Here is a 64,455-nt window from a genome sequence, read left to right on the forward strand (position 1 = left end):
CAAATTGCAATTTCTTTTGTGACTAGATCACGCCACTTACGCGCGTGTTAGCATTTTGACGCAGCCTGTCATGAAACAAACGCTAAAGTTCACACTATAATACGTCCATAGCCATAGCGTCATTCGCGTGCTAAATTTAGCGCCCACAGGCTGCCGTCTAGCAACGCTGAAATGCTTTCTTCTTTTTTAACCTTGTTCTCTTTTTGCACGTTTTCCTAGGGTGGGCATTACAGTGTTCTGTGGGCATGAAGAATAACGAGCCGAATTACACGAGAACTTACACGATTCGCTTCTGATTCGAAACGTCACCATGTCAACCATGTCCTTTGAATGGCTTACTCAATACCTAACGTTAGAAAACGTTTGCTTGGGCGTCAATCTTGTCACGCTCAGTGTAATCTACAAGGCGTACCGGTCTAAATTGACAAATTTCGAGGCAGTACAGGTGAGAATAACTTTCGTTTGTCAGTTTGTCGAACATCACGCTCGGTCTTGCTATGTGCAGTGTGCTTGAAACGCATTCCGACGACACTGGAATCGGAGTTGCGTTAAGTCATCTGAAAAAGGAAAACGTTACTTAACTACGCATGTGTTCAGAACTGCGAATGACTTGATCTGCTCTTTGAAATCGCGGTTGACTCTTTAGAGCTGCAGAGCGCGCAGTCGTTACCTTGTCGGTGAAATTGAGACAATTACACGTCCTATATAGCTCGTTTTCAATGAATCAACAGACGAGTTTAAGGTAGACATTGGCGTCAGAGTCGCAGCATGTTCATAGAGCAAAACCACCTCACCGGCGCATATAGTTGAGCTTGTCTTTCAGAAAACACTTAAGTATAAGCATTAGGTTTGTATGCCGAAGCGCATTTCGAGCTGTTGACCCATTTGTGTTCGAGACACGAAACAGTATCGCTCTTTAGTTTATCTTATCCCTTCGCTCTTACTGAATGCGCTGCGTTGCTCTTTGCTTTTGCCTTTTTTACAGACGGCTCGTCAGTTGGACATCGACAATAACTTAGCGTCGAAGTTGCTCGAAGAGTATCCCAATGCCACTGCCGTGCACGCTCTCATCAGAGGCCAAGTCAAGGCCATTGGCGAAAATATCAAAAGCAGGCACGTGCGCGGCGCTAAGGCGGTCATCCAGGAGTGTTGCCTCACAGAGCACAAGATCCAATGGAGCCCCGTGTCTCGCTTCTGGTGAGCGTCTGGCAATGGGGAAATGATATAAGAAGGGCAACATTCCTGGTTTCCTTCATTTTTGTCAATGTGTCACACCTAACCTTTTCTACAATTGATCCCCATTGACTAGTTTAACTCTCTGTCAGTCAAAGCAAGTGGTGGCTTTTGGTTCTTTTCCAATGTTGGCTCTGTTCTTGTAGCAGCATTGCCTTATCCTGTTATTTTGAATGCACCACACCCTTGAATTAAAGCAGGTGCAGGTCTATGTGATTGACAGTGCCTCCGTGTAAGATGTGTAGTTAACTTGTAGCTTGTTTAAAACCAAACAGTAACCTGGCGAGAACTCGACATCATATTCTGTGGGAATTTCCAAATAGCGCTCGTAAATATGGCAGTGCAAGAAGACGTTCTCGTTTTTCTAATCCCATTCGTTCTTTCTTCTGCATCAGGGTTGCTGTATGTAACATGCTTGGACTTTGAGCTAGAAATGGAAAATTTGTTGCACATCTTATCCGATTTCTTGGAGTTGTGTGGCTTACTTACACAAAGTGTCAGTCGAGTTATCATGAGGGAAGAAACTTTTCCTTTCCTTCATTTGTAATGTGAGCTGTAGTTGCTATTAAAATATCAATGTAAGCTCTTCCTCAAGAGTATTACATGTGTTATGCTTCATGACTACCGGTGAAAGTGTTTCTTTAAGTCACAGCCATTTTTGCCTATCTGTGAGGAATTATAGGGATGGTTGGCGGGAGAGTTGTTCAGCTCTCATTGTTGTTCATTCTGTTGCACGAAATAAGTTGAATTACTAGTAAGCAAACAAATGATTAGGTCATGGACTTCTGGCATAGTTATTGGTGCTTGCCTAATTCACTGAAAAGAGCTGTGCTTTTCTTCAGGTCACAGACTCAGCGGGAAATACATCGCATCATCAACTACGTGCCGTTCGCCCTTGCCTCAAAACACAGCAAGGTGATGGTCGAGGTACTAGACCCCCAGGAGTGTGAAAACATTCCGGTGAACTGCGTCTACGAAAACTTTATCCCAAATCGTGAAGGCTTGAGCGGCGTTTTCTTTGGCTGGCTGCGTGGAGAACAGACCAAAGGTATCGAAGAGCAAGAATTTCTTCTCGAAGAAGGCACCACCCTGACTGCATTTGGCACATTGACAGTCACGGACGATGGTTCCGTCAAGCTAATGCCACCAACCGACGGTGTCTGCTACTACCTTACGCAGCTAAGCCATCCGGCACTCGTGTCCAAGCTGCGCTCGGAACTCGGCATACTGCGCGTGGTTAGCTTCGTGCTTGGCTGTACGGCTCTAGGTCTGTCATGCTACTTGGTGTTCAAGTGGTGGAAAGCGAGGCAGGCATTGGCTCAGCATAGGAAGGACTTGATGCGCCGCGAGGAGGCACGGAAGGAGAGACGGAAGCTCAACCGGGAAACGCCTTCGGAGGCCCCGTGTTGCGTCATCTGCCGCACAAACCCCGTAGAAGTGATGATCCTGGAGTGCGGCCACGTGTGTCTGTGCACTGACTGCTCGGAGTTGGTTTCTGGAAGCTGTCCCATGTGTCGCTCGCCCATCAAGCGAATTGTAGCAGCGTTTCTTCCTTGATTGAGGGGCAGCGGTGGACATGCTTTTCGATAAAGTACATTGTCGGTGGCGTGTCGGTTCTGCGTCTCAACTTATAGGCCATGAACATTGACGAACGCTCAGAATTGTTTTCCTGTGGTAATTGATATGCAGTCTGTTAGTGCTCAGGAAAGTGCTGCTGGAAAAAAAAAAAACATGAACAAATTCATAACTGCAAAATCATTGTTTTTTGGATTTAAAGTAATTTTAGATGTTTGGTCATGCACTTTGTTCTTGTTCTTGTTTAGACTGGTTGATACATTTGAGCTATATGTCGAGATTGATTGAGTGTACTCAAATTTACTGGCAGGTTTGTTGCGTGCAATAAGGGCTTCCTACTGCTCAGCAATCAGAAAAAAATATTTCCTTTATGTAGATGTATCCACAAATAAAGTTTATGTACAGTTCAATCAACAACTGAAGCTGGCACATTTTGGCAGCCGTTTTTGTCTAGTGTATTTAAACATGTGAATGTTCGCATGTTATACAAAGCTAGGAAAGGGCACATCCAGCGAAGTTATTAGTCTGTAAGGTAAGTATAGTAATGCCTGGTCTTGCGTTATAATCTTAGTAAATGTCGGTGAAGCTTTGCTGTGTCAATTGTGTCAGCTGTGCCCTACTCAGGCCAAAGGCCGATACAAATGTGATACCCGCAAAGCGCGTTTTGCATTCACACCAACGGCACTGAAGGGACACGTACAGTACAGCATGCCAATAAACGAAACCGAAACTAGCGGGGTCACGCGTTTAGTTGAACGTTAAGTTAGTAAATTTCAGCTAGTCTAGCAGTCTAGCTGAAAGTATATTCGACTTTGGGTTTTCCGCAAGCATTTTTTCCCACCCTCTTTGAAGTCTCTGCGAACTCAATCGAGAGGTAAAGGAATGAATGCTTTATGACATACCCAGCAGAGCACGCTACCGTCGCCGTTTACTTTCCGGTGCCAGTTTCCAAAGATGAGCAATAGTGGGAATAACACAGGCAAGTATTTAGTATTTCTTTTCGCGTTGCTTTCCGTCTTTATTCGCTTGTCGACGCTCAGATACGCTCGGAGACGTTATGGCAAGCGGATCACTCGATCGCGATGTTTCCTATCCGGAACACTGAAGACTCCTTGTGTCTCAAAGGCACCTATGTGCGCGTTATGTGTGCTATGGGATGTCAACGCTGCCTGCAAAGGTAGTCGCACACTTTTGCGTCATTCACGCTCTTGACAACGAAACGGTGCACCGTCGCGCTTGGCAACTTGACGCTGTTTGAATCCTCTAGCACGGCTGCTATTGCCAATCGTAACGACAGTGCGTCCAGGGTATTTGACGCACCCCTCTCGTTTGACTGATGATTTCTGTCGAGATCGTAATGTTTCCTCGTCGAAAGGCGTCTTTGTGCGGTGCTCTGGGGCGCGCTTGTCAGACTGTGCAGACACGTTCTTGTCATTATACTGTTTACAGCTCCGCCCAAGTCGGAAGAGGTGAAGCCAGACGCTCAGGATGCGTCGAAACTGTCCAAGGACCCAGCGGCGAAAGGTGAGCAATGTAGATGTAAAACAGCAATCGTATGTGCCAACGTCGTGTCAAAAAGTGTGTCATGTTTGAACCGTCTCGTGGCTCGAACTGAAATGCATTTAACGTAGCTGACAGCGTAGTTCCACTGCCTGAGCGGTGTTTACGTAATCAACTGTCGTGGTTTAATGATTTTTTCCTTTTTCTGTCTGTGCTACAAAGAAGGAAAAAAAAAAGGTTCAAGTTGTTGTTAACAGTTTTGCAACTAGTTATTACAGAAGCTTCACGGATTTCAGTTTGCGCATTAAAGGACTAACACTGTACATTACCCGCCCCAGAACACCTACAAACTTATTGAGCTTTGCGATCACTAGAAAAACTTGGAGGCCAAAAAGACCCGCAAGGCAGACATAAGAGACACTGCCTTAACTCCTCCTCTTCCTAGAATTTTTATACGTTCGGCACATATGCAGCTATCCCAATGCACTGCCATCCTAAACAACAAACATATTTCTTGCTTGCCTTGATCTGCTTGCAGAGACAGGGAAGGAAATGCATTTTACTATTGTTTTACATGTAAATGCCTCATATGAGTCTTTAACAGTGAAACATTGTCAGCCTTGAATATTGTTGAAAAAGGAGCCGATTAGAGCACAGTTGAACACGGTGTGTTTCTTATAATATTCTGAAAGAGCTGGTGCCATGTTTGTCAAACGACGTAATAGTGACATCTTTTCATGCCACCGTATTCACAGCGCCGCAGGGCGAAGAAGCCAAAGGTGTTCCGGAAGCTGCTAAGACAGCCGAGCCCGGTGCTGCTGCTGTGAACATTGGTACGTCGGTGAACTTACAGAGGCTGTCGGTGCCCACACATGACTCTGTGAATTTCTTTTGCACTTGCGCTTTCATCGTTATCAAAACAGCATGCAAACTTGGCATTTGCTTTGTGCACTATCATTAATTGTTTCTTTATTAGGGCCATAGGTCGGCAAAAAAATTAGAGCTCACTCAGACTCACTCACGAAATATATTTTGCTCTGAAGACTCACTCGGACTCCGACTCACCAAAATTTTCCTCTACCGGACTCACTTGGACTCAGACTCACTGAACTTTTTCTCAGTCGGACTCACTCAGGCTCAAACTCACCAACATATTACTGAGCCAGACTCACTCAGACTCACGGCTCCACCTGAGCCTGAGTGAGTCGACTCATGAGTCTGTTGGTGTAAAATTAGCTTTTGAGATCATGGTTTCAATCCTTTCTAACACCAATATCTCACATATTCAGTGCTCTACGATACCCATTTTGATCTTGTACCTTCAAATATGAGTTATCATTATATATCATATCTCATCATTATCATATGTCGATCCAGTAAGGGCATCTTTAAAAGTACGCGACTCACACGAGCTATTTTTATCAAGAATTTCCCATCAAGAAGTTTACAGGGGGAGGTCATGGCACCCCTTCCTCTAACTCGCGCCTTTGATCAATAAATATTGAGGTAGCGCATGAGTGCTAGTGTGCTGATATATATGTGAATAGACTTAAGTATAAACGTAAGCCGATATAAATCGGACAGTAATGCTGAAGATGAGTAGATAGGACCATAAGTCGGCTACAAAAGGTGGAGCTCACTCGGACTCACTCAAGAGATATGTTTTGTGCTTAGGCTTCACTGGGACTCACACTCACCAATATTTTCCTGAACTGGACTCACTCGGACTCAGACTCGCTTAAATTTTCTTCAACCAGACTCACTCGGACTCAAACTCACCAAAATATTATTGACCCGGACTCGCTCAGACTCAGACTCATGGCCCGATCTGTGTCTGAGTGAGTCGACTCATGAATGAGTTTGCCGACCTATGATTAGGGCTCACCTAACTTAACTGTTTTTTCTGCATGACTCTACCTGATTATTACTTACTGCTCTAGAGTGGCCAATTCTGTTTTGTAGCTGCCGCTACTCATCATCTGTGACGCATGTTCTGCTGCTGAATGCAACGTCGAGGCTTTTATGCACGACCACACTTCATTGAGGACCGAAGGCAAAAAGATATTTTATGGCTAACATTTAGGTGTACGTAACCGCAAAAGGTCAAAACTAATCTGAAGCCTTCCACAGATGTGCTTGACGAGTTTGGGGCATTAAACATTATGATTTTAATGTTGCATAGCACAAAAGGGAAATCATCTCTAAATTTGGTTAATAGTATAGTCCCTGTCATCAGGAAATTTTGCCCCTGTTTAAGTTTATCAATAAGCGTCATGACAGCCCCCCACCCCCTTTTTTAATCCTTTAACTATTGGCACACTTCTGATATGCAGTATGCAGATTAGGAATATGAGAGAAGGCAAGATGTTTAGTATCGGCATCCCATGGCAAACTTCATCCCATGTTTCCTTGATGCTCATTCCTATTTAGTGTGGTCATGTGGAGATATTTCTCTTCCACACATTGCTGATGTTCTGGTTTGCGTTGATAGGCTGCATTTGTGCATCTGGCAAAGCGAAATTGGGCTGCTGCTTTGGCTTTCAGCAAAGATGGAAGGGGCCCAACCAAGACCTGTCCAAAATGTCGAAGGAGATGCTAAAGGGGTCTGCAGCGTTGAAGTGAGCCTTTCGCCAACCCTCGGTACGGAACAAGCCGCTGCGATCGTGCTCTTGCATCCATTCTGCGGTCTCATAGGAGCAAAGCATAGTAGCATGGTAGTTTTAAAGAAGCGAACGAGGGCCACTTTTGCGATCTAAAGAAATTGAAAAAAAAAAGAAAGTTGTGTTAGTGTATGACTCATAAAGAAAGCATTTGTATGCTGTGCCTAGTCAGTCAATTCATCTGTCTTGCATGTCACATTCATTGAATTTTTACATCCTTTTTAAAACGAGCTTGTGTTATACCGGGGATGCACACCCTATAACAGAAAACTAAAATCCAGACACCTACAGTCAGCTGTAACCGGCTAGCCTGTATTTTTCCATGACAGGCTGTACGCGTCAGCATTATGTTGTATCTGCAATACAGAGGCTAACGTACTTGTTAAAGAAGCCGATGAGCTACAGATCGCTCTTGCTCCCATAACGGTATAGTGCACATTCAGATTTAATGTAGAGGAGCAATGGTATTTTCTTCTATGGATTCGTGAGCAACGAGCTACCTCGGATCACATTACCACCATCTAAACATGATGACTTATGGTACTACAACATTTGGGTTACATAACGCTTCTATTTTTCTAATTAGGGAAACTGCAGAGCTCACGTTCATATCAATATGGAAGACACTGCCATCTACAATGAAAAACTCAAAATCTTTGTCAATTTAGGAGGGAATTAAGAATGCACTTATTGTAAATAGACTCAACAGGAAGGTTTATTCTGTCTGTCTTTTTTTTTTTTTGAACTATTCTTCTAAATTCTAGTTGTGTCAGGATTTCCGTGATATGATTTCTTTCTAATATGCTGCAAGTTGCCTTACTTTTATCAGATATGTTAGTATTATTGCTTGTGAACAATTGTATGTTTTGTTCTTTTAGCTTTATTTTTCTAGTCTGCTGCTTTATTACCTCGTTACTCTTGTTTTCACATGTTATCAATCATAATTGTTTTCATGGGGGGACCTGATGCAGTCATTAGCACTGGGACCTTTCTAATTGTGCACTCAATATGCATAGCACCACCGAAAATGGAATAGTAAATTTTGATTCTGGTTATTCAGTGCAGAACACATGTCCTACTGGAGCATAGTATTTCACTTTCCATACTGTGGGACATGTGTACATTGCTCAACCTAACAACAGCCCTATTGCAAGTGGGAAGAAAGAACGCTCGTCTACCGAGTTTAAAGGCGCATAGGCACATGAAAGAACCTAAATTATTGAATTTCTGTCTTTCCGCTGTGGTGTCTCCCAGCCCTGATGTTGCTTTGCTGCCAGTAGGGACCAAACCTACAACTTCCGGATAACGAGTCCAATTCTCTACCAAATGAGCTACATTTATATCATAATTACTACAATACAATTAAAAGACTATAAATAATGACCCCCATGCCTTCCTTTTCTTCATTGTCTGTTGTCTTTCATTAAAGCTGTGTATAACAAAGAAAAACGAGCCCTTTGTAAAGTCCCCTTCTTTCATTCATTGATAGCGAGGATCTCGTTCTGGCAGACTTGATGTCTTCAGGTAGTATGCGAGCGCTTATTGGTAAGCGGCCAGCTCATAAAGAAGTCACGTGCTACGTTATGCCAGCTGGCAAAAAAAAAAGGGTGTTCCACACTTGCCGTCATGGCTATGAGGGGCACTGGCTAATACACTCAGGTTTACGTACGCAGAAACTGCCAATAAAGTGGACGGGACGACGATCGCCGCTGTAGCTCAATTGGTAGAGCGTCAGATGCGTTATCCAAAGGTTATAGGTTCACTCCCTGCCAGCAGCAAGTTGTCTTCTTGTGCACTTTAATTTCTTCACATTTATGTCATAATTACCGCAAAACAGTTAAAAAACTACAAGTAATGTCCTGTATGCCTTCCTTGCCTTCATTGTCGGTTGGTTTTCATCAAGCATAGGATAAGTATTATAACAGAGTTGGCTGCATAGTCCTTAGATGAAATCTCCTCAGCTTATAGCCATTGGCAGTCCTGTATTCAGCTCGCTTCTTTCACAACAGCTGTCATGCTTTTGTCACACGTGCAGCTTTACCATGACAATTTTCGCATGCTTGCATGTGCGCATGTTTGCTGCATTTTTTTCCTGTGCATGCGCTTTTCACAGGGCATACGCTCAGCTAATGCCAGTATGTGTGACTGTGAACTTACCTCTTGTACTGCTACAGATTTAATGCATTCACAGGTGGATTAGTTGGTTTAAATTGATGATGGCGGAAAACTGGAGGGGGCTTAAAAACACGTCGACAATAGATGAAGATGAGACACACACAGCACAACACACGTGCGCTATGTGTGTTTTAGTCCTCACCGCTTGTCTACGTCTCTTAAGCCCAATTTAATCTTTCATCATCATCATGCTACTGAGTCCTCTTCTTAATTAACACAGAAAAATTTTCTTTCATTCTTTCGAGTGTAAGGTAGTCCCAATCCTGTGCACTCAGGTCATAAAGAAGCATTTGGACTGCGCGTTCTTCCTGTTCTAAAAGCTCACTTGTAGGTTACCTTAAGGACGATATGATGTAGCAACCCACAGTCAATTTAAATCAGTTCCTTTTTTTCTTTTCTTTAGTTGGCACAGATCAGAAAGGTAAGCTGCATCCTGTTTACGTTTTGTAATGAGCTACGAGAATATACTGACGTTCTAGAAAGTGAATTTCGCACCTCTTACTATTATGGCTTTTTTGTTTTAAACCGTTCACAGAACAGCAAAAGCCAAAAGGACCCAAATTACATGAAATATCACTGGACGATATCGATCTCGATACCACGGTGAGTTGTGAAGTGTGCTTGCAGCACTTGTGTATAATTTGAGGACAGGGCGTGCGAAGATTTTAACTGCGAAGCTGTTTAAGCTCGGAGGAACGCCGTCGGCTGTGTACAAACATTATCATCATCATGAAACGGCACGCATTCTCTTCGTTCATTTCTTCATCTTCACTCCCAGAACACATACGCCGATTTGTCCGGCGTGGGATGCAATAACTCTGATAGGCGAGAGAATGAGTACAGAGAGACAGAGAAAGAAAGAGAAATGAAGAAAAAGAAAGGGAAGAAAGACAGATAAATTAATAGACAGGGAGACAAAGAGATAAAAAAGAAACAGGCACAAAAAAGAGAGACAGAGAAAAGAGAGAGCAAGACAGAAAGAGAGAGAAAGGAAATGAGAAATAGAAAATGAAGAAAGAGAAAAAAAAGGTAGAAAGAGCGAGAAAGACAAAGAAAGAAATAGAGACAAAAAAGAGAAAATGAAAAATAAATAGAAACAAGGAAGGCCACCCATCTCCGCTCTCCCTTCAGGCTTGGCACCACCAGTGCGAAGCTGCCTTAATTTTTTTTTAAGTTAGTGACCTAAGTTAATTAGTACATTTAAGTTAATTAGTTCGTTACTTAATTAGTTCATTTAAGTTAATTAGTTTGTTACTTAATTAGTTCATTTAAGTGAATTAGTTCATTGCTGCTTCCCCTCATTCAGAACATGCATTACAGCACAGTCTTCACACGAACACACTTTGTGGGTCATTTGGGCCACACTCTGGGTGTGACGTGAAATTACAAAAGTACAACATAAATTCCAAGATCTTCGTGCGATCTACTGGTTTGTTTAAGATGTAATATTTGTTTGAGCATAGGCTGCTGATAACAGCTGGTCCTGGCATTACCGCGACGTAGTAATTGTAAGCTCCTAAATCTTTTTGGTACAATTACCGCAAATGTGGGAGCACTAATTAAAGGGACACTAAAGGCAAATAACAATTTATGTCAGAATGAAAGCTCAATGTATGACAACGTCTAAAACGGCAATATTATCAACAGCGGTGCCCTACGTATCGAGAAATTAAGCTAAATGTATCAGAGCGCCACGAGCGGGACATTTTCGAAATGATCCCGATGACGTGAGAGAGTCCGACTGCAATTAATCACTCGTAATCAAACTAGCTGCAATAAAAAAAGAACCTACCCTGCATCAAGAGACGTAATAAAATGCTGCTTGTTCGTTTCTGTTTGAATCATGGAAAAAAGAACCTCTTTGGCGTTGCCATGGGGAACGGGGCACGTGGTTCTAAGGTTCCGTTTTTGCTGAATTGCGCTTCGCCCGGCACCCTGCTTCGCTCACGCGGTTGCGTCTCAGTGGTAGTTTTGGTATCACGTACTGCCACGTGTGTTTTGCACGCTCGTGAAAGTCGCTTTGACAGAAAGTTCAACAAAATGCCGCATACATGTGATGTTGCCGGATGCCCGAATGGTGCACGCCGCCAGTGCACGCCGCAGCACAGTAAAGGCGTGCAACGTTGGGCACGGCAACAGTGACGTGAGAAAGGCTGCTTTCAGGCGAGTGATTTGAAGTGCGCTAATGCGATGCGGACCACTAAAACGTGATTTTATTTCAAAATAAGCCCTTCCTTGGCACAAAAGTAACACTACGAGGTTTCTGGACCGCTATTTCAACAATCAACATCGACTTAATATTTGCCTTTAGTGTCCCTTTAATGAAGCCTAATTGCAAGTAGGGGCTTGAATAGCCGAAATACGAAAACTGAAAATTATTGTGATTATAGTACCACCTCTCTGTAATGTCGTATATTTCAACGTCGTGTGCTTATGGACAGTACTAAGTTGACATATACCTATACTCGAACAGCTAACGTTGCTTCATGAAGTAAGCATACACTCATTGTGCAAGCTAAAGCCTGTTACGAAAATAATGTAAATGAATTAATGTAGTTCGAACACCATGATTCTGGGCGTACATTACATCACGAGTGCCCCAAGCTTCTGTCTTGGGCTTAAAGTTAAAAACGTTATCGCCATCATTTTCAATCCTACGGAACAATTTTTTTTTCTGCCATAGGATTGAAAATGAAATTTTGAAGGAAGACTCTTCCTGTCCAAATTGTGTTCATGTTTCTTTTGGGTGTCTCTTTAAGTTGTTGGAAAACAGTTTATCTTTTTGCGCTACCACCTAATTCATAGACCTGTAACCGCCACCGTAAAAGTTCATATTTTACATTATCCATTTTTTTACGAGCATTAAAAGAGACGCTTGTGACAAATACGATCCAGCCAAAGCAAAAAATTGTTGTGCTCAGAACTCTTGAGTGTTTTTCGCTCCTAAAGCAGATTTTATTGCAAAGAAAATGCAATGCAAGATGTCGTGTGAAGTTAAATTGGTGTTCACAAAATGGAACATGCACGTTATGTGGATCTTTCTACTTGCCTTGTTCTGGACCACGATTGTATGCAGTGAGTGAAAAGGCTACATAGGGGAAATAAACAGGGCTGTGTAGAGAGTGTACCAGTACGTACTTTTTTAGCACAAGCTCTTGAATTCAGTTTAATAAACAGAGGCAAACTGCATTCATTTCAATACTTACAAAGATTTAGAAAGATCGTCTCGGTGTCACTGATTAACAACTGTTTACACAAGATGTCATGGAAAGATTATTCAGCGAACCCACTGACAATTGAATGGTGAAAGTATGTGTGCACCGTGACAGCTCTTGACACTGTTACTGACACAACTGTTAGCTCTTATTTGTTAAGAGCTGTGTGATTTTAGCGAAGCAACTTTTTTTTGTTTTTGTTTTTTCTTTTATGAGGTTGACAAAATACTAATCTTCCTCTCTTGTTTGACGCAGTTTGTCGATTTCACCCATTCTCGCATCGGGAAGGTGTCAAACTTGGAGCCCCTGCGGCGAGTAGAGGTCAGTGATGCGACATGTCTTGCCTTGAACAGGCCTTCACATTGGTGGTTCACATAGCCTCGCTATTTACCACGAAGGATTTCATGCCCGATAATTGGTGCCTTCACTGTGACACATACGAGCAAGCAGATCGTAAACTTTGCTGCAAGTGTTGTTTCCTGCGTGTACGTGAAGCGCTGAAGTGAGCATTTCATGGAGCATGTTTGTGAATACTACAGTTAAATGTGTGATGATTTATCCAGTTGACGACTTCACCTGAATTCAGCCTGTTATTCAGCCTACCTTTCTAATTGAGCTATGGGAGGAGTCAAAGGGCATCCATGCTTCCCGTTAGTAAAATATACCGGCACAAATGGTGATGAAAAGGCCAGCTCTTTGGAAAAGACTACAACAATTTGCAGCTCACGTGGGTTGTTGCCTTCTAGGCCATGTGCTTTATGTCCCTTTTTTAGTGTACTTGTTTATAGCCTCTCATCAGCACTTCTCCTGTGTGCATCTGTGTTTCTGCTTTAACGACTTCAATAAGAAAGGGAGACGTGGCAGTACTGTTGTGCATTTTGTGCATTGGTTTCACCATGATGGGATGAATGAGGAAAACAAAATTTAATGCTGGGGTTCCAATTACCAAACCCACAATGCGATTATGAGGCTGGCCGTAGTGAGCGACTCCAGATTAATTTTGACCAGCTGCAGTTCTTTAAGGTGCACCTAATATATAAGTACATGGGTCTTTTTGCACTTTGCCTTCGTCACAATGCTGCTGCCGTGGCTAAAAATCTAACCTGCTTCCTGGAGCTTAGTGGTGTGACAGCTTATGTACCACAGCAGGTCAAATGAATGAGGATAACGAGAACAGAGGAGGAAGGTTTTTTTTTTGTTGTTGTTGTAGCCACAAAAAGTCACGGAAAGCACTGAGTAAATTCTACCACATTTTAATTGAACTGTAATAAATTGAGGAGAAATAAAAGTGGATGAAAAAAGGAACTTACTTTTGCTATGAGCCGAACCCACAACCTCTGCATCGCAGACACGATGCGCTACTTATTGAGCTATAACGATAACTTCTGTGATGCCCGCATGTTTTATTATTTATCTACGAGTATGTATACAAGATCTGATTCTGATAGTGTTAGTTATCGCCATTCATAGGATTTCATTTGGTGTGACCATTGTATGATTTTTCGCTTCGGTGGAAATTGCAAGATCGTTTCATAATGTTAAGTGGCAAAACACAAAGCAACGCAGCCTGCCAAGTTGCCGTGCTGCACACGCTGTTCGTGCTGTGTTCTTTAGTTGCCTGATGAATCGAGCAAGTAACAATACCAAATGTTTTATTTAGCATTGCTGATGAAATATCTTGTAAAGAAATTCTGTCGTTAAGAAAACTGGCACGCATGAGATCGCTTTCTTAACTTACCAAAATAAAAATTTACCTAACCGTATTATATGTGCACTGCTGAAATCAAGTTGATGCAGACCTAGTTTTCACAGATTAATGCCACCTCCTTTTAATCGGTAAGTAAGGTTGAATTCTGATGGTTTTGTTTCCGTCTTTCCTTTCTTTAGGTTTTAATATTTAGGAACAACCTGCTTAAGAAGATTGAAAATGTGCAGATGTTGGTAACATTGAAGGAGCTAGAGTTTTACGACAACCAGATTACAAAGATTGAGAATCTTGATGCTCTGGTTAATCTTGAGTGAGTACAGAATTTCAGTCTTTCTATAAAAGTGTGACGGCTTCAATTGGAGTATAATTAATATAGTTACATTCTTTGCACCAGCCTTTTAGAGCAGTTTTAACTACTGATAAACTTTGATACGATAAATGCAGATGTAAATACTAAATAGACATAGTAAAAAAACTCCGATCGATGGTTGGTCATGTTTTATTTTATCGAGTGTCCAACCCTTATAAGAGCTGTGTCAGCTGTAGCTTCACAAATTTGTGTCGGAAATCTACAAACATTTCGCTGCTAGCTTTCTGAACTCTTTTCACCTATCATTGTGATACAATGCCACTCTAGGGACATCAAGCATATTTGTTGAAATGCTTGCTGGACAGATAGGCCACTTTGGTTTCAGCTAGCTGATGTTCCCATATTAGGTTTGAAAGAATTGGGTCTCGACCATTGACAGTTTGGTATAAAGGTACAGGTCGTATTTTTTATTCATCGCTAGTCGAATCTAGTTCATTATGGTTGCTAAGGGGCTGGACTGTTTAATGCTATTAGGGGTGTAAGAAAATGCCGCACGAAGATCTCTCATTTTTGTATTTTATGTTATCTTTTTGCACGACTTCACACGTCCACAACAAAGAATCCTGGACATCTCATTCAACCGGTTAACGCACATTGAGAACCTCGACAACCTCGTGAAGCTAAAAAAACTGTTCCTGGTGAACAACAGGATCACAAAGATTGAGAACCTCGACAAACTCGTCAACCTCGAAATGCTTGAGTTGGGTTCCAACCGAATAAAGGCAAGTATCGTGCACGACTGCTCTGTTTTAGCTCCCATCTTTTACTTAGTGTGGTTTTGTTGAACTCGTGCTAAAGCAGTGGTCTGTCACAGCTGCTTCCTGGTAGTAGACAGTGTTAGGTGTATTAAAAAATAATAAGTGTAAGCTTAAGGAACAAGAAGAGAGAAAAGTGGGTCAGGGAACAGTCAAGGACATCCAAGAAGAAGAAATGAGTATGGGTAGGGCATGTAACGTGTAGAAAAGATAACCACTGGTCATTAAGAGTAACAGACTGGATTCCAAGAGAAGGCAAGTGCGCCAGGGGGAGAGAGAAAGTTAGGTCGGCAGATGAGATTAAGAAGTTTAAGAAGATTAAGAAGATTAAGAAGGCTATAATGTTGCCACAGCAAGCACAGGACCGGATTGATTGGCAAAACAGGGGAGACGCCTTTGCCCTGTAGTAGGCGCAGTCAGGCTGATGACGATGATTTAGACATTGTGAAGCCTGCGTTGAAAGTTTAGTCTGCGGATAAGTCGTGTACAAGTGTTGGAATCGTGAAGATTGAAGTTACTTATGCGTATTACTTTACCAGTCAAAGAACAGTCTTCTGTGAAATAATTCACGGATCTAACACCATGGCCACGTAATGTATAAAAGAATAGCCGTTGCTTACATGAACAGACATCTGGGATATGTTCCGCCTAAAAGTAACTCTTAGGTTTTTAGATCAATATATTCAACATGTTGATCAGGGCAGCTGTGTAGGGCTTGCTACAAACACTCATTCATCGTACTCCAGTCAAGAAAAAAAGAAACATGTTAAAGGGGTACTGACACGAAAATTTTCAGTTGTTTTTTAGCATCAAATGAAAGGCCAAGCCCTCAAGAGCATAGAAAATGTAGTGCTAAGCATGAGCGCACCCCAAAAAGTAATTACAGTATGTTTTTAAAAGCTAGTTTCGGTTTCTATTGCGCCCTGACGTCACAACACGGTATGAGTTTCTCATCATGTGCTCGCACAATATATATAGTGGCATTTCCACGGGCCGCGTCGTGGCTCTGTTGGTGACGCACAAGCAGCGATCTTGGAAGTTTCGGTACCAGACGTCATCACAACTAGCCAGACTGCTGCGTGAAGTCACCAGAATTAGTACTGTAGCCTGACGTCAAGCTAATGTCGATGTCGGTAGATGCGCCATGGAAAAATTGACTTTATTATCAAAATAAAATATCTTATCAGCGTTTACTGAGCTTCACACTTGCTCAGAGCCGTCTCTGCATACAGGAGCTTTGTATGGCAGAGTAAACTCGCTTTCAAAAAAAAAGGTGTCAGTGCCCCTTTAAAGCTGTGGGGTGATTCCACGTAAGATCGAACAATCGATGGCTGGTCGACCTCTCAAATTTATTTCAAAATTTTATATATTATTGCTTGATGAGCGGAAAGAAGAGATCCGCAATTTGTTTTGCCGCCAAAAATTTTTTCGAAGCACGGGAAATCAATAATGATGCAGAGGTGGAGTTGAGCGCTCAACCACTCTGCTGTTTTGGCCAACTTTCGTTATGAATTACACAAAATATATTAAAGTTAGGTAGCTGAAATATCTTTAACTAAATATATGCATGTTTTTGCTTCTGCTCAGGTATTTTTAGTTTTGATGTGTCGTGTAGATGTTTTTATAAAAAAAACTCAAAATTGGCCCAGGAAACGTTATTTTCTTTACTTTGAAGGTCTTTATCTCGAAAAATCCTTGTAGCAGAGCGACAAAAATTGCGCATTACGTTCTTCGCATGCTTATCTACCACACTGCCAAATCTTGTATTTATATAACTTTTCAATAAAGAGATATGATCGGGCTAAGTTAAAGAAAACACCGGACAATGGAAACTTCTTACGACAATTTAAAAAAAAAACCATTTTTTATATTTCTTAAACTTTGTCCACTTACTCTCCTCCACATCAGCTTTCATAATCATTGAAAACATGTTGCATAATGTCGTTGCACTAATAGTTACGACCCCTCCAATGAGACCCTTAGGCAAGGATTGGCAATTCCGACTTCTTGCCCAGCAAGTGTACAAAATGCAGGCAGGATTGAATTGCTTTATATTAAAAGGCCAGCAGGTGCCGAAAAAGGCGTTGCCGGCACTGAAGACGTTAATTTTGAAATTATTTCGTGACTGCAGCAGCCACGAGCGTGGGGCTACCGAGCAGGCGCGCGCGCACCCGAGATGCTCGTTGTAAGAAACGGCGCACTGAGAGCTCGTTTTCGCGTCCTCAGACCGGTTGAGTTCAAAACAGCAACACCTCTCGGGTGACTTGAACGCACGTGCACCGGTATCGCAGTGATCTGGTTAATGACGTCGATTTCTTTTTCAGGGGGCATAAGAACGTCATCGTTAAAGGGACACTAAAGGCAAATAACAATTTATGTCAGAGTGAAAGCCCAATGTATGACAACTTCTAAAACGGCAATATTATCAACAGCAGGGCCCTACTTACCGAGAAATTAAGCTAAATGTATCACATGACGAGCGCCACGAGTGGGACATTTTCGAAGTGATCCCGATGACGTAGGGAAGTCGGCCTGCAATAAATCACTAGTAATCGAACTAGCAGCAGTAAAAAAAGAACATTCCCAGCATCAAAAGACGTAATAAAATGCTGTTTGTTCGTTTCCGCTTGATTCATGGAAAACAAAACCTCCGTGGCGTTGCCATGGGGAACGGCGCGCGTGGTTCAAAGGTTCCGTTTTCGCCGAACTGTGCCTCGCCCGTCTCAGTGGTAGTTTCGGGATCGCGTACTGCCGTGCGTGTTTTGCGCGCTCGTGAAGGTCGCTCTGACAGGAAGTTCGACAAAATGCCGCATGCGTGTGATATTGCCGGATGCCCGAATGGTGAACAACGCCAGTGCTGCAGCAAGGAAACCGGTGTGTCTTTTCACTGGGTGCCGCGGAATGAACCCTTACGCTCGAAGTGGCTTAGTGACATGCCATTGCGCCAGTGTGCTAAACAGTCAAAACCTCTGCGTGTGTACTCGCTGCACTTTCGTACTCAGGATTACGAGACCAACCGCAACTTGGTGACGGCTTTGAATGTGCCCATCCGAGCAAGTCTTTGCCGCAGCGCCGTTGTTGCTACTGTGGGTCCCGCTACTTCCGCTCGGCTGCTACTAGTGTCGGCGGCCGCGCAGTAAAAGCGGGCAACGTTGGGCATGGCAGCAGTGACGTATGAGAGTCGTATTTTCAGGCGGGAGATTTGAAGCGCGCTAACGCGATGCGGACCACTAAAAACGTGATTTTATTTCAAAATAAGCACTTCCTTTGCACAAAAGCAGCGCGACGAGGTTTCTGGACCGCTATTTCAACAATCAACGTCGACTTAATATTCGCCTTTAGTGTCCCTTTAAACTGTGCGTTCCGTGAAGACCTTTCATTGCAGTGGTAGCAAAAGCACGCATAGTACAAGTAGTCCGTCTCACTGGCAGTCACTGATCTTTCGGGCGTTAAACGTTCCTTCAAAGCGTATATGCCTAGGTCGGTAACTCTGCGAAATTTTGGCTTCTTTGCAATAATTAAAGGAGTACTGACACGATTTTGAGACATCGCAAAAGGGACATTTTTTGCTTCGTTGGTGTGTAGTGTCAACGCTGTCTACACACTGGAGTCGGAGAACACGTATAAAATATTTTAATTTGACTTTGAAGATTTCGTCGCTGAGCATCTGCAAGCCAGTTCCACTGCAAGGACATTATCCCGACGAGTCAAGACAGTTCCCCCGAGTTTGCGAGTTCTACGTCCTGCATGCAGCCTAAATCGCAGAAGTCACTGTCAGGGTCACAGGACGACAATTCACTCATCGTTGTTTTTGTGCACCACGAGCAGATGGCGAATTTGCTGCTAGTACGTCGCGAGTTTCTGTATCTCCGTGACGTCACACTGCTATGAAACGACACTGTGACCCCCTCGATATCTAAACCGAAAGTGTCTTTTTAAGGTGGCGCTAATTAAAATATATACGATGCATTCCCAGGCACCACAATAGTCGTTTTAGGTTTCTCGACACCAGTATTTTTATTTAGAGCAACAATCTGAAATTTTTAAAAATTCGTGTTAGTACTCCTTTAAGCTTCTTGTGCTTCGAAAGGTAGTCTCCACAATACACTCATTCCGAGCTATACTTTCTCGCCATGAGACGCACAGGATGAGTAGAGTAAGAGCAAAGCACAAGAATTATCCGCGCCGAATGAAGTGTGAACAGCGCTCTGAACGCGCGGCCAGTTCAGGCCGTCTGCTGCCGACATCTAAGATAGACGAGCGCATCCGGTTACCGATAGTTTTGCTTTTCTTTCCTTTGACAATCCATATTTTGCTTTGCCACAGGAGCGCCACGTTCATGCTTTCCACTGATCGCAACTGGCGCAGCGCAGTTTCTGTGGCAGCAGCGTGCGTGAAGCGAGCGCTCATAGCTCCCTTATAGAGTTTTCATCTTGCTTCCATCTCCTCCGTGTTATCAGCGCCTAGCTGCGATGCGAACACAGGGCGGATAAAATAGCGAAGCTCCAGTGCACGTGCGTTCAAATCACCCGAGAGGTGTTGCTGTTTCGAACTCAATCGGTCTGAGGACGCGAAAATGAGCTCTCACTGCGCCGTTTCTTACAACGAGCATCTCGGGTGCGCGCGCGCCTGCTCTGTAGCCCCGCGCTCGTGGCTGCTGCAGTGACGAAATAACTTCAAGATTCACGTCTTCAGTGCCGGCAACACCTTTTTCGGTACTGCTGGCCTTTTAATAAAAAGAAATTCAATCCTGCCTGCAATTTATACACTTGCTGGGCAAGAAGTCGGAATTGCCAATCCTTGCCTAAGGGTCTCATTGGAGGGGTCGTAACTATTAGTGCAACGACATTATGCAACATGTTTTCAGTGGTTATGAAAGCTGATGTGGAGGAGAATAAGTGGACAAAGTTTAAGAAATATAAAAAGGGGTTTTTTTTTAATTGTCGTCAGAAATTTCCATTGTCCGGTGTTTTCTTTAACTTAGCCCGATCGTATCTCATTACTGAAAAGTTATATAAATATAAGATTCGGCAGTGTGATAGATAAGCATGCGAAGAACGTAATGCGCAATTTTTGTCACTCTGCTACAAGGATTTTTCGAGATAAAGACCTTCAAAGTAAAGAAAATAACGTTTCCTGGGCCAATCTTGAGGTTTTTTATAAAAACATCTACACTACACATCAAAACTAAAAATACCTGAGCAGAAGCAAAAACATGCAAATATTTAGTTAAATAAATTTCAGCTACCTAACTTTAATATATTTTGTGCAATTCATAACGAAAGTTGGCCAAAACAGCAGAGCGGATGAGCGCTCCACTCCACCTCTTCGTCATTATTGATTTCCTGTGCTTCGAAAAAATTTTTGGCGGCAAAAAAAATTGCGGATGTCTTCTTTCCACTCATCAGGCAATAATATATAAAATTTCGAAATAATTTTGAGAGGTCGACCAGCCATCGATTGTTCGATCTTACGTGGAATCACCCTGTGCATTATGTCTCAACATAGTATAATCATATAATTATCTAGAATTACTTTTTGAATTCAACGATTCTTGGCCATATTGGTTTTCTTAGAGAGGTGTCAGTGTTCAGATCTCCCATCTCAGTCATGATTTAAATGGCGGCTGTATTTTCTACTGATGTCGCAGATATATATGACTCAGCATGCAAATTCAGGATTGTCCACAAACATTCATTTTATCTGTTCATTGTATGGCACTTATGTGACTAACCTTTTTTTTTTTCCTCTGTGGGTGGAGGGCTGTGCTCTCCGACTGCACTGTTGAACTGACACGGAATGGTTTGCACAACCTATGTATGGCATGTATCTCTTTCGTTGCACTTGTTTAAGCACGGAAACGGGGAGCTGGAGAGTGTGGAAGTGGTGTTCAAGGCTAAGTGGGTTCAGGTTAAGTTTTCTAGAATCTAATAAGCTGAGTATCCTGCAACCTGTGCTTGTCAAGAGGCCATTTTAACTCCACAAGCACTTCAAAGTGGTCGTGTCACCATTCAAAACACTCCACCTGCAGTCCCCACATTGGCATGACTGTGTTAGCAGGCTTGTAGAAAGCAGAACACAAGCGGTAGTTCCTACAAGCGGCTAAAACCACTGCCATACCTTAGCTTGTGCAAGTTATTGAACTCACATGTCAGTAAATGTTACTGAACACTGAACAGTGAAATAATGTGAAACCGTGACATTTGTCTATGCCGCTGTATGTTTTCTTGAAGGAATTCATGAGGACATTACCTCATTTATGAAGTACTTCCACTTTTTCTGCCTCTCCTATTCTTTTAAAGCAAACCAGGATGTAATGTGAAAGGCTTTGTTACTATGGTAGTTTACAGGGCAGTTTTAGCTTGCAGATTGACTAGAACCGAGGCAGTTGTTACTAAATGCAAGTACAGTAAACTACATAATTATTTGTAGCGTAAGTAACCCACTCATCGTTTGCAATCCATTGAACATGGCAGCAAATGCCAGTACTAGTTTTTTTTCCCATTTATTCTGTACACACCAAATCATTATCCTTTATTCTTTCATTTCTGCAACGTTTTCTTCGCTCAAGTACAGGTTTGTTGCTATGAAGTTCTTAGCTGGCATGTAGGATAGTGTTCTTACTGCAGCGATGGCTCATTGGTGATCGCAGGTCATTGAGAACTTGGACCGGCTGGTAAACTTAAAAAACCTCTTCTTGGGGAAGAACAAGATCTCCAAGCTTCAAAACCTCGAACCCCTCAAGCAACTGGAACTGCTCAGTATTCAAGTGAGCCTTTCTTTTCTTGCTGAAATGGGCCGTTCATGTAACCCTGCGTTACTTGAAAACTGCACAGCACCGCTTCTGAACAAGGGAAATTGGGTCCTGCTTAGAAGTCTGCCAAAACAATGCTATTCTGCACAGAATATCCATACGCAGATAACCTGCAATCTACCACAGGGATGGGAATGAAACGAGATTTCGAAACTTCAACCATAGCCACTTGTATGCGCAATCTCTTGATGTAACCAGGTCATGTCTCTCTGTATCCGGCCACTAACAGTCATGTTGGCTCTGATGTAGGTGTACAAGCCAACATAACGTCTCTGCGGCATAAATTGAAAGTGGTGGAAACAAAATAAGGTGTATTACATAATCCTAAATCATTGCTTTTAATAATTCCTTGAGAACTGTGCTATGAATAAGAGGGAGACACAACCTTTGTAGCTGGGTGAATTAGTAAATCAACATTGGGTGTGTGTGTGTGTTAGTGTGTGTGCGTGCATGCATGTGTGTGTGTGTGTTGACATGAAGTCGAGTCAGGCTGTTGGTTAACAGTGGACAAAGCAGTCAAGTCCTTTTCATCACGCTGTCACTTTCAAAAATACCTTCTCGTACAGCACAAAGCAGAAGTTTGCAAATGACACGCCCGTGTTCTGATATCACTTACTCACTGGACTGTATGTGAGATGCATGTTTCAGTTAGGCTTTTATTGCACTTTATGTAGGCATTCTGTGAATGTCCACCGCACAGAATATTGAGTATGGACACATAACTGGGCTCTCTCGGCAGTAGATGCAGCCATTGTAGCTCACCTTCACTGCATTCTTCTCTGCTCCCGCAAAGCACAAAGGCAACAGACTTGAGAACAGGACTGTAGATGTACGGCTCATTGCATAGCATTTTTGAATTACCTGGACTCAGTATACCCGCTTTCAAACCTATACTCCCTTCCCACTTGTAGGGTAGAAGACTGGACATATTCTCACTAACCTCCCTGCCTTACCTGTCTTCTTCTTTTCTCTCTCTCTCTCTGCATTCTGCCCATGCAAGATGGTTGTCCTTTACATTGCTTCTTTGCTGAAAAGCTCAGTGCTTTCACAACTTGCACAATTTGCTATGCTTAAACCTGTGCCTCGCTGTTAGAGAACTGCTGCATCTATTCTGCAACCAAGGATGCCGTGAGACAGATTTACCGTTTGAGAGTGCTGAACTTGGGCTGACCATATTGCAAATGCTTGAGTATACCTTAACCCCTCACCCACAACCAGCAGTGCTTCATTGGCTTGCCCTCAACATGTCTTATCCTATGTCACGTCAGTGTTTTTATTACTACGTACATATTTTAATAAACTGCTGTCATTTCCTTTGCAACCTGTTTTTAACATCATTAGTATATAATGACTGCCCCAAGTAACGCGGAAATATTTTTGTTACAGGCTAGCATATTGGTGACAAAATTATAACGTTTAGTTTGTTACATGTAGTATAGTCTATATTCATCTTAAAAGTTTGACTGTAGTGAGCTTTCCACTTATTTCGCTGCATGGCGCAAATTTCTTTCAGGGCTGATCGTGTAAAACATTGTCGTTCTTTTCCTCCCAGAGTAACCGAATAGTGAAGCTCGAAGGGCTGAGCGAGAACAGGAACCTCTGCCAGTTGTACATGTCGCACAATGGCATTGAGCAAATTGAAAACCTTGAAAACAATGTGAGTATTCGACTTCTTTCCATGCGAACTGTCTTGTTTGTACCTGTCTGCCACATCATGTGTGACAACACATTGTGGCTACTGAATACTAGACTACAACTTCAAAAAAACACGGAGTTGTACTCAAACATCTTTATTTGCGCGTATATATAGTCGTGGCATAAATGTTGGGAGTCTTCATCAATTTCTGCGAATGTGGCCAGTGCGTTGAAGGTAGTATTATGCTGTGTGTGTCCAGACAACGGTCAAGTCTGGAAGGCTGATGGCTTTGCATGTACTGCCATATTTCCACACGCTTGCCATTGAAGGTTGCGTCATTCGTTCTGATTACGTGGCATAGCATAAAACACTACAAGCCTTTGTTTGACTGTCTAATACTTTGCTGTCGCTATCAGTAAGGCGTGTTTAGTTTTTTGACAAAACTACAGTAATACCTCGTTAACTCGAAGTAGTAAAAACCAGAAAAAATTTCGAGATAAGCAGATTTTCGAGATAAGCAAAGTTGGGCAAATTCCATTGAGAAGTTCAGTTCTATCTAGAAACGTCATCCCTACTGACCAGTTTCTTAACAGGAGCGCCAAACTGGCTCTTTGTAAAGATTTTGAAGAAAAATAATGACATACCAGCGCTATTAACCAGCTGTGTTTTTCGGTACTGCCTTTTTATTTAGTGCACAGAGACCGACTAAGGCTGGTCTGCCTCTCAGTAACACTTGCACCTAGCAAAGCTTTCTCGAGTTGCTTGAGACAACGCATGTGCCGATCATCCGCGCCGCTGCACTCAAATTTATTTCGCATCAAGCGAAGCATGTTTCTTGTTTCGGTGGATGTCGTCACCCCTCGAGTAGCTGCGTCGACGCTGCCGCGATCACTGTGCGTGACGCCACGTTGTTTGGCTTAAGAAAATGGTCGAACCAGCCGATGTTGCAGGCTAGGTCAATTTAGCCCACCGCTAAGTCCAGAGAATCGGCCTTATCTGTCGATGTGACTGGAAGGGACTCCTCTCGCACCAACGTTGTCTCGCACGATGCCACACATTCAGCGCCGTTTTGACGTCCGGAAACTTCGAGCCTCGAATCCTTTTCTTTGATTAGAGCTACCTTTCTTTGCAGCATCAGTGACTTGCTTTGCTTTGGTGGCGTTATCCTCACCACATCGCACGGCCGACGAAAAAATCCGCGCGACGTGCCTTGCGTAAAGAAAATGCTGAAATCGCATCTCTGACGGTAAACAAAACGTGTACGACCTGAGCTATTTTGCAGGGCCTGCTTATGTGCACGTCTATAGCGTCACGTGACGTGACACAGGGTTGCTCGACAAAGTTGGTATGCCGCTAGGTTCTGACTTTACTTTCGGGAACAGTGTCCACTTCGTCGTAAACGCGGCAGCCTCGCGCGAACCTTGTGAAACGTATGACATTTTGCCGCTAGTATTTTGTGAAACGGTTCGGCGGCGAAGTTTTGGTTCCATTCTCTGTCGAAATTTCGAGATAACCGAAAGTGGGCACGGAAATACTTCGAGATAAACGGCAATAAATACATTGCACCTATGGGAAATTGTTCGGTACCGCGGAAAACTTCGACTTAGCCGATTTTTCGAGATATGCGAGTTCGAGTTAACGAGGTATTACTGTAGATTTCTTTTTTTCACAGTCAACCAGTGCCACTTCGCCCCGTTCACTATTCTATATTATTAGCATACTAGCAGCATAGTTGGGCTCCCTTTGATGCATCAATATGAATTAGGTTGAACTGTGTATTCAATATTTGTGCACTCCACCTCCCAATTTTACGCTTAAGCCAGCCATTTTATCAATTTTTTGCTTAAATTGTGACAGTCTGTGCTGCCAGTCAAGCAGGCACAACTTTATTGCTGTGCACCAACTCATAGCTTGTTTCAAAGGGTTTTGATCGTTTACCAAATCTTTAGTCACCTTGGAGTCGTCGTTGATGAAACTCAATTGCACATTGGCTGACATGTATCGCTGTGCTCCATTGTTAGGATACCCAGCTTGAACAATTAACTATTTAAAGATGTGAATTTTGACATTGTTGACAAAGTTCTTTAGGCGTATTTTAACTGAAGAAAAATAAAGCATGTGCCATGACATTCCATTTGGCACTCATGTGGCTGTGAGATCACATTTGGCACTCATTTACCAACATGAGCTCCCATCTCTTATCGTGATGTACTTGAGGTCTGTAAAGATTTTTTTTATTCTGATTCAGCTGCCATGGATTTCAATGTATTATGAACTGCAAGTGCTTCAAAAAGTTTACTGGGCAGCCTTTGCAGTACTTCTACCAGCTTAGTCATCCTTAGTTATTTGTGGCTAATACCATGATTTAAACATGTGAAATAGCGGATTGTTAAGTACCTAATGGACTTAAGGCCCACAACTTGCAGTGCAGTTTCTTTTTCTCGTGAACAGTGGGACTTATTTATTCTTAAATCTATATCTCCTAATGTGAAATGTCTGGAACTAAAACCAAATCAAGGTTGTTATGGGTTTATGAATATTTAATATATCTTTTTAGTGGATGCTGTACTTTCGCATTTAAGGAAGTCTGGGAAAGCCTAGCCAGTCAGAAATTAATATTGAGTAGATACTAATTGCATTAGGCGGTCTTTTTCTTTCCTCCCTAACTTTGGCATTCCTCTGATGTACACAGGTAAAACTGGAAACCTTAGACCTTGCGGCCAACAAGATCAAGCACCTGACCAACATTAAACAACTTGTCAACTTAGAAGAATTCTGGGTACGAAACTGAATCCCATTCCTAATATTGTAACACATACATTGTTTTACTTTTTGCCAGTGGTCATTTTTCGCTGGATTATCACTGATATCAAAGTACACTAAAAGCTCATTGATTTGGGTTTCATGGGACTGGAAAGAATGTCTGAATCAACTGAATGCCGAATTATCGAGAGTGTCAAGAAAACTATAAACAGATGTCTATTAAAGCAATGCACTTTTGTTTTCTGCCTATATATGCAAATATTGTTCTTATTCTGCATCAGAGCTGCGTAAAAGCCACAATTCTCGTCATGTCACAACTTCCTTCAAAATGCGACTGCTGCACAACACCCCCCCTCTCCTCCCTGCACGAGCCTTAATTTGTCCTAAACGCGCTCTCCACCCCTCCCTTATCTTGTATTGCCACCACCACCACATGCACGTGATAATAATTATTTTTCCGTCAAAGATCGTTCATCAATTGTAATGTAGTAGGTGATTTTTGTGCCAGCGTGCAGACCATGGCTGAGATGCTCTTCAACTTCAACAGCTTCCACCTTGTTTGAGTTTCGTGACATTGCGCGAGGTTTCTTTGAATTAACTGGGTTGTGGCCAAGTATAACAGAATCAGTCAGAGATTGATGCCATGTACGTGCTTGCTGGGACCAGAGAAAAGGTCCAAATTATTGTATTTTCTGAATTGACGAGCTTTTGCTCTATTTGTGGCCTCTACTGTGGGCTGCTCTGTTCACAGCTAAGCACTGCATTAGTTGTTAAAGCTTTTGTGTTATTTTCTTATAGCAACTTAGTTCAGAAAGCGCAGCATTATTTTGTGCATATTGTTTATAACAGGCACATTGGCCAACGGCAGTTTTTAGTTCTTAACTGACATTGGTAGACTTGGGCCTTGTTTGTGCCTGATGACAGTATAGAAAGCAGTAGGCTGAGACATATTTTGATTAGCTCTTTCCTTCTTTTACTGCGCAAATTAATTGTCGCGTCAGTGGCATGCCACCTCATCTGCAATCTTTTGTCTTATATGACCATAGGTCGGCAAACTCACTCATGAGTCGACTCACTCAGGCTCAGATCGGGCCGTGAGTCTGAGTCTGAGTGAGTCTGGAAGAGTACTATTTTGATGAGCTTGAGTCCGAGCGAGTCTGGTTGAGAAAAATTCAGGGAGTCTGGGTTAGAGTGAGTCCAGTTGAGAAAAATATTGGTGAGTCTGAGTACAGGTGAGCCCTAAGCGCAGAAGATATTTTTTCAGTGAGTCTGAGTGAGCTCCACTTTTTTTTTGCTAACCTGTGGCCCTATTTCTCACCTTCAGCATTATTATCAGCCTTATATCGGCTCACATTCATACTCACGTCTACTCACACATATTTCAAAGCCCTAGCGTTCATATGCCACCTCAGTATTTATTAATCAGAGGCGCTAGTTTGGAGATGTCTTGCCCTCCTCCCGCCTGCTCTTTCACGGGAAATTCTTGATAAAGATAGCTCGTGTGAGTTGCATCTTTCATAAAAATGTCCATACTAGATTGCAACCACTGATAACTCCCATTTAAAGGTACGAGATCAAAAGACGCCATGTAGAGCACCAATGATGTGAGATATTGGCATTGATGAGCATTGACAACACGATGGAAAAAGCTAATTTTACGCTAACCTACTCGTGAGGCAGCTCACTCAGGCTCACTCAGACTCAGGTCAAGCTGTGAGTCCGAGTCTGAGTGAGTCCAGCCGAGTAATATGTTAGTGAGTCTGAGTCTGGGTGAATTCCAATCTTTATGCCAACCTATGCTTATGACTTTTGTCTCTTCTTTTTTCTTCTTTTCAGTTTAATGACAATTTGATAGAAAGCTTTGAAGAGGTGGAGGTGCTCAGGAACTTCCCCAAGCTGGCGACAGTCTACTTACACAGCAACCCCATCGAGAAGGACCCCATGTACAGGCGCAAGATCATGATGATATCCCCAACTGTGACACAAATCGATGCCACAATGTGCCGAAAGTAGCCGACAACTCGCCCGTCTGCAGGACTTGTCACTGCCACAATCAGTGTGGCACAAGGTTCTTTCGTCCACAAGCGGCTTGCGGTTGAAAACCTAGTTTTGTTGGCTTTTGCAATAACAGGCGCTGCAGTCATCAGCCAAAGAGCCGTGGAGCCGAGTTCCGAGGAAGGTGTCAAGATTGGACGGTGGAGACCTCTTTGTTGTTTTGTTTGTGTGCTAAATAAATGCTAGTTGCAAGTGTTCACTTCTCCCATAGGTCCCATGAAAAGCAGGTCAACATGTCTTACTTGTTTTGTACTTACCGAGGGCAAGTGCTCTGCTGTGTAGGTTGTGCATTGCTACATGATACTATTAAAACCCATAGACAAGCCGCTAAAAGTGCCAGTGCACAATATGAACAAGGTAAGCTGGCATCAAGGCGTCGTTAACAATACATTCGGTTACTGCACGCCTGTTTATGCTGGCTCTATTTTTGTATGAGAAAGCAGCTGCAAGCGAGCTTGTGACATGAGTGCTCGTCTGTAATACACCTCTGCTTGCAATTTTCCGAATGAAAGAATTCTCAAGAACCAGATATTTTTAGTAAGCTTAATAAGAAATATGCTTACATGGACCCAGCACGCAGCACAGAATGAAGTGTTTCTGTTGCACTGAGAAGGCACCCTTTGTTTTATGAAGCTAATAGGACCTGATCGATGGTTTTTTATGGCGTGATTAAGATCACTAGCCAAGACTCCCGCATATTACGACACTCCAGTTTGCTGTGTTAAGTGCACTCTGCTTATGAGGAGCTGTGTGAAAATTGATTTTGGAGAATACAGTCGTGTGAATATGTTGACTTGCACAAGTCTGCCAAATTTTTAGCTTTCCTGTGCATAAACCACTATCTCTCCTCCTTTATGTGTATTTAATGTAATATGAATTCATGTAATACAAACTGATTATCTTCCCAAAAATAAATTTTATTTTTATTCGTGCAGTGTGTTTGACTGGGCTGGTGGGTGCATAGTAGATGAAGAATAGAACAGCGCTTTGGATGGGACGAGAAGACACGGACACGGCGCTGAACTAACACTGTGTCTGCATTTTCTCGTCCCGTCCTAAGCGCTCTTTTATTCCTTTTTTTTTTCACTTTCCAGCAATGCCCATTTTTATGATTGTGTTCGTGGATTCTTTTATTGCGATAGCGATTATATGGACACTCCAGGCGGCGCATTTCTGCCGTCGGTGTCGCCATGATGTTCCGTATAAAGTCCAAGTCGATAGCATCGCCCCGCACGTCTTGATGTCCTACGTGCAAGTGAAAACGTGCCAGGGCTGCCAGCGTTCGCGGCTCGAGCGGAGATGAAACACGTCGGCAGTCCCCGTCGTGCGTAAGGCGCATAGAGGTGTGCCGGAGGAAGAGCTACGTAGCTCCGGGCATTTGACCGGCTGGGCGCGGTCGCGCGCAGTATATCTTCAGAGGGGATCAGCAGACGGCTCATACCTTTGTACGTGCGTTGTGTTTGCGTTGAAGCCGTAGACAAAACAAAGCTCGCTGCAGCGGCCGCATTTCGTAACGCCACCGTTTTGTTGAGTTACGTCACCGCATGCTAAAGGAGTGAGTTGCTAGCCTTACTCGGCCCGAGCGCAAGGCATCCTGTACAAGAATTCCTCTCCTAATCAACTGCCGAATTCAGTACCTCTCCCTTGGCTACGCCAGTGTCATCTGCGGTGGTGTACGTGCCTGTGGAGTACAGAAAACGTGGTGCCCTGGAATGGATTGTCTTCGAGGAAGCGTGACGTACGTAGATAGCGTAACTATAGCCCCGTTATCTTAACTTCATTGCTAGCAATGACAGTTCTTACGATAGTCACTTTCTTGCTATTAAATCATATCTGAATACTGGACCTTCACATGCTGTGGGTATGTGGCGTAGCTTGCGCATCATAACCGTCATCGTTGTTCGAGGGCTGTCAGCGCGAGAGCACGCGCACCGCAGCTCACGTTCGTTACGTGTCTCGTGGCCGCTACACGTTCGAATCATCGTACCAAGTCATGCAGCAGTACCAGAAGAGTGGGGAACCCCAACAGATTCATAGGCCTCCACAGGCGCGGCAGCGGCCGATTGAAGAACCTCGTCCGCAGTCCCCGGAGAATTCTCAACAGGCTTTGCAAGCCGAGCAGTGGCAGCCGTCGGCGTTTCGCGAGCGCAGAGACCGCATGATGGACTCGGTGCTGAACGCATCCCGCAGGGCGTCCGCGCAGGTGGCCAGCTACGTCAGCACAGCACGCAGTGAGCGTTGTTTTAGCAACACCTGTTTCTCACAACAGCAAAGCGCATGCGCTACAACTATACTACAACCGTTCATAGCCGCACATCCTAAGAGAACAAAATTGTTATCTTAGGATGTACGGCGGTACGGCTATGAATGTTTGTTTAGCACATATATGTACTTTATTATTCGAGCGTTTACGGCGGACAGTTGTCCACCGCCTTACTGACGCAGAATGTCACATGGTCCCTTATGCATTTGCCTAAGACGACTCGAAGGCGAAAGCTAAAGCCCCTCCATCGCGTCTGCTGCCGGCGGAACACGCATGGAGGGGCTTTAGCGAAAGCCATCTTTTTTTTCTCAGTCGATTGTATTGATCCCCTCGCCCCCGAATGCTCTCTGCACCCAACGTGGTTCTGCACTGCCTCCGTGATCGGTACATCTTTGACCACCCACGCGACGATGTCAAAGGCGTCCGCAGAACTTTTTAGGGGAGTGCATTCGCATGGCAGGCGGAGGGGGGAATCCAGCGCAGGCAGCCAGATTAGGCAATAGTGTGTAACGTGCAATGTTGGCTGGCAATCCTGAAGGCCGTTTTACACAGATATGCGAGACCATGTGTGTGCCAAGCTGTGTAGCTTATTGCTGCTGCGTAGAAAAATATTATTCGAAATTCTAGGGGGGGGGGGGCAGCCCCCCCTCCCACCCTTGCATTTCGCTCCGGACGCCCATGGACGATGTCACGTGATGACGCCATCATGTGATGTCAGGATATGACTTGCATGATTACGTCAAATCTTGCCACCTGTGACATGACGTCACTGGGTGACGTCATCACATGATTATATTTTGCATCACTCTTGTTGACGCCGACGCCCCTGGTGGTCACTTCTCGTGTTTGGTGAGGCATGCCATCTGAGGGCTACATCAGCTGTAAATAATGCTGAATGGAGTGAATTTGCAGATAACGCGTCGCCGTAGCGCCAGGTAGAGCAGTTTTGAGAAAATATAGACGGATATCGCATTCTTGCGATGATTGTTCGAAACACGTACGGGCGCCGCGGTTCAGTCTTCAAGCGAAATAGTACAGTAGGACAGAGTTCATATCGTCCACAGCAGGTTCGGGCTTGTGCCTTGACCTGCTCCGGACGATACGAATTCTACCCCACTGTAGCATTTCGTTTGAAGATTGAAGGCAGCGTTTTGTCTAAAACCAAAGGACCAATGGGAGTGAAGGTTGCTCCCCTGTGAGGTGTAGATATCTAAAAAAGGAGTAACTTTTGGAACGAGCGCAATCTACAGAGAAAGTTTTAACCCAATGGTGTTTACATCGTCCCCAGCCGTCACTTCGCGCACCCTTCCAGTCATCAAAGGTGCACGCTTCGCGAACGTCATTCATTTGTAAGGGTGCACGTATACGCTCATGTCAAATATAAGTGTATTACGAGTACATATATACGCTCTTATGGTGCAACCAACAATCTAAAAAAATAGTTTACACTCTTCTGGGTGTCCCTTTGTATCAATTCAAGAAAAAATCGAGTAATTGGGGGTTATTCCTGCCACTCAACCATAATCATCTACCTCGCGTACTTTCTTGCGTTATCACCGCGGTCCCGACACTTCCCGGTCACGAACGGATTGCGTCACATAGCATTCTTGACAGGAAAGTGGCGAGAGCCGGGTTTTCAAGAAAGGAAACGCGGGCAAGGCAGATGACGATTATAGTTGTGTAGCATATAATACTCTCCAAATACTCAATTTTTTCTTAGAGAGTACGCGCTAAAAGGGTGTATTTGAAGCGTATTTCTGTCGTACAACGATCGTCGTCTGGCGTGCTTGCGTTTTTTGCTCTTTTCCCCCCAGAAATTATCACGCTTAGAGGCCAAAATGCACGCTTTTTCTAACGAGTGCTTGTGACAAAAATATGCACCAGAAGGTGCAACTGTTTTTGTTACGAAGCTCACCACGAATCGCACCGCGCAATTGTCATACGCGTGCAGACAAGCGAACGTGACAAGCCCGATCACCGTAATAAATGCGAGAACGCGCAACACCCGCGATGCGCAGAGCGGCTGTCCTGCTGGAACCAGCCTTCGCTGTGTCGCATCAACGAGCGCGCCGTGTACGGTACGTGCGTCGGTGGCGCCGCCCTGGTGGTGCTTGTGGCGCTGGTGCTCATCGCTCAAGCCGGACTGCGCAGCGCGTCGAGCCTCGCATCTGTCGCCAACGGTGCTGGTGACGAACCTCACGGCGTTGAACATGTGCCCGCCGTACAGGTATATGACTTGGTTGACCCATAAGCCATAGTGCACCTGCACTTCACTCTTGATATGGAGCCAAAGTTCGAGTCCAATCACATATGAAGGGGTGACTCTGCTTCAGAAACATAATGCAATAATGTCGAAGTCTGGGTCATTTGGTACATGACGCTGAGGCAGAAACCTCAGAAACATGTTCTTTTTTTTTTTTTTTGCGGATTACCAAACTCTCACAGCTTATGTATTCTTATATGCTGATTTCAGACATGCAATTATTGTTCAAATACAATGTGTAGTCTTTGAAATATTAACAAGTTTTTGTATTAGGAGCAAGATTTATTTCTTGTGAGACTTATATAAAAAGCGAATCAGCACATCGCAATAATCTGGAATGTAGCCTATACTGTATGCAGTGAAACAAGAATGGATGTTCTAAAGCCCATTTTAACAAAAGTAATGGTAGCTTGGACATTTGCGAGTGAGTTGATGTCAAGTTGGGATTTCGCTCACGAAAGGTCAACATACCATAACTTTTGTTCAAATGGGCCTAGAACATCCATTCTTGTTTTACTGTGTACAGTATTCGTTCCAGGTTATTGTGATGTGCTGATTCGCTTTATAACTCTCACAGCTTAGAAATAAATCTTGCTCCCAACAAGGTGCATGAAATGCTTGACATTTTAAAAACTGCGAAGTGTACTAGAAAAATGATTACATATCTGAAATCGGGTCATGAAAATACTTAAGCAGCAAGAGCTTCTCACAAATACGCTAAAAAAGCAGACTCCCGTTAGGGCTATTGCTCTTCTAAAAATTAAAAAAAATTAAAGCGGGAACCATATAACGAATACGCCACAGTCAATGCCCATATACGCACTAATATGTAGCAAGGATATTGGTGCATCATTGTCCTTGGATGATGTACTTAGCTGCACATATATTAACTGAAGATCGACGTGCTAGCATCTAGAGGACTCAGTACGATGACTAGTAGCCTACACATTTTGTGCTGAGGATAAGGACGAGCCCTCTTCATACCGGTACACGCAAACGGCGAAAAGGACCGTATAGTAAAGATTGTTGCGATAAGTGCAATTTCTGGGAAGGCACTGAAGTGAAAATGCCGCCTTTTGTTTCACAATTTACACCACGGCTGTTTTACACATAATTTTGCATATCACTATAAACATTGATATTTGTTACACTGTTACACTGTCATTGCTACATATTAATGCGTATATGGGCATTGACTGTGGCGTATTCGTTATATGGTTTATATGATTCCCGCTTTCATTTTTTTTTTTTAGAAGAGCGATAGCACTAAGAGGAGTCTGCTTTTTTAGCGTATTTGTGAGAACCTCTTGCAGCTTATGTATCCAGGTGCACATGTCTGTGGACGCGGACGCTTGTGGGTCACACGGATCGGGCAGTGACGTCCGTATGCGGTACAAGTGCGGTACTCACGGATTGAAACGCGAAGAAACTTGGGGGCTAAGTAATACATTTATGTTCGTTCACCGCATCCACAGTTCGTGTCATATCGAAGTAATTTTGACCCGAACACTTACATCAGAGCCAACATTACCTTTAGCGGCCAGGTTTGCAGCGTGATGGCCTTCTTATCACGGGTAATGACTCATAGCAGTCGTCATACTAAAAGAGATGTCGCGTTCAATCCGTGAGTACTGTACGCGTCGGTCGTGGGCGAACATGATGACGCGAAACGGTCAACACACCGCTTTAGTCCCTTCCTCTACAGTGCAAGTATTGGTAGGATCGCTTGATGGAGATGCTGGCGTGTTTAGGCCAGTGCTGTACGCAGCGGCAAGCGTTTGGTGCCGCGTCGCAGGAGCAGCCGTGCTCTACACCGTCGTGCAACCAGGTCTCGCGCACGCTGCTTCTCTCGCTGAGCCACGAGACGTCGCCCTGCGCCAACTTCTACGAGTACGTCTGCGAGGGCTGGAAGCGGAGGCACCCGCTGCGAGACGACAAGTACCAAGTACGTCCGCCTGCACTGCGCAAATTTACGGGAAAAATAAAGCTTGACGAGTTGTTGCTGAACGTATACAATTTCCGCCCCCAGGACTGCGGCGCGTCTGCCATTGAACTGTGCAAGGGAGTCGTGCTAGGTTTCCGTTCTAACCGTGTGTACTCTTTCGATGGTAATGCAAATACTACGCATATTGAAAATTAAAAGTTCGTCGCTCCTTTATAAATTATTACGTTTGGCTGAGCAGCGATGTCAAAATTTTGGCTGAAATTTGGCAGAAAGTTCCAAGTCTTCGACCACAAACCGGCAACACGAACGTGTGTCTGTATGGGAAAATTTCCGGATCCCTCCACTACGGCGTGACTATACCGTTGAAAGTGCGCCGTCAACCTGAATGCAGCACGTGCAAGAACTGCGATGTTTAGAAAACCACGCCTAACCTCGTCAAACGCATTTTTTATGGCGATCGCCATGCTGCCTTCTTTATTCAATCGCCTAACACGCTTTCGACTCCTTCGTCACTAACCTGAGGTTATTAGAACAAAGATTCGTGTGCTTCAATGTGCGCATGAAGCATGAACGCCGATTGGTGGTGCATCCCACTTGCGATATTTATGGTTTTGTTATCATATAGGCCAGCTTCCGACTGGTGTTTTGACTGATGAACTGCATGCGAAAACATGTGCGAAATTGCGATAAAATTCGTTCTCTGTCGATGTGTTCCAAGCTGACGCATGCATCTGGTTGCAAAATTTTTCGCTAAAGTGGTCTTTACTGCAAGCAGACTTACTCAGTGGGGAAGCTACATATACAGGGCGCTCTAGCTTGCATCGTTCAGTAGCGTCGATAGAAACCATATTATGATATTTTAATGTGTTTCTGTGCGTGAATGGTTAAATTATATTGAATGTTTAGAATGGTTAGCTAAAGGCAATGTACTCCGTGTGAAAATATAGGGATATATTTATTAGGGTCGGTGCTTGAACAATAGGTGACTGAACTGAATGTTTGCAAGTCGTGACGTATAGATTCGAAATAAACACTTGTGACTAATCTTATTTAATTAGTTCACTAAATATTATCACGCATTTACTGACATCCTTCATGCGGGCAAATCTGCTAAAGTTGTGCGCTGACGTGCATGACTTTATTTGTTTGCATTTTTTAAACATAGTAGTCAGTCGCTGATTCCATTCGAAGTTATCGGGGTTAGCCTGCTTAAAACAACGAAAATTTGACCTTCCTGTACTTAACCTATGATTTCGAGTCAACGACGATAGAGAATGGAAAGGACTGTGTCCACACTGTTTATTGTTTTCTCTTTAGTGTCCCTTAATAGGCGCGGTTTAATCGTATACGCCCATATATAGAATACAGGCTGATGTATAGCGTGTTCGCTCTATAGTCAACTTTACTCATAGCGCAAATGGCACAAAGACGCACACGAAGAAAAGACACTGCATACAGAGCGCTCTGTGCGTGTCAGTGTGTGTGTTTTGTTCGACCAATGGCAGACGGCTAATGGCGGCGAAAGGCATGAAAAAAGTCGTAGAATTAGGCTTCCCGGAGCGTTCGCTCTCCAAGGCTGGCTGCCGGACGTAATGCTCTCTCCCATAATATATTTCTTGCTTCCTTCACGTGTAAAGCTGTATAATGACCGCAGGTGAGCGTTCTGACCGAGGCCGAGCGTGAGGTGCGCAAGCGGCTGATGCTGGCGCTCGAGACGTCGGCCATCCCTCGGCGCAACCAGTCGCAGATCGACAAGATGGTGGCGCTCTACCGCTCCTGCGTCGGGTCGCTGTCGCGCGGGGGACAGAGCCTGCACGACCTGCGCGCCTTCTTCAGGCTGCACAACCACCGCTGGCCCGAGCCCCACGCGCCCGATAGGCCCGAGTTCTTCGACCACTTGCTGGAGCTGGACATCCGCTGGAACCTGGCCATCGTGTTTCGCTACCGCTTCGCACCGCCGCCCGCCGACGACCGCAGCGGTCGACGCACCGTCGTGCTGCAGCCCGTCGTGCCGGACGGGTGAGCGGGATCCCCTCATCTCGTGTGCACGCCTATGTTCATACCCTAATCTATACCCTGATTTACACCACTACAGATTCTATCGGAACTATATAAACTGCTTCTGAAACCTTAGCTTGCTTCCTATGAAATTCTAACGCGCCACGGTGGCCTATAGTCGTTATGGTGCTCGAATGCTGACCCGAAGGTCGCGGGATCGAATCCCAGCCGCGGCGGCCGCATTTCAATGGAGGCGAAATGCTAGAGGCCCGTGTACATAAGATTTAAGTACACATTAAAGAACTCCAGGTGGTCGAAATTTCCGGGCCCTCCACTACGACGTCCCATATAATAATATCGTGGTTTTAGGACGTAAAATCCCAGCAGCCTATTATTATTATTATTGTAAAGAAGCATTGGAACGCTCTATTGGGTCGTCCTCTCGAGCGCCTCCTAGTGGGTCGCCCTCTTCGCCTCTTCTCGGAGAGCACGCCCATCGTGCTCGTGCTCGTGAGAGTCTGCGAGTCTGCGCTCTGTCGTTGTCCATCGTCGCCGTCAATCCCGCCGTCAATAAACGCCTTAACAAAGTCACTTTTCAGTTGTTTTCTTGTTTGCCGCTTTCACTCTGGCTTCTTTCCGGTACATGTTTCTCTTAAATGTCGTCGCTCATTGTTCGCACAGTGCTGCGGATAAAAATCGACGCACATTCACATATAGCACGAAAAGGGAGCCGCCTGGCGACCTAACAGCTGGTCACTATGAGCGGGTCATGATAGGGCTTGAGGCGCTCCACGTTGACAATGTCGCGCCCTCGACGGCGCATGTCCGAAGATGGTTCAATAGGTTCAATCAGGTAGTTGACCGGGGATGTGCGTTCGACGACACGGTAGGGGCCTTCGTATTTGGGTAGCAGTTTAGAAGAGAGGCCAGTTCCAGTGGTAGGAACCGAGAGCCATACGAGCGCTCCAGGGAAGAACGTGAGTGCAGAAATGTTGGTGGCACTGCGAATGCTCTTCTGACGCTCTTGGTCCTGCGTAGTAAAAGTCCTGGCAAGCTCGCGACACTCCTCAGCATTATTATTATTATTATTATTATTATTATTATTATTATTATTATTATTATTATTATTATTATTATTATTATTATTATTATTATATTATTATTATTATTATTATTATTATTATTATTTCGAGTGTGTGAAAAGTTTCGTTTGATTATGCTTCTACTTTTATTGCTTCAATTTGGAGTGCCACCTCTAAAGCAATTATGTGGTTTTTGCTTTATTTTATGGTGCAGTTTCTTCTTTACATTTATCAGTGCTATTTCTGCTGAGTATGCGATTGCTCTGTATTCTCGTGTATTTTTGCCCCTCCTGCTTGGGCCCCTGTTTGGGCCTGCAGTTTTTTGTAAATAAATAAAAAAAATTAAAATAAATAAATTATTATTATTATTATTATTATTATTATTATTATTATTATTATTATTATTATTATTATTATTATTATTATTATTATTATTATTATTATTATTATTATTATTATTTGGCGTGCAGGGCCGTGCTGGAGCCGCCCACCCGTCGCGCGTACCAGTCGCTGATCGCGACCATGGCGACGCTGCTGGGCGGAGAGGCCAATTACGTGGACCTGGTGGACACGGTGGTCAGCGTGGACAGCGTGCTCGTGCGCCAGCCCGCCGACGACACGCGGCTCGCGGTGCCCTGGACGCGAATCTACACCGTGCTGCCCGGAACCACGTACCAGATGTGGCTGCGGCCGTTCGCCAAGTACCACCCGCTCGGGAACACCGTGCGCGGTCTCGACCCCGTACAGGTGCACAGCCCGCGGTACTTCAACGTGAGTATATGTGAATGGTGTGCTGTACTATAGGAGCGTATGCGTGGACCCTTCTTCGATATTAAATTGCGCTGCCATTGGCCTCCAATAAGCAAAGTGGTAGCTCAGGGGCAGTGGAATGTTTAAAATTTGTTCAAATTTGCTACTGCGGCGAAGTAGGAGTCCGGAAGTAGAATTCCCTGCGAAGTATACGGTCTTTCACAACCTACAACACTGTATGTAAAAGAAGCTAAATAGAACAAAGAATAGACCTCCCATACTTCAATTTCACGAACGACGAGATCAAATAACTAGGGGTGTGCGAACATTCGAAAATTTCGAGTGACGAATCGAATATCGTTCTATTCGATTCAGTAGTCGATTCCGTAGTCGAATCGAATGGCGCATATTCGAAGTACCGATTATTTTTCGAATATTTTTCGAATGCTTTTCGAATAATCAGCACCGACGGAAAACCCCAAAGAAACAACGTTGCAAGAACGAATGATCATTTTTCTAGTTTTAATTAGTGAATTACAAAGGTGCATGCAGGTCAACCTTTTACAGGACTATGGGAGCTTTACTCATCACCGCATGAAGGAATTTTGGCTTTAAACTCCAGTGTCGCCGAAGCGAATGCGTCCTCGATACACTATCATTATCACGAGATTCATGATGCTCATTCATGAAATATTCTTTAACTTTGAGGTTTTCATATCATTTAAAAGCTGGTGACAAAGTGCCACTTCCAATACTGAAGTACCTACTGTATTCACACTACACTTAAAAAAAGAAATACCTCGAATACTCTAGTCGCTACTGTATACGAGCTTATCTCAATTTACATAATTGTGATATCTTTTGTTGGTTAAATGTAATTCGGCAATCTGCTTTGTTAAACTTTGCGAATGTTTGTTTGAAATAAAAAGTTGTAGAGTTCTAGGCCTGTCTTGAAAATTGTTGCCTTATTATTCGTTTGAGGACAAAATTTACGTTGAGGGGTAGCCGGAGAGATTTAGCTTGAGACGCGGTCACCGATTCCGCCATAGTGTTTGTTCACCATCTTGTTGTCTATAATTGGTTTCCAGCGCCAGCATGGCGGAATGCAGTGCCCCCGGTTCACATGAACTTTTTTTTCCCCTTATAGCCGGTCCATGTGTAGGACTGACATAACGGGGGATAATTCCAATATTTTGTGACATGTATGCATACGACGTGACACGACGGGACAAGTGAAAGGGCGAACGGGACACCGCGCTTTGGCTAGTTTCGTATTTTTTTTTTTCGCGTTCATTTTTTTACCTGTGTACCGCCGTTCTCACTGTTTCACCGTAACGTACGTAAACCAACTGAGCTAGACAAGAACCATTGTGCTTCATCAGAACAGCGATGGCCTATATAAGTATCTAGTCAGCGTTCCCTGAATATTGATTTCTGTGCAGTACCGAAAAACGGTTTGTGGCAGACCTATGTCGTCACTTTTCAGTTGTTTTCTTGTTTGCCGCTTTCACTCTGGCTTCTTTCCGGTACATGTTTCTCTTAAATGTCGTCGCTCATTGTTCGCACAGTGCTGCGGATAAAAATCGACGCACATTCACATATAGCACAAAGAGCGGCAAGACTGACGTCACTGATGACGCCACTGATTTCATGACGCCAGGAGAACGACATACGTTGAGCAACGCCGAGTGAAAAGAAAAACATTAACATCAGACGTCCGTAGAAGGATATGAGAAGTACTTCTTCGGAAATCAAATCAGTCTTAAGATCTTCACCACTACACGGCACTTTTCGGATATTGCAAGAGTCGTATATATATGACCAGGAAAAGATTGCTTATATAGTCAAGAAGAAGCATGATCGCGCTTACTGAAGACCTTTATTTTATATTATTTTGTCTTCCGGGAGTAAAGCGCTTCCGGGAGTAAAGTTTCGTTTAGCTTGTCTTGGACAGCTTCCAGTTTCCTCAAACGCGTTTTCACTCGTTACATAACACTGTAGGCCAAATAGCGCTGTTAGCTTCCGGAAAAGCTGGCTAGGCGCCATCCTTTCTGCGTCATTACGCGCTGTGAAGAAGATAAATTGCTCGCTTGCATTCTTTTAAACGTGAGCTGTTCAGAATGAATGCTATCTTTCATGGGCCATGCACTGAAAGCTTCGCGAGAAAGCATATCAGTTGTGTGACGCACAATCGATATGCTTTATTAACTTCGCAGTAATGCACGGGCATAATGCTGACGCGTTAGCGACTGCCATTCGTATTACATTGCGGGTAACCTCATTCGTCAGCCAACTCGCGTGCTTATTGCATATTTGCTCGCCTGCCTTAACTGTTGGTCGGCCATCACGGCGCTCAAGCCGCGTTTGTTCGCTGAACGCGACAATTACCGTCGGCAGAGTACAAGGTGGCGTTTTCATTTTTCGACTGTGATGGCTGAATTTTGATAGTGGGACATCGCAATGTTAAATTATATGCAGGAAACGGCTCTATAAGACGGGACGAAACGAAAGGACGCAGGCCACTGCGTCGCTAACGTTGTTTCGTTTTCTTCCCATCTTATAGCGTTGTTGCCTGCATAAAATTATGAACCAATCAGCCCAAATACGTACCCTTCCGCAATGTTAAGTTTACTGAGGGTTCTTTGCAATTAAGCAAGCTGAAGACACTTTCAGTGAACGATCCTTTTCGTACCAAGAGTTCATGTGATGCCGGTGATTTTATTCGAAATAACCAGCAGATTGGTGATGCTTTCTCGATAGAGATGGAAGATTTGTTTTATTACGTCCCTCATGATGAGATTCTGGCCTCAGTTCGAAAGTGCCTTGAAAGTAACGGTGACGTTTCCTTTACGAACAACGCGGGCGTGTCTATTGAGAACTTTCTAGCGCTTTTAGAACTTTATCTTTATGCCACGTTTATTACTTTTCACGAGAAAGCCCTATTTGCAGCGACAAGGAATTCGTATAGCTTCCTGTGTCGCCCCAGTTCTGTGTGATATCTTTTTAGCTGATGTAGATAGGGTTTTGAATAATATTTTAAGTGGGGGAAGGTTTCAAAATTTTTTAGATATGTTGATGATTTTTTAGTTTTTAGACAAACGGGCGCCCTCTACATCTTCCAAGTATACTTCACATGATTTTAAAAAGGATGGCTTTACTTCCCCAAGTGGTTTTGTAAACGTTTATAACGACACCAATCGTGTTGAAGTTGAGCGTCTTTTCTCTGACTTTGTTTTTAATGTTTTTAAAGAATATGGACGCGGATTAAACTTCACAGCCGAGATACCAACGGAGTCCTGTCCACAATTCTTAGACCTCAAACTACTGTGGAACAGTGACCACTTTTGCTGGTTTTACCATCCTCGTGTGAAAAAAAGGACTGTTGCCGCTTAATTCTGCGCACTTTAGGATTAAGAGTGGGATTGCTTCACTTTGCCTAGAATCTGCATTGACGAATGCGTGCCCACACCACATGCGCACTAGTTTTAATGATCAGGTCAGCCGATTGTTGGCGGCGGGTGTCCCTTTGTCGGTCATAAGTACGGTCGCCGAATCGCTTATTCAGAATGTGAAACGTGGAACACAAAGGGATGGAGCTGCTTGGGATTCTTCAGGTTCCAAGTGTCAAATGATGCCGTACTTTCATGATCTCCTCCCCTCCCCCCTCGGCGTCGCCCCTGTCGTAATCTCGCTTTCAGGTTCATACATTGGCTTTTGCCTGTGCGAAACGACCAGCGTATCCTCTCATTTGTGCGATGGGCTGTGCTTACTTCTCAATTCATTGAACACGCTGTCAAATTGACTCTATGAAGTGATCGAATGGCAATATACGTTAACCTATAAGAAAAGCTTTAAACAGCGAAACTGTCAAAACTACTCCTAGAATGTAAATATACAATGCTACAAATTACAGCTGACTAAAAGTAATGGCTATTGCTATTACTTTTGAAAAGTATTGAAATTACGCCAACAAATGTCCATCATTCATGCAGAATTAACTCATGCATACTATATTCATAGCTCATATACATTGAAATCTCAGAGCTCCTTGTTCAACTTCCCGCCCTTGAGGTCTGGCACTCAGATAAACTTGTCTTTTTCATTTTACTTCAATTTTTTGGTCTATTTTTTATGCCGCAAGGGAAGCGGACAAGCTATATTTTAGTCAAAAGTAATTAGGAAAGTAATGAGTAATCTTCTCGCTTGACGCAACTCATTACATTACTAAATTATATTACATTACTAATGGGTAAATTACTCGCTTGATGCAATTCATTGCTTTACTAAATTACCAACCCACAAAAGTAATTCATTACATTACTCATTACAGCAAAATTAATTTAATTATTGCGATTTCATTACTGTAATTACATTACTACCAAGTCTGGTGACAACACATGGACACAGTGTTGTCAATCATTTGCCAAACGTAGTTTCGTGCTCCTAATTAAAGTTAACGTGTATCAAGAAGCCCGAACTTCCAACTCTCCGGCAACATACGTATTCGTACTCGTGCGTATCGTTAGGAGGTTACTACGTACGTGCCAACTGACGTTCTACCACGCGCATGCGCAGTCCCTACTGACGGTACTGCTGGAGAACGTGGCCAACGGCCGCTCGTCGTGGTACGTGGGCTGGCGGCTGGTGATGACGCTCGGCTGCCAGACGTCGTACGAGTTCCGGTCGCTGCGGCAGACCAAGTTCCTCTGGCCCCGGGGTCAGTGCGGGGCCCTGGACGTTCACACGCACTGCCGGGCGCTCGCGCAGAGGCTCATGCGACCGCAGTGGCAGGGATTTCTCACCAAGGTACGCGACAGATCACAGTTCGTGGCGTAGGAAACAGTCCTCATGAACCCATCTTTTAGGCCTTTACACTGTGTGAGAAAAAAGAAAAGAAAAAGAAAAGCGTGTGTTACTCTTTTCGGTGAGTCCTGACTTTCCATGTATGACTCTCTTTGAAGAGTCACGTTAACTCCCTTTTGGTTCCCACGAATCTCCGACGAGAGTATAACGATCTCCAAAGAGAGTTCACGTGACTCTTTAAAGAGAGTCATACATGGAAAGTCAGGACTCACCGAAAAGAGTGTCAAATGACTCTTTTTTTTCTTAATCTCATTTTCCACGCTTGGTTCCACGTCAAAAAAATTTCGTGCAACTTGTGTGAGTTTTCATTCCTGGTCAAGGACAGTTCTCTCGTACCATGTATATAAGAAAGAAAGAAAGAAAGAAAGAAAGAAAGAAAGAAAGAAAGAAAGAAAGAAAGAAAGAAAGAAAGAAAGAAAGAAAGAAAGAAAGAAAGAAAGAAAGAAAGAAAGAAAGAAAGAAATATAATGAATTGAACGGTACTGGAAAATTAATAGAAAATAATTGCTGGGGTTTTACGTGCCGAAACAACCATATGATTATGAGGCACGCTGTAGTGGGAGACATCGGATTAATTTCGACCACCTGGGGTTCTTCAAACGTGCACCTAAATCTTAGTCGCGGGTGTTCTTGCATTTGAGAATTCGCATTAAATTCGTAGCATATTCGTTTCGAATATTCGTTTCTATTCGCGTATATACATAATGGATAGCTGCAGCTGTTGCGGAATGCAGGGAGAAATATATATGAAAGTGGAGAAAGCAAATCTAACACAGATGATTCGAAGTTTAGAATATTCGCCACACGTCTATATAGTTCTTGTATAGGCAAGAGTTCCACGAAAGTTCGTGTGGTCAGTTAACATGACGAGGATGAAGGTGCGGTCACTGACCAAGTCAAGGTGAAAACAGAGACGTTTTGGGATCTGTACCGGTTCCTTGATCACACTCGAGTAGTGGTCACGCTACTGATCACACTCCATCACGCTCCTTGATCACACTCCAGTTGATCACGCAGTAGTAGTGTGATCAAGGAACCCGTACGGGTCCCGAAACGTTTTGTGTTTTCCCCTTGACTTGGTCAGTGACCGCATCTTCATCCTCACGTCCATACTATAGCTTCCTAAATATACGAGTTCCGTAAACTGCAGGTTCTGCTGTCGCCGGACGCCGTATTTGAAGTGCTGGGCGTCGTGAAGCGCGTCCGAAGCACCTTGGAGGAACGGCTGCGGCAGGCCACCTGGATGGACCCAGAGACCCGCGTGCGCGCCTTCACCAAGCTCGAGGCCCTGCGCGAGCAGCTGCCCAAGTTCTTCGTGTTCGACGGCCGCACGCCCGAGTACGAGCGATACGCTCGACTGCCGGACCTCACGCCTTCTTTCCTCGACAACTGGCTCGCCTTCAGGTAAACGAAGACGTCCACTCGGGGTATCGTATATTGTATATTGTCTTCTCTGTGGATTACGGGAACAGCGCAAAATTGCACAGGAGCCGAGGCAAACAGCGGCGTGTGTGTGCGTGCGTTCGTTCGTGCGTGTGTGTGTGTGTGTGTGTGTGTGTGTGTGTGTGTGTGTGTGTGTGCGTGTGTGTGTGTGTGTGTGCGTGCGCGCGCATGGTTTTCCATAAGTGGGGGGGGGGCACTGGAGCACCTCCCCCCCCACCACCAGTGTGGACGAGACCGAAAGAAGACAAGCTCCGAATTGGGTGCAAAAATGAAAATGAACCGATGGCGTGCTTCTCACGACGGCATGTCATTGGTCCCCTTAGGCCCGTAGCCAGGAATTTTTTTCGGGGGGGGGGGGGGGCCCACTTGCTGAAAGCCTTGACTATTTGAGAAAAACGCCTATTTTCACTATTTATTTTCGGTAAAACACCATGTATCATAAATGCTTAGGGGCGGGGGGTGCGTCCCCTCCTTCCTGGCTACGGGCCTGGTCCCCTGCTTATCATAAAAAATCATGGCCCCTCCCCACCTCCAGTCTCGTCCACGGGGACGCATCGACTTTACCACTTTCCCCAGCAGCCCTAACTACTGACTGCATTTTCTTCTAGACACGCAGTATGATGCTGGAATGTATACATTCCGCAAACAGACTTCCACATTTTGATCACAACAATGGGATTTATTTCGTTCACGTCACTCTGAGCGCACGTACTTAGTCCATGGCTTCGCATGAACAAATCAAACAACGTACGCCTCAAGAAATACAATGTTTATACTTCAGCGTCCAGAGCAAATGCCGCGGTCTGCAGGCATGCCCTGGGCCCCGGCGTGGACCCGCCCCGCACCGCCAACGGCTCCCAGGTGTCGGCTGGCAGAAGCGAACCCGACGAGGAGGATCTGCTGCACTTCGAGGTCGCCTACGAGGCGGCAGCCAACGAACTGCGTCTTCACGTGGACGTGTTGGCCCGCCCCGTGTACAGCCGCGGCGCGCCCGCGCCGATCAACTTCGGTGCTCTGGGCGCCATCGTGGGCCGCGAGCTGACGCACGCGTTTGACCGAGAGGGAGCCCTGGTCGACGCCGTCGGGAAGCCTAACCTTTGGTGGTCTCCCGAAACGCAGAGGTGAGCGCCTGAAGAACGTTTAAGCTCGATCTCGCGTTCGGTCGATATGGGTGTGTAGATGTGACGCATGCAGAGTCACGCCTATGTAGTTAAGGTATGTATCTAGGTAGTTCACCTATAGTGAACATCACTTAGTTAATATATATACAAAAAAAAGGTTCCCATATTTCACCGAGGGTTTAAACTGGGGCTTGTTGGTTCTCGGCGTCTCGTTGTACGTGTGCCTACATGGAGACGCGCAGTACAGCTTAGCGCTATTATTTATTTATTTATTTATTTATTTATTTTAGTTAGTTAGTTATAGTTAGTTAGTTAGTTAGTTAGTTAGTTAGTTAGTTAGTTAGTTAGTTAGTTAGTTAGTTAGTTAGTTAGTTAGTTAGTTAGTTAGTTAGTTAGTTAGTTAGTTCCTCAGAGGTCCCGTTTGGGACAGAATGGCGGTATCGATGGAAGTGTTGATCATGATGTGGCCGTGTCTACTTCCTCCGGATGGCAGTTTTGAAGCGCGGAAAATCGCGGATGACTGTTACTTCATTATTAAGGCCATTCTTGTCTCAGACGATGCATACAAAGAAAGACTGCAGCAATGTGGGGGTGTGAGTCGAGTTGTACGCAGTCAACGCATTCACACGTACTCATGCGCAATCGTATATACGCTCACGGACGTAAAATAGTCGAAGAGTATACCGACCAAACGGCCGCAATGGCTCGCGTTTCGTAGGAAGTACGAGATGCGCGAGCGCTGCTTCCTGGGCCAGCTGACGCGTCACGTGAACGACTCGACCGGCAAGCTCCTACGGCACGTGGTGTCCGTCAGCTCGGGCCTGCGGCTCGCCTTCTTCGCGCACAAGGCGCACGAGCTGGAGAGCGGCAAGCGCGAGACGCTGCGCGACGTCACCGCCATGTCGGGCGACCAACTCCTGTTCGCCAGCTTCTGCTACACGCACTGTCACAGCGTGGGCAAGCTGGGCGAAGTGCTCGACCTCCGCTTCGGTCGTCGCACCCTCGGCGAGCTGCTGTGCAACGTCGCCGTCACCAACATGCTCGAGTTCTCCGAGGCCTTCGGGTGCGCCGACGACGCCAAGATGACCTCAGCGGTCAAGTGCCGCATCTGGTGACGACGCGACCGAGAAGCAGCGACGTCGTCGGTGTCGTGTCGTAGCCATTGGGGCCCGTCGCTTCCGTGTCGACGTGGCGACGTGAAACTCATTTTAATGTCCGTATCGTTCCTTCCATCTCATCCAAGTCGTCTTCATCTTCGCTTTCTTCTACACCCTCTGACGCCGATATGTTTTTTCTTTTCAATATTTTCCCCTTCGTCTTCTATCACGTGTTTGTTATTTCGATGAAAGCACGTCTTACGACCGCACATTTTGCATGTGTTTTCATGACGTTTAAATTTTTTGCGGGGCATTCTACGGCATGCACGTAGACTACTCCGTTTAAATAGTGCGCATTTCTATATTCTTCTTTTTTTTTTGTCTAAATATGCGTCCCGTTGCACCCGTGTTTACTATTTGGTTTCGTGATTCAACATATATGTTAGTGAATGCAACTGTGCGATAAAATGCCTGTTATCACTCAAAACTTTGCGACGCGCACGGTGCCTGCGGCGCCGGCCATAGTCGGCGCGAAGTCGTTTAAATCGTCCGCTAACAATGTGCACGCAGAAGATGGCGTCGTTCGCAGTCTGAAAGCTAATCCGTGGGCCGAGTTTCACGGTGTTTTCGTTGATCACGATGTGTCGATGCCTGATTTTAAAGCGTGGGTGCATCAACGTAGTGTCGTAACTTCACCTTGAAGAACGACCAGCGTCCCTGGGAGACTTGACCTGCGAGAGGCGACTTCGAACAGGTATGAATGGGCCGTGTTCGTCAGCTGATCGTCGCTACCCAAACGTAAACGCATTTGCATCGGTTGTCGATGCGGTGTGGCTCACTTTCGTATCGCGTATTTGCTTGCGCTGGGACCTTGCTGCTTTTGTATACAACTTCCTGAATTAAGCATTTTAGTAGACTGAAGCCCCGTGCATTTTATTCGCGCTTGCGAGAGAGCTCGATCGAAGCCATCGTAATGAGTTACGTTTCCATGGTGACTCACTGGGCTGAGTAGCGGGTACTTTGTTATTAGAGTGCACTAAAACATGGTTTCGCGAAGTGAACGCTCGCGTATCGAAAGTGTTCTTGAAGTTACACTACATGTAAATAAGGACGACGTCTTGCGGTGTTCTCGATTTTTCATGTTTTGTTTGTTTAGTGTAGTTTACCGACTTTCGTGTTTTCATTCCGCCTGTTTATTTTGCGGCGTAAATGTTCGGGTCTACACCGCACCTGTGCTTCCTGTGTGCGCGTGTGTAACTTTTGGAAGTTCGATTAGATTGTTCTGATGCAAAATACTCTCGAAGACGTTTGGAGAGCGCGTGACGTTGACGTGTTATACACAGCTGCAGTTTTACGGCGTGTGTGTCACCGAAGATCTGGCTTTTTGCCAGGCCGTGGCCGTGTCGTAATATAAGACCGCGTGAAGAAGCGCCGTGCGGACAGTGTGTACGTATTTCGCAAAACCCGTGCTGCAAATGTTGTAAGGACCACTGAGCATTGTTAACTCTGCTTTGCTTACGTTGCGCGTGAATTGTGTTATTGCGCAGCGCTCCATCCCGTGCTTGCTCTGCAGCGCTTCTCTGAACATTTATTTTCGCTTAAGGCGCCGCCGCGTCAATTTTTTTTGCGTTACTGATTCTTTGCTGCACGTTTACTATCGTACAAAATTTGTTCCAAACTCTCCGCCACACTCGTCTGCTATAATCCGTTTTTGTTCATGATACACTACTCGTTTTTGTTGTCATGCTTAGAGCATACTTATTATTAGCGCAGTGACTCATTGCTGCTTATATTGTCGCAATCATGCGGGCATGCATACAGTGGTTATTTTCTCGATCGTGGCTAGCGAAGGAAAATGGCCCGATGGTTGTAAACAAACTGCGGCGATAACGCCAGCACGACCGCATACGTGTATCTGTAGATAACGGCGGAGTTTCGATTGTTCAGCCCGTGTTACGAGAGTGTGCCAAACGACGCGGTCGTGTAGGCTGAATCATACCGGACCACGGATGCGCAACTGCCTGGATGCGTAGGAGTTTCACTTTTTTTTTTCTCATTGTTAGCTACGTAGATCTTGTTTCTTCCCTGCACTTGATACTGTACCAGCGTCTGAAAGCGCCGTTTCGGCTACAGCGCAGTTACGGTTGATTTGCTCCAAGTAGTGCTTCGATGTGTGCCGAAAGGTTTTAAATGTCTGTCTGCCGTGTGTTCGGTTGCTTCGATACTGGATTGTGCGCAATAACGTGCGGTATCTAGTTGACGGTGCTCAGATGCCCCTTGTTTTGGAAGGTTGAAATGAGCAAGCGGGGGTTGGGGTGAGGGCAGGGCAGGACGGATCCGAGCCACGGTGTCGAATAGCCAACGTGTTCACGTTCTGGGACACCATCTTATGTAAGAGTTTTTGCCCTTGCGCGATTGGCCAGAATCGCGTTTGCGTCAGGAAAAGAGAAATTCGGACCAATTAAGAGGACGGTTCGCTTTCCGAACAGCTGTAAGATTGCGCCCTTGTGTTGCTTCGGAAAGGAGTCGGTGACGATGGGCGCCGGGTGTCGCAAAGATCACTTTTCTTCCAAGCAGTTTGTACTCGCCAAACAGCGCCTTTATAGAGACAGATGACGATGTTCCCAGTTTAGGCTGTGTGACCGCAAAGGGGAATGTGCCAAGAATAAGAGTGCCGCACAGCGACATTACATTACAGAAAGGAGACGTAATAGACTTAAATTATAAGCCCATCAGCTTACTTGCAGTGCTACACAAAATCTTAATGAAGGTAATTTCAAACGTGATAGGTGCTTTAGCCAACGTCTACAAAGACTCCACAGCTACTTTGCTTCTCCACAAGAAAAGCGATAGAATTCTAATAGAAAAAGGGGTCAGACAGGGAGATGCACTCGCTTCAGTGTTGTTCTCTGCATACCCAGAAGCGTTCAAAAGACTAGAATTTGAAGAAACGGGTATTAACGGAGAATATCGTAGCAATCTACGATTCGCAGACGACATAGTGCCCTGCAGCAATGATGGCGTCGAATTGCAAAACGTGATCGAAGACCTAAACCGAGAAAGTACTGAAGTAGGGCCGAATATCAATACACGAAAGACAAATATAATGATTATTGAGTGTGTTTATACCTAGGCCAATTGCTGACAGGGGAGCTTACTCGTGAAAAAATCTACCGAAGAATGAGGATGGGCGGGTGCGCATAAGGGAGTTGAGTTGAATAAACTTTACGGTTGTTATTGTGCCCGGGGCTAGGCTGCCAGGGATCCACCATTCTAGGAACATCTTCCGAGGTCATACCCAAGTAATGGCAGGCAATGTACCGTTGTCCCTTAATCGGAGAATGTACAACCGTTGTTTGCTGCCATTACTAACATACGGTGGTTCCTCCGACTATTGTGAGGACACGTGCTCTGAAAGCACAAAGCGGGCAGAACGGGACCGCTGTATATGAGGAGAGCACGACGCGTTTAGGCCGAGTACGGAGGACTGGAAAAGTTTGCGAGGCCTTCGAGGCGATGGACAGTGACTGCGGGAAAACGGGAGGTTGGGCCGAGTTTGAGGCTATCTTTCGTGCTGTATTTAATGTTACATCGATTTCGTTCAATCGCGAAAAGCTGCTCGCACGTGAAATAACGCAAGCGTTCCGTCATTCATTAATGGAGCAGGCTAGATTGACACTAATTGAGAACGAACGCGTTTATGAATATGCCGCTCCTTCAAGAACCACTTCTCTTTTTCAACGCCCGACTTTACTGGGTCGTCTCAGGCGAATAAATAGAGGACCCTGGGAGTTTCTTTGTTGTATACAACTTGCTGTCTTATTTTTTTTCTGGAATCCCATTTATTTATTTATTTATTTATTTATGTATTTATTTATTTATTTATTTATTTATTTATTTATTTATTTATTTATTTATTTATTTATTTATTTATTTATTTATTTATTTATTTATTTAAATGAACAACAAGTGCTTGCTTCTATTCGTGGGCTTCTTCTTTCCCGATTTCGACGTTTAAAAAAAAAAGAAAAAAAAAGAAATAAGGGGAGTGTTTGTATGTTTGTTTGGCGCTTTTTCGACCGTGTCCGGGATGGGTGGTGTTGGTCAGGTTCGCGATTTTTCAAGCGGTGCAGGTAAGCTGAAACGTTCGTCCTCGAGGAATTGGCGAGAGGCGGAAAAGGGAACACAAAGGCGTCCGTGGGCAGCCACGCGCGCGGTGCCCTAACTATACGAATTCGGGGAAGAAAGGTACGGAACTAAGCCGAGCAAAAGACGGACCGGTCCGTGCCCCGCGGTCTATCTCCTCCGTGCATGCGACGCGGTCACTCTGTAGGTACGTACGTGGTGTCAGCCGAAGCCCAAAGCTCGCGAGTCGTTCAACGTCCTCGTCCACACTTGCCGACTCGAGCCAAAAGACGTGAGTTTGCCGTATTCACTTTACTCTTGGTCGTCGCTTTATCGTACACAAATAGGACTGGAAGACAACAGGCCACATAAATCTTATAATTACCTCGCCTGCCGGTGGACACGCGATAACCGCCGAGGCTTGACACGGCTGTGTTTCGCCGTCTTTCCTTGGAACGACGATGCAAAGTTTGCGTTTCCCTTTAAAATAAGCCTCTTAACAAATACCTGAGTTCGTGGAAGTCGGATAAGTTTATTAAAGCTGCCGCTACGTACACTACTTGAAGTGACTGCTTCTTTATTTATTGTGACAGCAGGCAGCTTATATAACAGCCAACCATGCGAGTTGCAGAGTTGCACAATGTAACTGCGAGCACTAACTGCAAATGGAGGAGCTACGTATATAAGAGCAAGCCCTTTATAGCAGTTTACGACTATAGTATAACGAAACAGCGCACATCTATATAACAGCAAACCATGCGAGTGACAGAGATGCACGAAGTAACTGCGAAAATGATATAACTCCGAATGGCGGAGCTACGGATATAAGAACAAACCCTTTATACCACTTTAAGAATATAGTGTCAAGCAGCTTATCCGTTTAGTGCATATAACGATAAACAGTTTATAACTGCTTGAGCTATAGGGTTTGTGATACAACAGAAAGTACATTACAACTGCGAGTGGTTGAGTTGTACGTGTATAACGCCAAACAGTTTTATAACTACGAAATGACTAGTTAGGCGATATAGTAAGAAAATGCATACAGTAGTTTAGGCACGCAATGCAATAAAAAAAGAGCATACAACTGCTAGTGAGAGAGACCAAGCGACGTCGCTTTCCATCGTTTCGTAAGCGTTACGCAAACGTTTTCCTATACACACTGTCGATATCAGTATAGTATATGTCGTTTCGTAAAGGAGTCTGTATTGCGGGCGGCCTCGATCACGTAAGCATTTTACAAGTGACTGCGCGTTACCAAACACGCACGCGCCAGACACGCACTGCCATTTTGCCGAGCTGTCCACGAATTTTGTTGCATGGGGACGGGTGCGTGTGTAAACGTGATAAGTGACCTCGTTGTGCAAGTCAGTGCTGCCCGTTGTTAAATCGATGCGGTTGCTGCTATCTCACCGGCGCAGAGCTGTTGAAGACGTCGTCGCGACTGTACTTTGCGTGTGTTTATTCATGTGTGTCACGATAACGTTGTTCGGTAATTCACATGCTGCCAGTCCTGTAGTACATCAAATGACGTTTACGCTTTGGTCATACTTGGGAGTGTTCAAGGAGCACTCGCACGAGGACATACCCGACTTGTAGATTTATACATTCTTCTTTCTTTACGTCAAATAGGTAAATGACATCTAAATCGTTCGTAGGAAATGCTTACGAGCATTTCCTACGTCATTATATACCCGAACACAGATGTAGAACAAACCGGGCGAGGCTCTTTTATTATTATTATTATTATTATTATTATTATTATTATTATTATTATTATTATTATTATTATTATTATTATTATTATTATTATTATTATTATTATTATTGTATCAGCGACGTCATCATGCCTAGCTTTATTACTGTGCAGCGGCAGCAAATTTTGTTTTTCCCTGAAGTCACGATGATATTACGGTGACGCGCAAGTCGGCCCTTTCGAGGCGTTCGTATCTGTAGTATCCGGCTAAAGTTGCTCACAAGTGTTTCTCCAACTGTCGCATTTGCCAGGTGTGATCCTTTTGCATGTGAGCAGCGCGTGGTTCGAACACATGCCAGATATATATACTTTAGGGCGGCGCGCGAAAGAACGAGTGGGTAAGGGTATAGGGTGTGATGGTATGCACTTATGACCTCTGAGAACAATGTCCGAGGGGGAAAAATGGCATCGGCTTTATACTAAAGAACACACTCGCCGACTGTAACGTACGTGTATCTCCTTTTTCTTTTCTTTTGCTTGTTTTTTTTTCTTCAGATACGCTTCAAGCAGCTGCCGTTCTTAGCGATGTACAATGGCGGCGCCGTTGTGTCCGCGGGGGCTTCGTACCGGTGATTTATTGCGCTTGTGTCTGACTCGTAAGAATAAAACAATGCCGCTGCCGGATCGCATCGCGCGCACGGGACGATGACTGGAGAGAGAGAGAAACTTTATTTCCTTGAGCAGGCTGTTTACGCCCGTAGGTGGGCTGCCACCTCAGTCCAAGTAGCCGTGAGCTTGAGCTCATAGCTAGGGTCATAGCCTAGCCCTCTTCACCAGCTGTAGCTAGGCCTCGGGATTCGGGCTTGTCAGCTGTGCCTCCCACTTGTCTTCTGTGGGCGCTGACGGAGATGGATGAAGGAAACGACGAATTCCGACGATGATTGAGAAGCACTGAACCGCTAGAACACATATCCATAATTTAGCAGCGGTCTACTACATATACGTCGCATGCACCATGAAGTTTAATGAGCTAACTGCACTAAACGTCACTCTAGCAGCGCTGCAGCTGCAGCTATTTGCAAGCACTGAGAGGATGATTTGTTGCACCTCTATGTCCGTTATTGTCTGAGAGACAACTTGAAGCTTTGTTTTCTGTTTTGACACTTTGTTTTTTTTTCTTTGCCTTAGCACAGAGATGATGACGTAACATCACGTGTACTCTTCTGTATACGTATACATGTGGGTACGCTGCGTACATTCTCGTGCGATATCGCGGTATGCACGCAAAATCCGCATCAGGGCAGGGTGTCACTTTTCTGTATTTCTTTTCATTATCTGCAATAGCGCAGCTTTCTTAACCATATTGCCTATGTCAGTTATTTCCGAATTTTAACGGCAAAGGATATGGCCAAGTCTTCCACGCAGCTTCCTGTACGCCGTCTTGCTTTTTGATAGCGTAAGGTTAATTAATGCACACAGTTACCGACACACGCGACCCTAATTACGAACGTCTATATGTGGCTTCACTTTAACGAACGCGTGGAGGGTTTATGGTATACCAACATGAAATGGCTTATAGAAGCATTACGCTATGTAAATCTCACGTCATCCACGCGAGATGCAATGAAGGTGCTTAAAGCGTGTTCTGGTTACATATTACGGAGGCTATAGCATATATGGATTCAGAGCCTGAATATCCACCGATATCAAACAGCCAACGCGAAGGGAAGAGTGTCCAGCCGATAGAGAGAAGGTCCATCAACCAAGGTGTCGGAACGGAACGAAAACCGAAAACGAAAAATGAAAAAAACGATATTTTGGACTGGAACGAAAACATAACCGAAACTTTATCTATTATTTCGTTCCGGAGTGAAAACGAAATTTTTTTCAATCGTTTTTCGGTTCACGAGAAAACTTCGCAATCCGGAGCAACTGAACTCGTGCAATGTGAGCATATCTCAGGGTACGGTATTAGCGCGTACCTCAGGCAGGAATTCCAAAGCAAAGATATGTTGAAATTGTGCGAAAAACGAAAACAGTGGCAACCAAAGATGTTTATATTAACGCAAGTGGATTTTTGCGCGCCTGTCACGCAGGCCAGCGTAGAGAGGGCATTGTCGGCGCTGAAGTTTGTTGCAGCGAAAGCTGTTATGAGATCACAAGGCTGATTTTGGCGCCATAGTGGTCCACCAGTCAGTTATCCTTAATGACCACCGGTTATCCTGCCGACGTGCTACGTGCCCGGCCCATATCCATTTCTTCTTCTTAATTTCAACTATGATATCCTTAACCCCCGTCTGTTCCCTGACCCACTCTGCTCTCTTCCTGTCTCTTAAGGTTACACATATAATTTTCCTTTCCATCGCTCGCTGCGTCGTCCTCAATTTAAGTTGAACCCTCCTTGTAAGTCTCCAGGTTTCTGCTCCGTAGGTAAGTACCGGTAAGATGCAGCTGTTATATACCTTCCTCTTGAGAGATAGTGGTAGACTACCATTCATGATTTGATAATGCTTGCGCGTGAGGGGAAGACAGAAAATTAGGTGGGTAGATGAGATTAAGAAGTTTGTAGGTATAACGTGGCAACAGAAAGCACAGGACCTGGTTGATTGGCGGAACATGGGAGAGGCCTTTGCCCTGCAGTGGGCGTAGACAGGCTGATGATGATGATGAGTTGTCCACCGCCGCCGGTGTCCGTGACCGCTGTCGCGTGATATAAAAAAAATAAATGAGAAACAAATTTCTAGGATCGGATGGCATTTCAACCCGCGCCCTCTGCGTGGCAGTCGGGTCTTCCACCACAGTGCCACGCTATAGTGCTTCTATGCTTGCGAGGAGCGCTTGACAAGCGTGAGTGCTGACGAGCAGTGCGGCCCAGTGTTCCGTATTCGATACAAAGGCACAAGGTGCCCGAGCGGTGCACTGTTCCAACTAATACCAGCAGATCTAGAGGGTCTTATTCCTCATTAACCAAATCTTATTTTTCTCCATATTCACAACCGCTCCAGACGCGCGGTAAGACTGCTTAGCCTTCTTGAATACTACTTTTGTCAGCATAAAAATAGGCTACGTCGTCATTTTAGCATTAACACATTTAAGCATAAACAATATTAAAACACCACCATTCGTTCAAACATGCTGACCATGCCATTACCATAGGTAGCGGGAGAACTGCCCCTATGGGAATTAGTAGGGTGGTTGTACTGCACGAGATATGTCACCAAGCTTCTATCCCTCGACCTTGGTAACCTGTTTTGCGTACTCGTGCAGTTCTTAATGCATCTAATGACATCAGCTTTATGGGGCGTTCATTCTTAACTCAATAAAACTATCAAGATGCCTTTCTTACGTGGAGGAATTACATTGATAGAATTGAACTGCCCGGCCATACCCGGAGTGTGAATGGGCTAAGTTTTTTCATTCCGAGGAATTGAAAGGAATGGAATTGCGGCAAGTTCTAATAATTGAAATGGAATGGAGGCGCCCCTTCCGCCACTCTGCTTCGCACCACTGCAAAGTGCTCAGCCATAATTTTTTATCATCATCAGTCACAGCGCAAAGTGCACATAATGCCTTACAGATGTGTAGCGTGTACCACGAGACTCCGAAGAATGACGAAAAATGGCATAGTGGGAACTTCTCTACTTCAGAAGAATTGGGATGATTTATGGCGTAGTGGGTACCTTGCATGTGTACTTGTATTATAGCCCCAAGACACTCTCCAGCGGGCTCTACAAAGTCCGCTCTTCCAGCTTTCGTTGTGACTGTGCTGCGTGTGTCGCGCAGGCCTGGCGATCTCTTTATCAGAACAGCGGTCTCGCACATCAGAGAGTACACTCAATGACGTGCTGCTTCTGAGATCGTGCTCACTCCCTTGACACAAAGCATTGAGCCCACTAAAAAATTCGTATTTGTCTTTTGAGAAAATAAATACTATGATTTTGAAATTAATACTGGTTTGTGCTAGTTGGTAGAAATTCGTGGTACCGTCACTTCCGCTCCTCTGAAGAACGTATTTTACCCTTGTCCCACTTTCCTAAGAGCAGGGCAAGTAACTACATCACAAATCCAATGTTCGTTATGATTACCTTAACTTCAAATTTTCCATAGAAAAACCGTTACGAACCGTTACGGAACATTTTTTTTTTTCGTTCCGGAACAGAAACGGAACGGAACTTTTTGCGGTGGAACGAAACTAAAACCGAAACGAAAAACATTTCGTTCCGACACCCTGCCATCAACACATGATATATGTCTATAAGTTAGACGGAATGTTCATAGAGCCCAAGTCCCCACTTTTGGCTGTTCCATCTCGTATTCGCTGGACATGCACTCACACTGGACGTTCAATCCGGAAGCGCCCGTAATGGGCATCACGAGGAGAAACGCAGATGGAAGCGCCAAATCCTCGCCTAGCGACACTCGTGTGAATTCTCTCTGTGAGAAATAATCTATATAAGGGTCTACTCAACACGCAGCGCGTGTACGCCGTCCATTCATCATGGCAACACGAGCTTTCGTGGGCGCGTGGACGATAAATTACACATATGCGGCAGCGGGCGGCGGTTTGCGTGCGTGCGCAGTGCCGGCCGGCGCGGCGTGTAATCCTCGCGGCCCGCAGCCAACCGCAGCGGGTCGTCGGCAAGCGGATCTCGCGGGGATTATCCGTCCCGGAATGCGCGTCTGCCGCCGTTTTCCGGGCAAGGAGAGCCGCGGTTGCTGCGGGCTCGGGATTGGCAAGCACGGCGTATACTTGGGGGATGAGAAATAAATAGAGCGCCGGTTTGCCGCGGGGATTAGTCGAGTCGCAACGAGAGGCTGTATTTGTACGTGTAATAGCTCAGCGTATTTTGCTTTAATATGTAGATTGATATACGCATATATTTTTCGATTTACTTTTGCTTGAAAGCGGCTTTCGTACGTGCTTCGCATTTACGCTACTGGTTTGAACGGCGTTATCCTCCCTTTGAAGGCACTGCGAGTGTTGCGGTCACGTTGTTGTTTAGTTTATATATATATATATATATATATATATATATATATATATATATATATATATATATATATATATATATTCTATTCACTTCCATACTACGTATGGGTAAAATGCAAAAGGAAAATGTCATTAGTAGAGCGCTCAATCTTGCAGCCAGCGCCTCGTTCCTCTTCAAGGACGTAGCCGCTTCACGTCACAGTTAACGCCACGTGAATTAGACTGCCTGGCAGCATTTAAACAGAATAAGAAGCAAAACTTGTGCACGCTCAAACACCATAAATTTATTCGAGATGGCATAGACCCTTCTATATGTATTGCTAACATAGATACTGTTCCTACTCAACCGTCACTCAGAAGCAGACCAACTGAACCAAGCGACAATGTTGTTAACCTTTCAATGTTTGTTCTTTCTGGTGCTCACATATCGGCCTTATCGAAGGGTCTTACCTTTTGCCCAACCTCTGGTGAATTCAATGAATTTCAGCTTTTAAAAGACCTTGACAACTTTGCTCGAACCATGCGCCTAAGAGAGTACTTCCATAACCGTGAAAATCCTAGTGACGCTAAACTATCTATGCCTTCATACAAACACTGGACCACACCAGCGCAACGTGATAAATGTCTAGATTTGTATATAAGTGCAGTGCAACGTGAAATACTCGAGGCGTACAAGACCCGCGTCCGTTACCGACAGAATATGACGAAGGAAGAAAAACAGCGCTTGAAGAGCTTTCAAATAATCATGATATCGTCATTAAACCCGCAGATAAGGGAGGAGCGATTGTTGTTCTCAATAAGAGTGATTATATCATGGAAGCGGTCAGACAACTCTCGGATACCACTTTGTATAAACCCCTCGCAACCGACCCAACCGATAACTTTAGGTCCATTTTGATAGATCAGCTCACAAAATTACTAAAGCAGAAAAAACTAGACGAAAAAACCGTTAGGTCTCTCATACCGCTCAGTCCCGTGGCTGGTAGGTTTTACTTGCTACCAAAGATTCACAAACAAGGTAATCCAGGCCGCCCGATCATTTCCGGTGTGAACACTACAACGGAAAACCTTTCACGCTATGTAGACTCCCTTATTAACCAGATTCCTGGAACATTTCCGTCATTCGTAAAGGATACCAATAGTTGCACCTCCAAGATATATTACACCTTACCATTCCGCATAATTCAATCCTTGTAACTCTCGACGTCACCTCGCTTTACACTAACATACCGCATGCCGATGGGATTTCAGCAGTCCTTAAAGCGTATGAAGACTGTCGTGTCGAAAAGCCTGTAGATAAAGAAACCCTGGGATCGCTGCTATAGCTTATTCTTGAACTTAATAACTTCGAATTTAATGATAGCCATTACGTTCAGGTGAGCGGTACTTCGATGGGAACCCGAATAGGTCCGAATTATGCTAATATCTTTATGGGTATTTTGGAGAATGATTTCTTATCCAGCACTGACATACAGCCTTTCTTTTATAAGCGATTCATTGATGATATCTTCTTGATTTAGACATATGGGGAGCAAAACCTCTTGAAATTCATAGATGCGTTTAATCATTTCCACCCGTCAATCAAACTGTCGCATAGTTACTCGCCACTTTCGGTAAACTTTCTAGACGTCACTGTGTCGCTATGCGAAGGAAAACTGCTGACTAAACTATATCGTAAACCTACTGATAAAAAACCGCTTCTGCATTTCAAGAGCAGCCATGTACGACATTGCAAGACCGCCATTCCCTATAGTCAGGCCCATCGCTTTAAACGATTGTGCTCCAACCGCGAGGATTTCATAGCTAATTGCGAACAACTTAAAACTTCTCTCACTAAACGGCAATATCCATCGGCTTTAATCGATGATGCAATAGGTCGAGCAGATAAATTAAATAGAGCGGAAATTCTGAGGGGGAACCGTTTGCCCGAAAAACAGAATAGCACCAACCTTGTACTAACACACTCAGCATCAGCACCAAAGGTACATTCTATATTAAAACGCCACTACAATATCCTTGGCCAAAGCGAACATCTTAAGAGTATTTTTCCTGAACCACCTCGCGTTGTATACCGACGGTCTAAAAATCTCCGAGATTTATTAACGTCATCGAAAGTAAATAAGCCCGAAATAACTGGCTGTGCACCCTGCAACAAAGCACGTTGCAAGGTGTGCGTACATATGCAAACGACACAGAAAGCCATTAGCACGTTTTCAGACTTCTCCCTTAACATTCGAGGTTCATTTAATTGCGATAGTTCTAACGTTATATACATGCTTGAGTGTACCGTCTGCAAAAAACAGTACATTGGCCAAACGGAAACTTCATTTAGAATACGCTTTAACAACCATAGATCGCATTCCAATAAGCTTCCTAGCCTACCATTATCAAAACACATTCGTTTACCTGGACATTCTTTTGAAAATATTCGGGCCACTATACTTGAGTCAGGCTTTCGTTCTCATCATGATCGTGAAGCCCGCGAGTCTTACCTAATCTATAAGTTTAACACCGTCTCATCCGGTATCAACGAAAGCACAAGCACGCTTACAAGCGTTCCCACTAAGCACTATTAATCATAACCTGGTCTTCAACGGGATAGGCAGCTCTGTTTCTAATATCGCTCGTGTTTCTTCTACGGTTACTTTGGTAATCACCCACTATTTTTCAGCTTTCGTACCAGACTAAGTGCATACGTACTGAGTTGTGTGCATCATGTACGGTGTCTGTGCTGTTTTAATAGTTTTTTTAGTTTCTTCTCGTATTGACCTTGATGTGTTTGAATATATTAGTGCTGCGTAGATTTTCTGTTTGCGATCTCATACTGTTTGTAGTTTAATGCTAGCATGTGACTACGTTCCCGCGAAAAAAATAAAGCACAGATCTGATGTCATCCCCCCCCCCCTGCCTTTTCCTCCATGTGTCGTGCAATCCAATAATTCTGTCATATCACTAGTGTGTAATGCCATGTCAACTGCGTGTGCAATCTATCTTACTCTGTGTAACCTGACTTCGCTGCCACGAGTCCCAAATGTGCGCGCATGAATCTATGTCGACTGCGTGTGACCGCTATCTTATGTTGTCATTCTTGCTATCGATAAGTTCTTAAACTATCTACTTTAAGCGTGTTTATAAGGAAACCCACCGCGATGTACTTGTTACTTTGACAAAGTCTGGTCCACCAGACGAAACGTTAGTGAAAATATATAGTGCCAAACCAACGAAAGTCGTAGTTTCTTTCTTCCTTCCTTATTCTATCGGGGTCCGCGTGATTCTTTATATATATATATATATATATATATATATATATATATATATATATATATATATATATATATATATATATATATATATATATATATATATATATATATATATATATATATATATATATATATATAAACCAAACAGACCGCAACACTCGCAGTGCCTTCAAAAGGAGGATAACGCCGTTCAAACCAGTAGCGTAATCGAAATAGATTCTGGTGTCTTACGCGCCAAAACCACGATATGATTACGAGGCATGCCGCAGTGGAGGACGCCTAAGTATAAGCACACGTGTGTTCGTGCATTCTTAGGAAATGATATATATATATATATATATATATATATATATATATATACACACACACACGTGTGCTTATACTTAGGCGTCCTCCACTGCGGCATGCCTCGTAATCATATCGTGGTTTTGGCGCATAAGACACCAGAATCTATTTCGATTCTGTTTCATCTTAGATCTTTTAACTTTATATGAACAACGGCTATATATTAAAAACAAACAAACAAATTTCGCGACATCGCACTGACGTTTAAAGGCGGTGGAGTTTACGAAAGTGAGTTTCGCCCTTCGTTTTTTTTTTTTTTTTCCTTTTTCTGTAAACCATCCGATCACCGCGGAATTAGGTCAAACGGAGTTTTGAAAGCGTACTGAATCTGCCTAAACTGATTCGTTACTCTATCCGTGCTATTGCACGCTGAGCGCGAACGTATGTGTCCCAAAAATGAGATGCTTCGAAGATTTATCAGAACTCCAAGATTGTAATCCGCAATCACATTTAGGCGATCCACAAGACGCCACATCAAGCCCGCTTTATTCGCGGCCTTGCTCGCGAAGAAGCGACGCGGCTATACCGCGTTAGAACCGACTCTGCGTACACCATGGCTTGGTTATCAAAACGGAGCCCCTATAGATGCCTCATCACACGCGAAAAATGATAATCACATGATGACATCACCCTATGACGTTATCGTGACTTCACAGAACAAGAAGGGAAATCTGGGTTAGTTGGTTATAGTTCATTTTCGATTAGCTTACAGCGCAAAAAAAAAAGACGAGGACACAGACGAAGAATGCGACGACACGAGCGCTGATTCTCAACTAAGGTTTATTGGAAGGAAGGGCACGAATAAATACATACAGAGGCCAACCGGCTATCCACCGTGCAACTGCGCGTGTGCATCAGAGTCATCCCGGTGATAACCAAATTACTCAGGGCACGTGGAACACCTACGTGCGTCAAAAAATATACATAAACAAGACCCACTTACAAACAAATGTGTGTCGTCATCTAATCCGGCGCCAGTGGAGACAGGTTTCCATTAAGAAATTGGACTTCCTTTTCGCTGAGGGCAACCGACGGATGACTTATACACCTTTCACCTTCTCTGGCAATGAACAAGGCCTCCATAATCTCCCTCGTGTTCTGATTCTTATGGCGGAACAAACAATCTGTTTTCCCCGCCATCGGTTCGCAACCACATTCTCTGCAGTGTGAAGGCAGGTGCAAACCGCCTGCAGCCCTTAAAGGGGTCATGAAGCATCCCTTGGGCTTGTTGAAAAAACACATCCTGTGGAAAGCTGACACGGCTATGAACTGCTCTGCCAAATACTACAGTCGTGCGCGCCGCGTAAAGGCCACAAGCGGAGCGCGAAGTTGCCGTTTCCCCAGGCGCCCTCTTTTCAAACAGAGGCCGGATCTCACTCTCGTCGGTGGGCGGGGCGTCTGTCAGTTTACGTCGCGGATCTGTCAATTTACGTCGCAAGAGACATAGCATGCTTATTGGCCGATAGCCGACGTAAATCGAGAGCGGCGTTCGGATCAGATGCGCTTCTTGCCGCGGGGTGCCGCCACTTGCCGGCGCCGCACTCCTCAGTACACGGTAGCCGCACTCGCGCAAGCGAATCACAGCGGGAGAGCGATCGCGTTTCATGACGCGCGCTGACGTAACTTCTTACCCCCGTGCCATCCCTCCCTGTCTAGCTTCGAGTGCGCTCGTCGGCACGAGAAAAGAGAGAAAGCGCTGGGAGCGTGCGCCAAACACCCGTAACTCCGCTGATTCTTGACGGATTCGAGAAATTTTTGCGGCAATCGATTCGGGAGGCAGTAAACTCCGATACTAAGGTCATTAGATCATTACTTGGAAAAGTGGTTCATGACCCCTTTAACGATGACAGGTGCTCTTTCAATCTGACATTTACACATCGTCCAGTTTGGCCAATATAAACACGCCCGCATGACAACGGTAAACAGTACACAACACCTGACTTGCATCTAATGTATCTATCTTTCAGCTTCTTGGAACATGAATTACAATCCTTACCAACCCCCGATAGTTTCTTATGCAAACGTGAACAGATAGTCGCAAGTTTACTAGGGGCGGACAAAGCCACGCGCACCCCATATCTGTTTCCTACATTCTTCAGGCAGTACGAAAACCTATGTACATAAGGTACGACCACCAGTCTATTTTCCTTGCGCAGTTGTTCTGTTGCCTTTTTTTTTTCCCTATTGGCACCCTTAACCCACTTGACCAGATTATGGCAGGCTCTCACAATTTCCGTGTCCGGATAGCCGGCCATCTGCAATTTCTCTATCTGGCTCACGAAACTCTCCTTTAGGGAATGATTGCACGTTTTCTGGAGCACGGCGCGCAGTGCTGCGTAGACGATACCGGATTTCACCGTCTTCGAATGGCCAGACGAAAAGTTCAAGATCGGCTTTAAAGAGCGTGGCTTATATAACCAGCACAAGTGGTCCTTCTCAAATCTAAGTCTAATGTCCAGGAATTGGAGTTCTGCGTCAGCGGGTAGCTCACAAGTAAATTTCAACCCCATACCGCATGCCGTAAAAATCCTTAGAATATGAATATGAATTTATGAATTAGAATATGAATTTCTTAATCGAAACTTGTCTCCACTGGCGCCGGATTAGATGACGTCACACATTTGTTTGTAAGTGGGTCTTGTTTACGTATAGTTTTTGACGCCCGTAGGAGTTCCACGTGCCCTGAGTAATTTGGTTATCACCGGGATGACTCTGATGCACACGCGCAGTTGCACGGTGGATAGCCGGTTGG

At 44.5% G+C, this 64,455-nt stretch overlaps 4 protein-coding genes across 9 annotated transcripts; all 4 read left to right on the top strand.

Annotated features, from left to right (window-relative positions):
- Positions 1-205: 205 nt before the first annotated feature.
- LOC119389970 (mitochondrial ubiquitin ligase activator of NFKB 1) lies at positions 206-3,225 on the top strand. Its single transcript, XM_037657441.2, has 3 exons — positions 206-445; positions 986-1,197; positions 2,076-3,225. The coding sequence occupies exons 1-3, from the start codon at positions 311-313 to the stop codon at positions 2,788-2,790; spliced, it is 1,062 nt and encodes a 353-aa protein (XP_037513369.1). The 5' UTR covers positions 206-310; the 3' UTR covers positions 2,791-3,225.
- A 508-nt stretch (positions 3,226-3,733) lies between these two features.
- Positions 3,734-29,388, top strand: LOC119389971 (protein phosphatase 1 regulatory subunit 7). Of its 5 annotated transcripts, none has more exons than XM_037657445.2 (13): positions 3,734-3,787; positions 4,258-4,332; positions 5,064-5,141; positions 6,853-6,948; positions 9,547-9,564; positions 9,679-9,746; positions 12,614-12,679; positions 14,246-14,376; positions 14,996-15,158; positions 21,844-21,960; positions 23,558-23,662; positions 26,334-26,420; positions 28,241-29,388. In XM_037657445.2, exons 1-13 carry the CDS (start codon positions 3,763-3,765, stop codon positions 28,415-28,417), a joined length of 1,206 nt encoding a protein of 401 aa, XP_037513373.1. In that variant the 5' UTR covers positions 3,734-3,762; the 3' UTR covers positions 28,418-29,388. The 5 variants fall into 5 exon arrangements, with proteins under 5 accessions (XP_037513373.1, XP_037513374.1, XP_037513370.1 ...); XM_037657442.2 differs by lacking the exon at positions 3,734-3,787 and adding an exon at positions 3,818-3,985; XM_037657446.2 differs by lacking the exon at positions 6,853-6,948.
- Positions 29,389-30,452: 1,064 nt separating this feature from the next.
- Positions 30,453-36,953, top strand: LOC119391193 (uncharacterized). Its single transcript, XM_037658866.1, has 4 exons — positions 30,453-30,690; positions 32,741-32,949; positions 34,781-34,930; positions 36,585-36,953. The coding sequence occupies exons 1-4, from the start codon at positions 30,453-30,455 to the stop codon at positions 36,951-36,953; spliced, it is 966 nt and encodes a 321-aa protein (XP_037514794.1).
- Positions 36,954-38,476: 1,523 nt separating this feature from the next.
- LOC119388765 (neprilysin-1-like) lies at positions 38,477-47,420 on the top strand. 2 transcript variants are annotated; one of them, XM_037656177.2, is made up of 5 exons: positions 38,477-38,781; positions 43,336-43,566; positions 44,774-45,027; positions 45,876-46,187; positions 46,906-47,420. In XM_037656177.2, exons 1-5 carry the CDS (start codon positions 38,533-38,535, stop codon positions 47,300-47,302), a joined length of 1,443 nt encoding a protein of 480 aa, XP_037512105.1. In that variant the 5' UTR covers positions 38,477-38,532; the 3' UTR covers positions 47,303-47,420. The 2 variants fall into 2 exon arrangements, with proteins under 2 accessions (XP_037512105.1, XP_049271448.1); XM_049415491.1 differs by lacking the exon at positions 45,876-46,187.
- The last annotated feature ends 17,035 nt before the right edge of the window (positions 47,421-64,455 follow it).

Source organism: Rhipicephalus sanguineus, chromosome 4, assembly GCF_013339695.2.
Source record: "Rhipicephalus sanguineus isolate Rsan-2018 chromosome 4, BIME_Rsan_1.4, whole genome shotgun sequence".
NCBI classification, from domain to species: Eukaryota; Metazoa; Arthropoda; class Arachnida; order Ixodida; family Ixodidae; genus Rhipicephalus; species Rhipicephalus sanguineus.

Bases quoted from the DNA above. Each gene is read 5' to 3' on its own strand.
- LOC119389971 (XM_037657442.2), top strand. From the start codon at position 3,940: ATGTGCGCGTTATGTGTGCTATGGGATGTCAACGCTGCCTGCAAAG. The intron at 4,333-5,063 runs GTGAGCAATGTA...CCGTATTCACAG, and splicing joins CAAGGACCCAGCGGCGAAAG to CGCCGCAGGGCGAAGAAGCC. The intron at 5,142-6,852 runs GTACGTCGGTGA...TTTGGCTTTCAG, and splicing joins TGCTGCTGCTGTGAACATTG to CAAAGATGGAAGGGGCCCAA.
- LOC119388765 (XM_037656177.2), top strand. From the start codon at position 38,533: ATGGCGACGCTGCTGGGCGGAGAGGCCAATTACGTGGACCTGGTGGAC. The intron at 43,567-44,773 runs GTACGCGACAGA...CGTAAACTGCAG, and splicing joins GGCAGGGATTTCTCACCAAG to GTTCTGCTGTCGCCGGACGC. The intron at 45,028-45,875 runs GTAAACGAAGAC...CGCGGTCTGCAG, and splicing joins GACAACTGGCTCGCCTTCAG to GCATGCCCTGGGCCCCGGCG.
- LOC119391193 (XM_037658866.1), top strand. From the start codon at position 30,453: ATGCAGCAGTACCAGAAGAGTGGGGAACCCCAACAGATTCATAGGCCT. The intron at 30,691-32,740 runs GTGAGCGTTGTT...CGCGATGCGCAG, and splicing joins CTACGTCAGCACAGCACGCA to AGCGGCTGTCCTGCTGGAAC. The intron at 32,950-34,780 runs GTATATGACTTG...GCCGCGTCGCAG, and splicing joins AACATGTGCCCGCCGTACAG to GAGCAGCCGTGCTCTACACC.
- LOC119389970 (XM_037657441.2), top strand. From the start codon at position 311: ATGTCAACCATGTCCTTTGAATGGCTTACTCAATACCTAACGTTAGAA. The intron at 446-985 runs GTGAGAATAACT...CCTTTTTTACAG, and splicing joins CAAATTTCGAGGCAGTACAG to ACGGCTCGTCAGTTGGACAT. The intron at 1,198-2,075 runs GTGAGCGTCTGG...GCTTTTCTTCAG, and splicing joins AGCCCCGTGTCTCGCTTCTG to GTCACAGACTCAGCGGGAAA.